Source organism: Filicampus tigris, chromosome 13 (assembly GCF_054856515.1).
Source record: "Filicampus tigris isolate MCC_2025a chromosome 13, RoL_Ftig_1.0, whole genome shotgun sequence".
NCBI lineage: Eukaryota > Metazoa > Chordata > Actinopteri > Syngnathiformes > Syngnathidae > Filicampus > Filicampus tigris.
The window spans coordinates 23,547,448-23,619,536 of record NC_141229.1 but is presented as its reverse complement, the minus strand read 5'-3'; the positions used below and the strand labels follow the sequence as shown (position 1 = coordinate 23,619,536).

General features: G+C 41.4%; 2 long non-coding RNA genes across 2 annotated transcripts; one reads left to right on the top strand and one right to left on the bottom strand.

Annotated features, from left to right (window-relative positions):
* Window positions 1-11,459: 11,459 nt before the first annotated feature.
* On the bottom strand, window positions 11,460-57,771 carry LOC147137983 (uncharacterized). Its single transcript, XR_015089431.1, has 4 exons — window positions 57,624-57,771; window positions 41,657-41,764; window positions 11,863-12,013; window positions 11,460-11,775 (listed from the first exon to the last, which is right to left on the bottom strand). It is a non-coding gene; the product is annotated as an uncharacterized LOC147137983 (long non-coding RNA).
* Window positions 57,772-67,562: 9,791 nt separating this feature from the next.
* On the top strand, window positions 67,563-70,142 carry LOC147137982 (uncharacterized). Its single transcript, XR_015089417.1, has 6 exons — window positions 67,563-67,734; window positions 68,695-68,769; window positions 69,034-69,172; window positions 69,352-69,453; window positions 69,607-69,748; window positions 70,018-70,142. It is a non-coding gene; the product is annotated as an uncharacterized LOC147137982 (long non-coding RNA).
* Window positions 70,143-72,089: the final 1,947 nt, after the last annotated feature.

The following is a 72,089-nucleotide window of genomic DNA, read 5'->3' as shown; positions in this document are numbered from 1 at the left end:
GGGTTTCATGTTTAGGCTGTGTTAGAATTATTTAGTTTTTTAATGAATAACCATATTCTTATTCACTGATATAAGTGTGTTATTGTGATAGATTGGTTTGGTGTTTGTTACACAAAGATAAGGTAATGCAGGAGACTTACATTTAATAATTTCACTCACTAGAGAATACATTCAAGTTTCAACACATTAGCACACTACATTTAAAATATCATACACAAAAGAAAGTCGTTTTCTGCCAGCTGATGAGGCAACCCATGAAGACTTTAAAGAAAATAATGCAAGGCAGACCACACTGTCACAGCAAGTGGATGCAGAGGAACAAGTCAAAGAAACAGTACAGGACTTATAACGTCAGGTTGGTGTGGATGATTCACAGCTGCCTCTTGAGATGAGGAAAACTGGACGCACGCGAAAGCTTACTGAAAAAGGAAAGGCTCTGCTCAGTGACAAATTGAGCAATTTGAATAGGAGTTTTGTAAAGCTGTACAGAAGGTGCAGGTATCATATGAATGGCTTGAAAAGGTCAATTAAGGATAATCATGCTGACGATCTGATTGATAAGATCATAAATGAAATTAATAACATCCAAGTTGACAGTTGACCTCACTTATCTTGAAAGTCCCATACCATACATTCGGAGAATGAATGACATGTCAGGCATTCAACCAAGATTGCAAATTTAAAGTCTCAACACTTCCAAAGCTGTGATGATTCAGAAGACACAGGTTGGCCTGATGATAATTCTGTGTTCAACAGTACAGTATCCAGTATCTCCTTAGCTAAAACCGCTAAGTCAAAGGCTTCGTCCGAAGCTTCTAGACACTCTTCTATCCTGTCCCTAAATGCAAAACAAGCAGCATCTGAAGTAATGGCTTCGCAAGAAGTGTTAAAAATAATAAACGCCCAACACCAACAAAGAGAAGAAATTCAAAGACTTGAGGTGGAAGATCAACTTTTAAAGGCTGAACAAGAAGCTAAAGAAGGAGAATTTGAACCTGAGAGTGCGAAGAAAAAGGCTCAGTTTATAGCAGAAAGTGCTGATAGAAAAATGACGCTGGAAAAGAAGAAAAGAGAAATAGAACGTTTAGAAGAACTTAAAGGGCACATTGCAGCACAAGCAAGACTGCAGGTTTATTCAGAAGCTCTAAATCCACCACGTGCACTTAACCCTTTAAGCGATCAATTTATTCCAGCGCATCAAGTACCAGCTTCCTAAGCTTCCGTGGAACAAGCCAATCTTAGTCAAGTACAGCATTCAAATGAGGTAAAAGCCACCGAAACCACTCTGCAATATCCTGCTACACACACCTCTTACTCTATTCCAGAATCAACCAACCATATTTCTGCCAATCAAGGAGAGACTTCTCATGAATATTCCATTGATCTTGTGTGAACTCTTGCCGAAGCAATCATAGCTAATCAAGTTCCAATTCCAGAACCTGAGGTTTTCAAAGGAGATCCCCTCATGTATAATGACTGGAAGTTGTCTTTCAGTTCTTTGATTGATCGGAAGAACTTGCCAACTCAAGAAAAGCTGTTCTTTCTATGCAAGTATGTTGGTGGCACAGCTAAAAGAGCCATTGAAGGCCATTTTATTGCAGGAACATAAACCACATATCGTGCTGCTTGGGACATACTTGAAGATAGATTTGGTAATCCATTTATAGTTGCCAAGTCATATCGTGAAAAGATATATGCATGGGAAAAAATTGGCCCAAAGGACAGTGAGAACCTGCTTGAGTTTGTTGATTTTCTGAGCAGTGTGGAATCAGCAATGCCATATATTCAAGGTCTACATGCTCTCAATGACTGTGTGGAGAATCAAAAGATTATCATCAAACTACCAAATTGGTTGAGCTCACGTTGGAATAGAGAAGTAACGATTTATCAAGACCAATACAAAATGTTTCCTGACATCAGATTCTTTGTGGTTTCTCAATACAGAGACTTAAATTGCATGAGGGTGTTTGACATGGGGATGGAGTGTTGCTTGTGTCAATCTTCCTCCAACTCTCAGTATACCTTGGCTATCCATAAATGGATTCAGCTTGTGCAATTTAAACTTGTTCTGTATGTCTTTTCCTTGTGTTAAAGACCTTATTTCATTACTGAACGCTTCTTCTTGAACTTCATGAATTATGAATTGTTCAGCATCTGTTCTTTCTTCCAGAGTCGTAACTTCATTAGATCTTGTTTTAAGACCCTTAATCTCCTTTGCAAGACGTTTAAGTCTTGTAATGGCTCTTCCAGCTTTCTTCCAATCTGAAAACTTCTGAAGTAAATCTGACAAAGACCTCTCCTATCTTGTCTTTGTTGTGTGAACATTTGCTGTTTTTATTTCTGGGTCATCTTTGTCGACCTCTCCAACAATCTCTTCTTTCGGTGGAAGGTTCTTCTGCCACAGGAAACTAGATCCTCTGAACCATTTAGACTCTACATGCTCCTTTGTAGTGAGCCCGTGAGAGGCATAATCATCAGGATTAATTTCTGAAGCAGCATTATGCCACTGACTCGGTTTTGTTCTGGACTTGATCTCTGAAGAGAACTTAGCCACTGGTACAACTTTCTTTATGATATGATGACTCACCCCAATTTCATCCTCTTGATCATAGTCAATGTCGGTGCTGCTGTTTGCGATCACCTGGTTGAGGGAGGAAATGTCACAGAATAGGTGCCTTGTATGTTTTTAAAAATTAGTTACACTTTGTTCCCCCCTAGTTTTGATTTTCTACTATAGCAGTATGTTCTGAGCAGAAACAAAAATGGTACTCAAATAGATGTACTGTTAATGACTCAAGTAAAAAAGTAGTCCTCCAAGTACTTGGGTAGTATTCCATGGAGAAGAGATTTCAAAAAGAAAAAAAAAAAGTTGCTGAGTTGTTGGCAAGTAAAATTCGTTCATTTACAAATGTGAAAATATAGCACAGCTTATCACTTTAACCTAAAACACAATTTGTGGCATTTCCCTATTGTATATACACCATGGTTTTACCTCCTGGATTGGTTGGTCAGTTCATAAATACCTCTAAAAAGAACAATTCTTGAAAATATCATGACCGCTCTCATATAAAAACGCCAGCCTCTACACCACAAACATATGTGAAGTCTTAACGCAGACGAGGTATCGTATGCTGGACATGATGTTGTGCATCAATGTAGTGTTTAAGGGGTTAATATGTGTTACATCTTAGAGAACAAGTATCATAAACACATTGTACGTACAGTAAAGGTGTAACGCCTACAGGTGTTCAATGTCAACGCAATAGCAAAAAAGAAAAGACCAGTTAGCATTAGCAATTTGTAAAATGCAACTAGTTACATGCAAAAAGACGTACAATTTAAGAATTGAATGAATTTACTACTATATTTACACATAGTTGTATGTATTTATAAAGGTTCACATATATACGTTCAGTCCTTGTATTTGTTATCGACGCTATCACAGAGGAATCAAAGTGATTTATCCATGCAGGAGTATTAACGATGACCCCGATGCTTTAACCCATTAAGGACTGGGGCGCATAACCGCGTTTCTACCACTAGAGCCGGGAGTGCTGTTGCGTCTTTCTACCCTATACGCCATTTTCTATTTATTTAATTCTCTGTCTCTTAACCAATGAAATATATCAGAATAGACATTCAACGATGTCGTCAGCGGCTATGCGGATTTTTTGGAGCAGTAATGGCGGACGCCGTCGATCACGGGAGCTCTGAAATGAATAACTGCAGTGATATCGACATCGCTATTGTGGAGTTTGAACCAGTAGAACCAGTCGAACGTGATATATGGTTAAGATATATGTTTGTACATAATGACAATATCGACTATCGAATATCTTTGTAACAGAAAAGAGGATGGTAATTACCACTAGATGTTCTTAAATTAAATAAATAAAATAATTAAACGTAGTGCTTCTCTTGCAAATTTTTTGATGAAACAGTAAAGATGAACTAGAGAATGTAATTTCTGGAGAAATTGCGTGTGAAGGCGAAGGAAGCTGAAAGAAAACTGCGGAATGCGTTGGAATGAAGTTGAATGATACTGAATTAATTTGAGTGATACTGAATGAAGTTGAATGAAATTGAATGAAAAGGAATTAATTGAGGCGGCACTGTGGTCGACTGGTTAGCACATCCGCCTCACAGTCGTCGTGGGTTCGATCCCGACTCCGGTCTCCCTGTGTGGAGTTTGCATGTTCTCCCCGTGCCTGCGTGGGTTTCCTCCGGGTACTCCGGTTTCCTCCCCACATTCCAAAAACATGCATGGTAAGTTGATTGGACTCTCTAAATTGCCCCTAGGTGTGATTGTGAGTGCGGATGTTTGTCTTTGTGTGCCTTGCGATTGGCTGGCAACCAATTCAGGGTGTCCCCCGCCTACTGCCCGAAGACAGCTGGGATAGGCTCCAGCACGCCCCGCGACCCTTGTGAGGAGAAGCTGTATAGATAATGGATGGATGGATGGAATTAATTGAAATGAAGTAGAATTATGTGGAATGATTAAGTTGATATTAAGGCGATATTAAGATAATATTAATATATCAAGTTGAATGATACTGAATGAAGTTGAATGATACTGAATGAAAAAAATTGGAATGCGTTGAATGATACTGAATGAAGTTGAATGATACTGAATGAAAAAATTTGGAATGCGTTGAAATGATACTGAATGTAGTTGAATGAAGTTGAATGACCTCAAATGATACAGAATAGCCTGGAATGAGGAGAACATAAAAAAATCAGAGTAGAAGAAAGAAAATAGGAAGTAAGGAAAGAATAAAAGAAGGAAGTCAGGAAGAAAAGAAGGCAAACAAGGATAGAATGGCCGGGGATCGAACCCACAACCTCTGGTTGAGAAATGACTTCTCGACCACTGAGCCATGCCACCCCCAATGTGAGAATGTGAGTTGAATGACCTGAATGATGTCAATTTGAAATTGGAATGTAAATGTTGAATGTGCCATTACTGAATGTGACGGGTACTTGGGAGTCACTTTTTGGTCACTTCCGGGTCATTTGGGGTAACATGTGGGTCACTTGGGGCATTTCACTTCCAGGTCACTTCCGTTTCATTTCAGGGTTATTTGAGTCACTTCCGGGTCATTTGGGTCACTTGCGGTCCATTTCAGGGTCATTTGAGTCACTTCCGGTTCATTTTTGGGTCATTTCTGGTTAATTTCCGGGTTATTTGGGTCACCTCCGGTCCATTTCCGGGTCTTTTGGGTCATTTCCGGTCCATTTCTGGGTCATTTGGGTCACTTCTGGGTCACTAGGGGTCACTGCCCAAGATGGCCGCCGCACTGGGGAGACCTCCGGGTGAGTATTCCCAGTCTAGCTAATGTCCCTGTCCAAGATGGCCGCCGCACTGGGGAGACCTTGGGGTGAGTATCTCCAGTCTAGCTAATGTCCCTGCCCAAGATGGCCGCCGCACTGGGGAGACCTCTGGGTTAGTGTCCCCAGTCTAGCTAATGTCCCTGCCCAAGATTGCCGCCGCACTGGGGAGACCTCGGGATTAGTATTTGAAGGGTGTAAATGTGAAATGTTGAATGTGCCAATGGAAATTAATGGTGAATAATTTAAGTTTAATTTTTTTAAGGGTGAATGAGTTGAATGTGTGGGAAATAGGAATTTTGGGTGTGTTGAAAAGCTTGACAAATATGAGTTGAATGACTTGAATGTTGTGAATTTGAAATTTGATTGGTATAAATGTTAAAACTTGAATGTGTCAATGGAAATGAATGGTAAATAGTTGAATTTTTGTGGGTTTTCTAAGGGTGAATAAATTGAATTTTGGGGAAGTAGGAATTGTGGGTGTGTTGAAAAGCTTTTCAATGTGAGTTGAATGAGTTGAATCTTGTGAATTTGAAATTGGAATGGTATAAATGTGAAAATTTGAATGTGCCATTGGAAATGAATGGGTTTTTTGGGGGTGAAAAGTGGAAAATATTGGGCAAACAGTAAATTTGGGGAATAAAAAAAAATACTAACCAAGGCATGAATTTTTGGAATGTTTTGAAACTTGAATGAAGTGAATTGGTTGAAAAATGTGGAAAGAGACGCACGCCAAAAAAGTTGGGGGAATAATAATAATAAATAGAGAATGCAATTTCTGGAGAAATTGCGTGTGAAGGCGAAGGAAGCCGAAATGAAACTGCGGAATGCGTTGGAATGAAGTTGAATAAAGTTGAATGATACTGAATAAAGTGGAATGATACTGAAAGAAGTTGAATAAAGTGGAATGAAGTTGAAAGATACTGATTGAAGTTGAATGATACTGAATGAAGTTGAATAACCTCTATGAGAAACTGGAATATGTTGAAATGATACTGAATGAAGTTTAATGAAGATGAATGACCTCAAATTGTAGAGGATAGCCTGGAATGAGGAGGAGGACATTAAAAATCAGAAGGGAAGAAAAGACTTCTGGTTCATTTCCAAATCATTTGAGTCACTTCCGGTTAATTTCCTGGTCGTTCGGGTCACTTCCGGTCCATTTTCGGGTCGTTAAGGTCACTTCCTGTCCATTTCCAGGTCATGTGCGTAACTTCCGGTCCATTTCCGGGTCATCTGTGTCACTTCCGGTCCATTTCCACGTCATTTGGGTTACTTACAGGTCATTTCCAGGTCATTTGGGTCACTTCCGGTCCATTTCCGGGTCAAATGGGTCACTTCCTGTTGACTTTGGGTCCTACCCCACGATGGCCGCCGCATTGGGGAGACCTAGGGCTGAGTATCCCCAGTCTATCTCATGTCCCTGTCCAAGATGGCCGCATCATTAGGGACACCTGGGGATGAAAAATCAGGGTGTCCCAATACTTTTGAACAACATGGCCACTTCATTAGGGACACCTGCGGATGAAAAATCTGGGTGTCCCAATACTTTTGAACAACATGGCCGCTTCATTAGGGACACCTGGGAATGAAAAACCGGGTTGTCCCAATACTTTTGTATAACATGGCCGCTTCATTAGGGACACCTGGGGATCAAAAATCGAGGTGTCCCAATACTTTTGAACAACATGGCCGCTTCATGAGGGACACTTGAGGATAAAAATTATGGGTGGCCCAATACTTTTCAACAACATGCCCAAGATGGCCGCCGCACTGGGGAGACCTCAGGGTAAGAAACCCCAGTCCAGCTAATGTCCCTGCCCAAGATGGCCGCCGCACTGGGGAGACATTGGAGTGAGTATCCCCAGTCTAGCTAATGTCCCTTCCCAAGATGGCCGCCACACTGGGGAGACCTCGGGGTGAGTATCCCCAGTCTAGCTAATGTCCCTTCCCAAGATGGCCGCCATTCTGGGGAGACCTCCGGGTGAGTATCCCCAGTCTAGCTAATGTCCCTGCCCAAGATGGCCGCCGCACTGGGGCTCACCTCAGGGTGAGTATCCCCAGTCTCGCTAATGTTATTGCCCAAGATGGCCGCCGCACTGTGGAGACCTCGGAGTGAGTATCCCCAGTCTAGCTAATTTCCCTTCCCAAGATGGCCGCCGCACTGGGGAGACCTCGGGGTGAGTATCCCCAGTCTAAATAATGTTCCTGCCCAAGATGGCCGCCGCACTGGGGAGACCTCGGGGTGAGTACGCCACTGGAAATGAATGTTGAAATTGTGGGGCTTTTTTTAAGGGAGAATGAGTTCAATGTGGGGGAAGTAGGAATTTGGGGGGTGTTGAAAAGCTGAATGTGAGTTGAATAACTTGAATTTGTGGAAATTCGGAAGGTGTAAATGTGAAAAGTTGAATGTTCTAATGGAAATTAATAGTTAATAGTTGAATTTTTGTGGGTTTTTTATGTGTGAATGAGTTGAATGTGTGGGAAGTAGGAATTTTGGGGGTGTGCTTGTTGTGACCTCCTGCTGAGATAGCACGTCCAGGCTATCTGTGGTTGACCAGGTGTTGGTCCTTCTCTGTCTCTCCAAAGGCTAGGTGCTGGCACTTCAAAAGGGCCAACTATGTGTATTCCAGGTCTAGCTACGGAGGATCGGGGTTCAAGCCCTGTGTTCACCCAATCTGACATTGTTACATTGTTATTTGTTACAGCCGTGATTGGTCGTTGTCATAGGACATCCTCCAAAAATGTCAAGGAAACCACCTCAAAGGAATCGAATACAGCGGAACAAGGAGCGTGGACATAGGGTTGCCAACTTTCTCACTCCTAAATAAGGGACAGGTGCACGGTGCCATGGTGGTGTGAGCATGATGTATGAATTTGGGATTTTTTTTTCTAATTTTCACATTGATGCTGAAACCACGTTCACGTAAAAATAAGAAACAATGAAAAAAAATGGACAGTGTTTTTCACAGGACAGTGATGATATGTCACCTCATATGAAACCACAATTTGTCTCTTTTAATCAAAAAAGTGTGTAAGAAATCTGAAATGTAAAAGAGGAGCGTGACTCAATGTATTTTTCTATGGATATTTCTGGCTGCTTTTGACTGACTCAAGCAGTCTTCTGTCATTTTGCAGCCAGAGAGAAGTCCTTCCATGACAGGTGGAGTGATTGCCGCTTGTTCTGAGATTGACGCTTTATCTGATCTAGGATCTGTCATGTGTAGTACCGAGAGTCTCCATTAGGAGCGCTGTAATGTGCTATCACTGTTTAAGAACCAGCAATGTATGTTCGAGCAAGTATACAAGTAAAAGACGTTTGTTGTTATTGACAATCGATCGCCATCCAAAGCTTTACTAAAAGCATCTTATAATACAGGATCGGTAGATTGCAGTTTTCTGTATTTGCAAGAGTTAGTCAATATACTGGACATTTAAGGTCCTGTATGGGACAAACCAAATTTGCCCAAAATACGGGACGTCCCGGCTAATACGGGACAGTTGGCAACCCTACGTGGACAGAGGGGTCAAATGTGGTGTTTGAAACAAGAACCCAGTTGCAGCAAGCTTGTCAACGAAAAACTACAAAAATCTATCGTACATTTCAGGGGATGAGTCCTTGCAAATCGGTTGAAGTGGCTTGAATTCAGAATCAATTGTTTTAAATAGAGGGTTATGGTGATTTGCCTGAATGAGACTTGACAAATGGTCCCTCTTGGACTTCATTTTTCTTTGGTAATGACGCCAGCAGTCCTTTAGGATTTGATAATGCAGCCTGTCTCTTTTCCTCCTGCGTTCAGCTCTGCGGCATTCCTGTTAAACCATGGCTCCAGTCTAACTTTTGGCCGCATATTTTTTGATGGAGCCACGGAGTCCAAAATGTTAAGGCAGGATGAATGAAACCAAGTGCTGAGTCAGAGGCATCAGAGAACTCACTAGCAGTGAAGGCGTTAAATGCTCGGCGCCTGTGGTCACTAGCAATAGCTCTGACAGCACAGGAAACATTACATCAAAGAGCACAGTCATGTGATCAAAAACACTTTTAAATTTGAGACCAATATCCCTAAAGTAAGGACAAGGTCCAAATTGTGTCCTTGCTTGTGAGTGGAGCCAGCCACGCACTGCACCAAATTGAAAGAGTCAATGAGTCATTTGCCAGTGTTTTTTCAGGACAGCACACATGAATATTAAAGTCCCCCATTAACAGGATGCAATCATATAGCAGCATGATTTCGTCAAGAAGATTCGAAAAGTCATTCAGAAACTCCTTGTTTTATTTGGGAGGAGGGTATATGACAGTCCAGAGCACAGGGACGGTAGTGCCCTACTCAAAGTTTTAAACTGTAAGACTTTAGGCCTATATGACATTATAAAGGACAAAGTATAAAAGGACCATAGCAACTGCAGAGTAACTAATACATCACGTAAACAACCAGTCATAGCAGAAACTTCCCAGCAAAAACTGGAGTGTTAAAGTTAGGGTATTAAACATTTAAATTATTGTATTTTTAGTTTGTTTATTTTGTCATCTTATAGCAGAGATGGGCACGTTACCCTTTTTTCGCCAGTCCGTTCTTCGTCCGCGACCTGGGTACTCTTCTGTCCTTGTCCCTCCGTCCTTATTCATAAAAATAATCATACTCCGACCCTGTCCGTCCTCATCCTTTTAAAGCGCTTCCGTTCATAGGCAACTCTGGTCCTAGGGAGCCTGCTTGTTTTAGAAGTTTCCCTCTTTCAAATGATCAGGATCGTTATCAGGCTTTTACAGAGTTTGTTGATGAGCTGTTCATTTGAATCAGGTTAACAGATCAAAATAATCAGCAGTCTCAACAGACTTAATTATGCAAAAAGTCAAATAAATAACATGCCACCTAAACATTGCATGGTTCAGAATATTATCAAAGTAGAAAAAATAGTCACATGTAGGCTTCACTCGAATAAGCTATTCACTGAGTTCCTAAATTGAAACGACTCAGGAACTTGGTTTATTGTCTTGTGCATAGACAAACTATCTTGTGCATTTGTTAACGAGAAAAAAAGTCACTGTTAATCTTTTCGTGAATTATACAATGATATAGTGGGTCTGTTGCCCACAAGCGAACTACAATGCGTCTCCCTGTGGCAATAATGCCACTTATACTGCGCTGTGACAGTAACGCATCATGCATAACAAGCTGCATACACCCCAAACTCGGTCGCTCATTTATAAAAACTCCCTTGTTCGACTCAACATCCAAGACTGACATCCGGGCTCCATTTAACACTTGTAAAACTTAAACGGGAAAATAGGCCTTCTTTTAGGAAACTTTCGATGCGACAATACACTCTCTGGTGGAGCTCAGGCAGAGCTAAGTCTGTGAAGTATTTGCACCCCGGTAGCACGTAGCGAGGCTCGAAGTGGGCGAGCAGACGGCGGAATCTGGTGGAATCAAGAATGGTTCATCATCAAGTCTGATACATTTAATTATTTTCCTGGTTATTTGCGGTGTCTTTTGCCCGTCGCGGTGATATGGGTTTGAGTTGGTCAGCATATGCTGCGTTAACTGCCGTTTCAATGTCGCTGCTGTGTCCGCCTTTACTTTATTCAATGCAATGCAGTCAGCCTCACTCTCTCTCTCTCTCTCTCTATATATATATATATATGTTTTTTTATACATTGAAACCTTAATGGTTTGGTATATTGATAAAAATCTGTTAAAATATAACTGAGGGGAACCCCAAAACTGAATGTCCTTTAAACTTATCCCCATTTTAGAGTTGCAATAAAAGAGGAGGATAACAGAGGCTAGTGTAAACCAGACATTTATTTTGCACAGTTAATATTGTTTAAAAAACTACACGGAAGGGAACAACTATGCAGTAGGACAGGAAACCACTGAGAAATAATAGTACCAAATACAGCAAATAAGGGTTGCGGGGCGTGCTGGAGCCTATCCCAGCTGTCTTCGGGCAGTAGGCGGGGGACACCCTGAATTGGTTGCCAGCCAATCGTAGGGCACACAGAGACAAACATCCGCACTCACAATCACACCTAGGGGCAATTTAGAGTGTCCAATCAACTTACCATGCATGTTTTTGGAATGTGGGAGGAAACCGGAGTACCCGGAGAAAACCCACGCAGGCACGGGGAGAACATGCAAACTCCACACAGGGAGGCCAGGGCCGGGATCAAACCCACGACCTCTGAACTGTGAGGCGGACGTGCTAACCAGTCGACCACCGTGCCGCTCGACTGCAAACATGTCACTCTGAAAGTATTGCATCACAAACTCACAGCAACCTTAAGAAATGAATCACACTGGTAAAAAGACTGTAAATTGGCAGAAATACTTCCAGTTGTAAGTGAACTAAGGCACAGAGTTACAAGAGGAGTCGGAGTAGGCTGCGGTTGACACAGAATTCGGAGGAAAACGGTGGCTGTATAGTGGTGTGCTGCACCAATACAGCCTGCAACACAAAGGAATGGTTAAGCCTACATTCTGGTAAAATCATCCAGAAATAAAACACCATTCACAATATATTAAGTGTTCTCACCTCAATAGTCAACCTGTTCATAGGGTTCTCTGCTGATGTAGGCTATTTCACTTAACCCTGGTCTTGGGGTGTGGTACACTTGGCTACCGATGATCAATTTGGGTTGGGGGAAACAACCATTCACCAGAATAATGACAGCCAGTTGGTTGTCCTGGAAAAATCATATGTACCAGTTAAAATAAAAACAATATTATTTGACTCATACCTTCACTGGGGCATTCAGACCCTCCTCTGATCTCAACTGGCTGCATACATGGCGAGAACAAACGTGAGTTTGAGAAATCTCACGTGATTTAATAAGGTAGGCTGCCTTCTGTCTGCTACATGTTGTGGCCACTGGGTCCTAGTGTCCCACATGTGTGTGTGTGTGTGTGTATATATATATATATATATATATATATATATATATATATATATATATATATATATATATATATATATATTCAGTCGCAAGGCACACAGAGACAAACAAACAACCACACTCACAATCACACCAAGGGGCAATTTAGAGTGTCCAATTAACAGGGGTGCACATAACTGGTATGCAGGTACGCATTGCAACAGAAATTACTGATGCATACCATCATTTGCGTCACGACGCGCATTTGCGTACCTGTACAGACTAGTGGTGCACTGAAACGAATCATCTTTGACCCGTGATCGGTAAGGATCAAGCATCACGGTTCAGGACGGGCACAATCCGCAGAATGGTTGGTGAAAAAAACTGTGCAAGTATGTTTTGAATGTATATATCCGTCTTGTGTCTTTTTGTCTTTCCATTCCAACAACAATTTTACAGAAAAATATGGCATATTTTGGAGATCGATTCGATCATCAATTATTTTAAGCTATGATTAACTCGATTACAATTTTTAATCATTTGACAGCCCTAATAAATATATAAATAAATATATATATATGAATACGACATAAGCAGAGATACCATGGACTATATTGTTGTTTTAAATGACATACTACTCAGGCATATACCCTGGGGAGCAAATCATAGATTATTTACTTTTATTTGAAAAACATTGATTGCTGCAAGGGCGGCACGGTGGTCGATCCCGGCCCCGGCCTCCCTGTGTGGAGTTTGCATGTTCTCCCCGTGCCTGTGTGGGTTTTCTCCGGGTACTCCGGTTTCATCCCACATTCCAAAAACATGCATGGTAAATTGATTGGACTCTCTAAAATTGCCCCTAGGTGTGATTGTGAGTGCGGATGTTTGTCTTTGTGTGCCCTGCGATTGGCTGGCAACCAATTCAGGGTGTCCCCCGCCTACTGCCCGAAGACAGCTGGGATAGGCTCCAGCACGCCCCGTGACCCTTGTGAGGATAAGCGGTATAGATAATGGATGGATGGATGATTTCTGCAATCCCCACTCTATGAAACAAGGTATAGTCCAACAATTATTCATAAGAATAAGAAGGCCTTTATTGATCCCACAGTGGGGAAATTTTCATCGTTACAGCAGCAAAGATATAGTGCAAATTAGTCATGTTTGGTGCCTTTTAAATACAATTTATTTTTCACCACAAGCTCTGATTGTGTGAAAATAACCATACACTGTGATTCACCATCTCAAGTTCAGGTGGACTTATATGTTCTCTAAAGTCCTTAGACTGAGACCCCCCTGCTGATGGCATATTTCTCAATTTGGTTAAATCAAGGAGACATGGTGTCAGACCTAACAAGTACTCATTATCTTCATTGCCGGAGTACAGCAAGCAATTTACCAGCGGAGACATGGTATTGCTGAACGGAAATAGGCTGTGCAGGAGCTGAAATGACTTAATTATGTCGCGCATTGCTATCATCATCATTCCCATGATGTTACTTAAGTCTTTCTCACCCATTTCAATTTCTGTTTTTCATCAGGCTGCAGTGAAGGGGGATAATATTTGCGGAGATGAGAACATATTTTGACAAGGAGTGGTGTACTTCCCCACAGAGGCGCCGCCAAAGGACAGGCAAACCAGGCAATTGCTTAGGGGCCCAAGCTGCAGAGAGCTCTGATAAATGGCTGATATTGGCCCATAAATGTATGTTCCCTTAAAATGAACCCCCCCCCCCCCTCCCCGCCACCCACCACTCTCTCTTTAACAGCAATTAAAACAGGTTAATTGCTTTTAACATTGTCGTGACACGCGTTTGTGAGCTACTCTTGAATGCACCACAAACTATCAGGGCACAGTGCGCACACACACTACCCAGATAGCAAGAGACGTGCTAACCAGTCGACCACCGTGCCGCCGAGATCAATCTTGAATTTGGGTTAAGAAGGTTGATTTTTGGTTAAAGTTGAAGACTGATGGTCAATCAACATTGATTCAACATTTTGTCAACATTGACGTTTGTGATGAAAAGATTGTATTGTATTTTGGTTGAATTAAAACGTTTGAAAGGTCAATGTTTAATTAATGTCTAATCTATGTTATCTTCTTTAGCCGAGGGGAGTGGGAATGGGGGGGTATGCTGAGGGTGACAGGTCTTTTTTTAAACCGCAAAAAGTGCGTGTGCGTGTGTAATTCTGTGTGGGCATGTGTAGATGTGCAATGTTTTCCTTGTGTAATTATTAAGGTCTGCGCTTTATTTATGAGATATTAGATCTGGTGTGGATCGGTAGTCAGGTAACTGTTGAGATGAGTTTGTGGGTGAAAGTAGACCAAGTTTTGTTCAAGGAGAGTGTGTTGTCATGGAGAGAAGCGGTCATCTTTTCTGTTGATATGTGGTCTATTAAAAGTTTTTTCAAGTGGGTAATGTTAAATTGATTTCTTGTTTTCCAATTTAGGAGGATTGTTTTCTTGCTGATAGCCAGTACTTTGAACAGCATAGTATTTGTGTGGTGATTAAGATGCATGACAGATAAGTTTTCCAAGATGCAGAGCTGAAGGCATAAGGGGATTTGGTGGCCCAGTATGTGTGCAAATGGATTGTGACTTGTGACCCAGAATTCCTTGACTGGTGTGCAGTGCCAGAGAGCATGTATATATGCAGGGGTGCACATAATTTTTTTCAGCGTTTTTTGTATGAGGGGGAAAAAAATAAAAAGCGAAATAGAACTTTGGGTAACACTTTATAATAAGTACACACTAATAAGCATTAGCTAAGCATTAGTTAATACTGAATGCCTCATTTACATAGCATGTTTCTGACATGAATAATCATTTGTATATAATTAGTAAACACAACTATAAATGTTTTCGTCATCATTAATAAGCATATTGGCTAAGCATTTGTAAATGCTGAATTCATCATTTAAAAAGCATGCGTCCTACATGAACAATCATTATGTAGTTAATAAACAGTTACATATGGTTTACTCATCATCAATAAGCTCATCCATAATGTGCTTAGTGATCATTTTCATACTTTTTTAATGACATATTCAACATTTCTTGATGATGTATTGCATCATCCACCAATCAGTAATTCAGAATTTTGATTCCTTTGAATTCATGTCTCAGCCATCTCTCACAGAGACTAATTCTTGTCAACAGTGGTTACAGTGACTGCATTTGACATTTTGTATTTTTTCGAAATGTCTTGAATCAGTCTGCCGAATGCACCATCAGCGTGTTTATTTGCGAGCCATTCAGTCCACTCAATTACTGCAAGGTGGTCAGAAAGCAAATTGTCAGTGCGATTTCCCCTAAGCCTCCAGATCTCCTCCTTGTAGGATCTCCAGGCCCTCTCAAGATGCTGGGTATGGGCACCAGTTTGCGGATTTACATACCATCTGCTGTGATTGACAGTGTGATGTTCGTACCCAAGTGCAGAGAGTATACGATAGGCACGCCACTTATCACTGATAACTGAAGATCCATGCCTCACATAATGGACAGTCATGGGGACTAGACGTCGTTGATGATGCCTCACACCTAGCATCCCAAAGACCCACTTTTTTCGTTTCCAGCCACCAGCTTCCTCTCCCATACTGATGCAGAAACAAAACAACAAACACAGATGTAAACACAGGGGTGCACAGAAATGGGACGCAGGTACGCATGCACAACAGAAATCACTGATGCGTAACCGTGCCCATGTTGAAAGGAAGTTGCCTTAAATTACACTTCAACGTCTTTTTCATTATGAAAGAAAAAAATAAAACTTTATCTTCATTTATTTTATAAAAATACTTTTGCTCAATAAATAATTCAAAGAAAACATTCAGCTCAAAATGTCTGGCAGGATACCTTGGAATTTATACATTGTACCACGTACAAAATAAGAATGTATCTGCCTTATATTGCGTTATGTTGTGATCTTAAATGCTAAATGGCCATTTTAGACATTAGGAGTTGATTTTTTTTATGGGCGAAAACGTTTTGTAAAATAAATGAAGACAAAGTTATATTTAGCTTTTTTTGCTCATACAAAAAACGATACGATCCGTGACTCAAAATCCGTGACCGATCCGAACCGTGACTTATGTGATCCTTTCGACCACTAGTGAGTACCAAAGACAATCTCCTGGTACTCATGTGAGTACCCCAGGTGTCCCTTAGTAAATAGATGCAGTTCATGTACAGGTGGGCATAATAACAAATAATAACAATAATAACATACATTAAAACAGACTCACAATATTGCTGTTCTATATGCAATTAGATAAAAACACATAATACACAAAATAAAGCATAGTTTGTTTTGTCAATGATTTTAGAGACATAAATATTTCTTTTTTCATTTACCTTTGAAGATGTTCTCAGGGTCTACGATTACAACAGTTTGACATGATGGATGACACAATTGCAGCTAGTTCAACAATTCTCACTAAAATGACCAAAAAAATAAGGGAGGTCTGTGTCACAGCAGTTGAAAGGATGTGAAGACGTACAGGCCAGCAGAAGAAGGGAATTTGTTGTGATCGATGAGAGCCATTTTCGGCACAAAAGAAAAGTGAGTTATAGGAGTGCCTATGAAAATTTGTCAAATAGAGTCAAAGAAGTTATTGTTAATAGAATGTATCTGTTTACACAGGGGTGCACATAATTTTTTTCACGGGGTACTCACATGAGGTCTGCGAGATTAATATTATTGCATAGTGCCTGTTCAGTTTCCAACCAACATGAATACAGATTGGAGGGGGTGAGCCACTGATTTACGTATTTTAAATGACTTGATGCATGATAAAATTAAAACTTTGGGGCTTCTAATCCGCCTCGACACTTTGGTTTCTGTAGTGTTGATAGTTTTATACTGCGAGTTTTATTTTTCCAGTAAAATTTTGATATTGCTGAATTTAGGGTGTTGAATCAGGATGAATTTAGAGAAATGGGCATCATAGAGAATAGATACAGACATTTTTATTATCAAAATTCTATTCAGGAGTGAGATATTGGCAAATTTGTCCACCGATTAGAGGGACACTTGGGTCAGGGTGGCCATGTTTTTCACTAACAAGTTCAGTTTATATATTTTTGATCAGGAAAATTAAACATGGTGTTATTTTCTATCTTATCCAATCATTTTGTAGAAATTAATAAGCTACAGCATGAATAACGCCCACTTTTAACAAGGAATATGGCCACGCCCCCTTCTGTTCTATCCATGTCTGGATGGGAGTCACGACGGGAATCAATTGCGATTTGTTCATTGGAAATCATTGTACATAACTCGCTTATAACATCCAAAAACGGTGATCAATTGGCACCAAAACCTTATGTGGACATCGCTACTTAGAGTATGACCACTTCAACATATCACAACGATCAACGTCTCCACGGTTGACTTGTGTGAGAATGAGGAAATGTGGAAGTGATCAGATACAGGTGGAGCATAGAGGCTGGGAGGACAAACACACTCGCACACTGCTTCTTTGCAGTCCACAGTGAGGACGTGTGGGGCATAAAGCACCAGTCGGTATATTTACAGAGACTGAAGTGGGAATGAGTAATTGAGCACATTAACTTAAACAAGGATTGGTGCCATTTTTTTCGACTGTAGGCGACATTAATACTTACAACACACTGTCATCTAGAAAACGTCTCAACACAGCAGCTCTGACTGTTGTTCTGAGTCTGAGATTTTGTATTCCGATTCTCCCGACGACAAAGTAGAAGGCCAAGCTATCAGACAGCTCGGAATTCAACCATACTGCTTTAAGCCTGAAGCCGAAGAGGGGGAAGCTAATCCTGCTCCCACCCCGGACACTGGCGACGAAGATCAAGAGAGACGGCTTGGCAACAATTGTTGGTGGGTATTGTTATGATTGTATTTCTTTTTAAATGAATCAACAAAATGTTATATTGCTTGATATATGTAATACATGTAGTTCTGATGAAACTCAGTTACATGGTGGCATATCGTGCAAAACAAAAATTGATTTTGGGCTTCTTCTGTGCGATTGCAAATGTTTCCTCACTGTAGACCAATGTTACAAATCACTCATCTGTGTATGTGCTGTATTTTCGGCCCCAAACACGTTTAACTTAATACAGCCAGTTTTCATCTGCATTACCACACACACCGGGTGACATGCCTGTTTTTCATACATATGACAAATGCCCGTGCAACAATGTGAGGCACACATACGTCTACTGTTATTTGCACTAGTACATGCACTGTCACTTCACTATCATTTTTCAGCTCACATATTCCTCTATCCTGTACTAGCCACGTCACTTGCTTATTTCAGCGATCATTCCCAGGACTCTCACTGGACAAATTAGAACATTTGATATTTGATTCATGTATGAAGTACATGAAGATGTGCCCCAATGCCAACAGTGGAGGAGAGCACTTGTTGCAAGGAAATTCCACAAGTGGTGGAGAAGATGGATAGCTTTTCCGAGGAGCTGGACTGCATCACTCAACACCCTGGATTCTCTACAGTCTGCTTAGACACACATGTACTAGAAGCAGTATACTACCAGTACAATGCACAGTATGGCAGAGAGGTGTGAAGCCTCAAAACATGAGTTAGTCTTTTTTTTTTTTTTTTTAATAAATATGTATATACACTGCAACCTGATCTTACATTTGGCTGGAATAGCTACAGCCAAAATAGTTTTCTGAAGTTCACCAAGATGCACAAATTAACTTAGAAAAAAACAAGAATATGATAATGAGATGACTCATCAAACTGTGCAGTGCAAATCACACTTGTCCTGCCAAGCCCGTCTCATTTCAGTCTTTTTTTTTAGCTCCACAGTTTACTTACTTTTTCATCCTTTGGGAATTTATGTAGGCTGACCCCTTCTTTCGATGTGTTTCTACACCCAGCCACAATGCATCGTTTGGGCATATTTGTTGCCTGAAATATTCATAATTCGTTCCAAAACAACCGACAAAGCAAGGCAGAAAACAATCGTGAACTGCTTACGCCCTCCCTTCAATGACGTCGTCAGGCTGATGTGTCAGTCAAGCAAACTCCACCCAATTTGTGGGCGGGGCAAAGTCCCCGGACAGTCTTTCCAAAAATACCCTTAAATCACTTTTTTTCTGGGGGGAATTTTAGTGCTGACAACATTTTTTAATACACACCTATCATATAAGCGTCAATGTTCATCCCACCCAAGTGTCTCTATAAGGTCCTTCTGTAATAATTTGAGGAATGTTGTGAAACTAAGGTCAAACAGCTCTGACGGCTTGGGGGATATGTTGATTCCTAAATATTTAATATTAACTGTTGGGAGGTACAAATGAGAGGTAAGGGCTGCCACATCCTTCTCATCCATGCATAGAGGTAAAAAGGTGGATTTTAATAGATTGAGTAAGTAATTAGAAAGTGTTGAGAATGACTTAATAACGGAGAAACATCTTTGTAATGATGAGTATGTTCTTGTGGGAGGATTAATATGTCATCTGCTTACAGGATTTTTTTATGTTCTGTGGATAGTGTTGAGATACCTTTAATGCAATTATCTTGATGTACTCAGGCAACAAGTAGTTGAATGAAAATTGCAAAGAGTGATGGAGGGAGTGGACATTCCTGTCTAGTGCCATCGTGAGCAGTGAATTGTTGTGAAATCAACCCATTAGTGATAACTGTGGCTGCGGGTACTGTATTTTACATTTACAATATACATTTTCCGGCGCTGCGCGAGTGGCCACCCGCTACAGCAGCTCCGGCTCACCGGTGAGCCTTTTCGTGTGTTTTTGTACCTTACTATTATTCAACCTCATACCTTTTTCACATAGTTGATGGTCGTAAACTTGCATAGCAATGGACACCCAAATTGCGGTATTCTTGCTGCTGCTGGTGGCAATTTTTTGCGTGATCGTGTCCGCAGACTTGGCTCGGAGCCGCATCCCCATTGTTTGCAGACGGAATCAGCTGTTAGCACTCCGTGCTAACCCCGCGCCGGCTCCCGGGGCGAGACCCGATCTCCCCCGTGAGCTGAGGAGGAAGATACGGGGATCTTGTGCAGGGGTTAAACGCCGGGAAAGGAGGAGACAATACCATCCCGTTCTCCCGTCTGTTATCATGGGGAATGTTAGATTTCTCCCCAACAAGATGGACGAGCTAGTGGCGCTTAACCCGGCATGAGAGGGACTTCCAGGAGGCTAGCCTGATGCTATTCACGGAGTCGTGGCTAACAGCGCTAACGCCGGACGCGGTCGTAGAATTGGACGGCTTCCAAATCATATGTGCGGAGACAGGACGCTGGAGAGTGGTAAGAGGAAGGAGGGCTGGCTGTGTTTGTGAACGATAGATGGTGTAATCCTGGGCACATCACGATTAAGGAGCAGCTTTGCAGCAGGGATATTGAGCTGTTAGCTGTTGGCATGAGGCCATTCTACATCCCGCAAGAGTTTAGTCATGTGATCGCGCTGACCGTCTACGTCACCCCCGCTGCCAACGGCGACACAGCCTGTGATGTCTTGACTGCAGCCGTGAGCAGGCTACAAACACAGCACCCAAATGCCATGCTACTCATCTCTGGTGACTTCAATCATGGCTCCCCTTCCTCCTCTCTGCCTTCATTCACACAGTATGTCACCTGCCACACCAATAAAACACTGGACCTTTTCTATGCCAACACCAACGAGGCATACACAACACTGCCCTTCCCCCCGCTGGGCAAAGCTGATCACAACCGGGTGGCTCTCCAGCCTGTGTACAAAACTCTGGTCCGCAGGCAGCCAGCTGTGACCCGCACGGTTCAGAGATGGTCTGGAGAGGCCGAGGAGGCCTTAAAGGACTGCTTCAGCACAACTGTGTGGGAAGTATTCAGCGATGCTCACGGGGAAGACATTAATAGTCTAACGGACACTGTTACAGACTACATACATTTCTGCATGGAGAACACCATACCCACTAGGACAGAAAGGTGTTTCTCCAACAACAAACCCTGGAACACCAGACATAAAAGCTCTCCTGAAGGAGAAGAAGAGGGCTTTCGCGTCAGGCAACAAAGAGGAGCGGAAGATTGTGCAGCGCCAGCTGAGGAGGAGGATCAGAGAGAGGAAAATGTCCTACAGGAAGAGGATGGAGGAGCAGCTGCTACAGAATAATGCCAGGGGAGTCTGGAGGGGCCTGAAGACCATCTCAGGCCACAAACAACCCAAGACCCGGCCTGTGGGGGACCTGCAGTGGGCAAATGAGCTGAACCTCTTTTTCAATAGGTTCGATCAGATGCCTGCACCCACTCAGTCTCTTCTGCTGCAGCTTCCACCTACTCCTCCTGCTGGGTGTGTCACCCCCTCCCCTCTTTTCTCCACAGTCTCCAGCTCCCAGCTACACCAGACAGCCACCACTCCCTCCTGCCCACCTTGGTCTTCACAACATCTCAGGTGAAGAACTAGCTGAAGAAGATGAAGGCGAGGAAGGCAGTGGGTCCAGATGGCATCAGCCTCCAGCTCCTCAAATCCTGCACAGACCAGCTGTGTGGAATTGTCCAGCACATGTTCAACCTGAGCCTGAAGCTGGGCAGAGTCCCCCAGCTGTGGAAAACATCCTGCCTGGTCCCGGTACCAAAGACCTTCCTCTTCCAACTCAGGAGACTGAGGTCTTTTGGGGTTCAGGGGACACTCCTCAGAAACTTTTATGATTCGGTGGTTGCATCGGTCATTTTCCAGGGAGTGGTCACCTGGGCAGGTGGCGTCTTAGCCCGGGACAAGAAGCGGCTGGACAAACTGGTCAGGAGGGCCGGGCTCTGTCCTGGGCTGCTCCCTGGACTCAGTGGGGGACAGGAGGATGATGGCCAAGCTGTTATCAATGCTGGACAACCCAGCCCACCCCCTCCAGGGCACCCTAACAGCACTCCACAGCTCCTTCAGTGGCAGACTGTTACACCCTTGCTGTAAAAAGGAGAGATTCCGCCTCTCCTTCTTGCCTGCTGCTGTCAGACTCTTTAACAAGAACATTGTGTAGTCTCTACAAACTGGCGGACATTAGTGAAATTGTGCAGTCCTGCACCTGAGCTTATATCGTTCAATACTCAACATTCGGCCCGGGACAAGAAGCGGCTGGACAAACTGGTCAGGAGGGCCGGGCTCTGTCCTGGGCTGCTCCCTGGACTCAGTGGGGGACAGGAGGATGATGGCCAAGCTGTTATCAATGCTGGACAACCCAGCCCACCCCCTCCAGGGCACCCTAACAACACTCCACAGCTCCTTCAGTGACAGACTGTTACACCCTTGCTGTAAAAAGGAGAGATTCCGCCTCTCCTTCTTGCCTGCTGCTGTCAGACTCTTTAACAAGAACATTGTGTAGTCTCTACAAACTGGCGGACATTAGTGCAATTGTGCAGTCCTGCACCTGAGCTTATATCGTTCAATACTCAACATTTAACCCCACTACTGTTAGTCTAGTTTTATTTTTATCCAATGCTGTTCCTTATATTTCACTGCAGCACTGTCACTTACTTAGAGTATTTTTCCTCTGTACTATGTACATGCTAAAATGAGTGTTTCTTCACACTTTATATGTAGATGTATGTTGGTGTGTATATACATGTGTATATGCACATAGTTACTGCGTATATTTCCATAGGTTTGATTCTGAAAGTTTGCCATTAATGTTATACACTAATGGCTACATTATGCCGCCGTCTCTGTGTGACCTATGTCTTTACTGCTGTAACACTGAACATTTCCCCACTGTGGGATCAATAAAGGCCTTCTTATCTTATCTTATCTTATCTTATCTGTATATAGTGCCCTAATCCAGGTGATGAATGACTCTCCGAATCAAAATCTTTGTGAAGTTGCAAACAAGAATTTCCAATTCACTCTATCAAATGCCTTCTGCGCATCTAGAAAAGGAATTATGGTTTCGTATTTCCTATTGTTTGAGAGCTGTAGTAGTTATGGGATGACTGCCTTCCTTTAATGAAAGTGGTCTGATCTGGATATATGATGGATGGAATGACCTTTTCAATTGTATTTGTCAGTGCCTTGCTTATGATTTGTTTGTCTGTATTGATTAAAGAGAGAGGACAATAACTAGATGGCAGAGTGGGGTCTTTGTCAGGTTTTAAGAGTAAGGTGATTAAAGCTGTGTTCATACTGGAAGGTATTGTGTTGGTTGTGAGGATTTCTTATATATGTCAAAACGACGTTGGATGGCTAGGTTGTCTTTGTAATACGAAAACATTTCACTCTAAAAAAAAACTTCCGTCTTAAGTTAAAAATAAAGTTTAGAATATTCTTGCTTTCTCTGCTTTAGTCACATACATGTAGTACTCAGTGAATGAGGTAAAAGGAAAGAAGGAATGATTAACAATCACACTGTACACTGTGTCCACTGATAGTGTAGTGGTACACACGCCTGAGTTGTGTGCGGGCAGCGTGGGATCGATTCCCGCTCAGTGACAGTGTCTGTGTGTGCCCTGCGACTGGCTGGCGACCAGTTCAGGGTGTAGTCTGCCTTCGCCCATTGACGGCTGGGACAGGCTCCAGCAACTCCCCGCGACCCTGTATAGGATAAGCGGTTTGGAAGATGACATGACTGTACACTGTTAAAAAGCAAATAAGTACGTAGCTGGGCGCTTGACCCTTTTTTGCCCGTCGGGCCGCGACCCTCCACCCTTGACCTCGGTACCTTTCCTACCCTTCCCACATTCATAAACATTGTCCATCACCCCCCCCCCCCCCAAAATAAAATAACGTGCATGATGCTAACGGAAGAGGTTTATTTAATGACAATTAGCTGGCTAACTTACTATTCAAACCCGCTGTGGACACGCTTCAAACGCGCCACTTACTCATGTAATCACCCAGCTGCGTGTACTTACTTCCATTGCGAGCCCTGGGGTTGGCTTTGTCGTATTGTATGATTATTTGGGTGCAACAGACGAGTTACTTATTTTCCACACTTACCCTCCTTCACACTTCCCGGCCTTCAAAAGTATGCCAGCAAACCACTACACAGCAGTTTTGCTACAGCATATTTCCGGAAGTACGAAAGTGCATGATGCGCCAGTGTCATACTTGAGTGCTGCGCGCTGCTTGAATATACTCCCGGACACAAGTTGTTTTGAAAGAAGCCTAAAGAGAAGCCTTTCACCGAGTAGGCTTCTCGTTGGAGATGAAATTTGGCCGCCTCGCGAGCACGTCACACGCATGAGGGCCGATCCATTTCCAGCCATGCTTAGTCCATCCATTTTTAAAAATTTGTCACCCCCCCACTCCTCCGCCCCAAAAATGGGCATCCGGCCGCGCCGGAGGGTCCAACGGGTCCGGCCCAGGGACGGACTGCCCAGCTCTGCTCCCAAGTGTAGGCACTCACACCACTCAACCCAACATGGCGGCGAGTGAGTAAGACGGCAGGAAACCCTCTCCACTCAAAACTTCGCCTAAATAATTAGTTCGCCAACTGATCACACTCAAGCCATAAGCTTCAAGCTGCCGAACAAAGACCGAAATGCCCCCAAAACAACCAAAACAATCTAACAAGGACCGCGATGCTCCAGATCTGTGCAACGCCGCCACTCAGGCTATTGCCTGTCCAAACTTTAGCACTGACGCTAATGCTTATGCTAATCCTGCGGCTACCCCTGTTCCTGTAATGGAGGCCTTGCTAAAGAGTATTTCAGCGGCTGTAGCAGAAGAAGGACACCGTATTCTTAAGTCTGTGAATGAGTCAATTGGGAAGCTTGAAACCAAGCTGGACAGTATGGTGAAGCGCATTGATGATGCTGTTGCTACTACAGCGGCACTTTGCTCTCCAGACGGAGGCTGAATCTTGAAGCTTAAATCTGAAGCTTGAATCTGAAACTCAAAGCCATGGAGAAAACTAATAAGGATCTGAGGGACAAAGTCACCGACCTGAAATGTCGCCAAAAACGGAAGAACATCAGGCTGCTAAATCTAAATGATTCAATCAAATGGAGCGACCCGCTCGTGTTTTTCGAGGGCTTTATTCCTAAACTGCTGCAGCTACCTGTCCCGTCTGTAGCGATCGACCGTGTCCATCAGGCATTTGGAGTACCTGGAAATGGACGTCCGCGCCCGGTTGTGGTGGAACTCCAGCGTTCTCAGGATGTCTCAATGGTGTTCGAGGCAGTTAAACGCCTTGGGAATCTCCAGCATGACTGACGTCCAGTGCGAATCACCCGTGACATCCCACCTGATGTACGGGCTGCGAGACGAGCCTTCAACACGGTATGCGCAGAGCTCATCAAAAAGAAGTTACGCTTCAAAATGGCATATCCAGCTGTTCTATCCTTCAAGGCAAACTGCGTAATGAAGACATTTAAAGATCCCAACGAGGCTGAAGCTTTTCTTTCAACCACCATGTGACTGGTAAGGTAGCCGAATGACTTTGCGATGAACATCACTGGCGTGAGTGCTAACCTGCCCCTTTAACTGTATGATTGAACTATGATTATTTGTGTAATAAGGGCTAAAACATTTTTTGTTAAATGGCAATACAGTATATGGAGAGGATGTAAACTGAAAATTGCTAAGATTTTGAGTGGTGGAATATTAATGATCCAAAATATAATGATACAAAAAAACTATGGGATTAATTGATATAAATTGCAGCAGTGAGTATAATAAATTTGAACATTATCATCGTACCTCCATAAATTGCACCTGTGAATATTGTAATATCTGTTCTTTGTTTTGTGCATGTTCTGGCTGGGCCTATGAGTAGTGAGTGACGTCGAGGGGACGAGCCAGGTTGGGAGGGAAGTTGGGCTCGAGTGAGTTGTATGATTGAGCGCATGGGCCTGAGTTGTGGCCACCAGCAGCTCTTGTGTGAATGTTTTCTTTTCGTTACGATCTCTTATTAAAAACGACGATCAGATTGCATCAGCGACTGTGTGCACCTTTGACCACTCCGAGGGGCATTACAATATTATTACCCTGAAGATCTAAAACAAAAGAAGGATCTTTCACCTTCATTTATGCACTTAAATATACGAAGTCTTAAAAAACATCATGATGATCTGGTTTTACTTCTTGCCAGCACAGGCAATAGTTTCGATGTTATTGCATGTAGCGAAACGTGGATGAATGATCAAACGTATGTATTTACAAATAAGACGGATACTTGTTGTATTACAAAAACAGAATTGGTAAAATAGGAGGAGGGGTCTGTCTGTATGTAAACTCTAATTATTCAGTAAAGGAGCGTAATGATATGACTGTTGATGATGGTTGCTCTGATTCATTATTTCTTGAAGTAAAGACAGCTAAGGAGAAAAGTCTCATTATTGGAGCAATATACCGACCACCCGCTTCTGACCATGAGCACATTTAGAACTCACTTTGAAAGTCTCCTACTACTTTTAAACTAGACAAATAAAAACTGTATTATCATGGGGGACTTTAATATAGATCTATCTAAAAGTGATACAATAGAAATTGATTTTCAGAACATCCTCATCTTTTTATCCAACTATTGATAAATATACACGAATCACAGAGAGAAGTAAGTCCATTATTGATAACATTATAACCAATATACAAAACCCTCGAGGTAAATCGAATGTAATATATTCAGATATCTCAGATCATTATCCCATTATGTTTTTCATGAGCTGGACCAAAAGGTCACTAGTTCCATGTGCAAAGAGAAAAGTTAAAATTCTAACTGACAAAACCCTTACAAACTTAATTCAACACCTCCAAACTAAAAACTGGGATCCTATTTATTGTTCTAATGATCCCAACAATGCATTTGACCACCTAATCTATGAATTTACAGATTCTATTAATGGAACTATTCCAGAAAAGACAATAAAACAAAATAAAATAAAAAGGCCCTGGTGTCGTGGTCAGTGTTCGCTGTGCCTGTCTCTCCCCTTCCTTCTCTGTGCTTGTTGGGTGATTTTTAGTTGCTACTTTGTTTTCCTGAATATATATTAGTTTTCCCTACTTTTGAACCCAGTGATTTTGTGTTGTTACTTTGTGCCAAAATAAACCTTGCCTTTTTGGATTACTTCTCTCTGCCTCCTAGGTCCTGGCCTTGTAATTGCCTTACACCTGGATTACAAAAGGAATTCTCAAATCTATTCAAAAGAAGACCATACTTCACAATCAATATACAAAAAATCCAAATAACCAAAATAAAAATAAATCCAAAAAATATAAGAACAAATTAACACATTTAATATGAATTATTAAAACTATTTTACTGACCGATTTAAAAATGCTTCTGGGGATCAGAAGAAATCTTGGAAGGTGCTGAATGAGGTACTTGGCAGAAATGCAAAACCAACAGTTCTCCCTGATGCAGTAATGCAGACTGAATTTAATAATGTGACTAAGGAAGATAATTTGCCAGACATTTTTAACATTTTTCTTTTTTTTGCCTCCGTTGGAACAAACCTATCAAAACACATTGGTGCAACAGGGGACTCCCAATATTTTCTTAAGAATAATCATCCCAACTCATGTTATCTCAAACCTACTTGTAAAACAGAAGTAACTAATAGCGTAAATAGGATGAAATGTTCATACACAGCCAGTGCTGATGGAATTAGCAGTAAGATCCTCAAAACTATTGTGAATGTGAGATGCCACTTGCTCATATAATAAATATATCCCTTCAGTATGGCATTGTTCCAAAGCAAATGAAGCTGTCAAAAATAATACCAGTTTCTAAATCTGGAGATATAAATGAAATTTAAAACTATAGACCCATAGCAATTATACCAACCCTTTCTAAGGTTTTAAAAAGGGTGGTCCACTTGAGACTGGCAGATTATTTAGAAAAATACAATATACTGGCACCCTCACAGTATGGTTTCAGGAAACATAGCAGTACCTGCATGGCCATTTTAGATTTGCTTGAGAAAATAAATTATGCTTTTGAGAGAGGAGAAATTGGTATTGGTGTTTTTCTTTGTCTCTCAAAGGCATTCGATATGATCGCCCATTCTATTTTACTTGGGAAGTTACAGCCTTACGGCGTCAGGGGTATAGCCCTACAGTGGTTTGGGGACTATGTTCATGGTAGACAGCAATATGTAAATATAAATGGCGAAAATTCAAGTATGGAAAACATAACATATGGAGTTCCTCAGGGATCTATTATGGACCCCCTTTTATTTATTGTCTATATTAATGATTTTGCTTTTTGCTCACAAGATATTCATAAAATCCTTTTTGCAGATGACACAAATTTATTTGTTTCACATACACATATTAACCATCTTGAAGCACTTTTGCATGAGCAGTTAACAAAGGTAACTATCTGGTTTAAATGTAAAAAAAATATCCTTGAATATTAATAAAACCAATTATATTGTTTTCAGCACTAACAAACATAAATACAGTGATCGTAACATACAAATAACTATAGATGGTACACCTATTAATAAAGTTGAGTTTACAACATTTTTAGGAATCTACATTGACCAATCCATACATTTCAAAATACACATAGAGGAGTTGGTCAAAAAACTTGTGGGATTCTTTTATAAACTAAGACAATTGCTCCCACTAGAGGCATTGCTATCTTTGTATCGATCTCTGTTTGAGCCTCATATAAATCATTGTAATATTATTTGGAACAATACTTACCCTACATATACCACCAAATTGCTTATATTGCAAAATAAAAGCCATAAAGAGCAATATCCTGGTCTAAACACAATTCTCCTACAAACGCTCTCTTCCATGCATATGGTCTCCTAAAGCTTCCTGAATGTAATCTCTTTCACAATTTACGCACAATGTGGTTAATAGGCTAAATACTCATTGGTGTGAACTTATTCCACTGGACTCCTCCACTCACCCACAAAATACCAGGAATAGGTTGCACCTAAAAGGTAAATATAGGAAATTGAAAAGGTACTCGTTTTAGTCCGCAAATATGGAATGAGCTAGAAAATTATCTAAAACAATCGCCCACATTCCCTATATTTAAAAGAAATCTGAAGTGCAAGCTACTGGAGAGCTATATATCTATTGGTTTTGCAGCCTAATTCTTATAGGGCTAACTCTTCTCATGCACATGGATCACTGAGGTTACAAAGGTCATCACAATGTAAAGTGTACATGAACATGGTGTGCTCCAGTTGTCTTAGACTCGACTCAAGATGACTTCCTCACACCACAATAAGAATTTCACTACAGCCACCGACAGACCAATCTCAGCTGCTCACACCACCACCCTCCTCACCGGCTCTCCCTGCAGGCCCCGATTAGCATCACCACCACCGGTCAGCTTCCCCATCCAAACTATCACTGGCAGACGCTTCCCCTCACACACACAAAAAATTAGGTCTTAGTAATGGGAATCTTGTTTATTTTAACTATTCTTTTCCGTGCCATCGTGAGCGCATGTCCAGCACAAAAATCAAGCTGGCCGTGCTGAAAGTGCGCTCCTTACAAACAAAACTTTTATCATTAATGACCTGATTTTAGACAACAATTTACAAGGTATTCTTTTATCTGAGACATGGCTTGGTACAGATGCCCCAGTTACTCTCACCGAGGCTTGCCCATCGAATTTTAACTTTTTATTTTCTACCAGGGATGGGAAAAGAGGGCGTGGGACTGCATCAATTTTTAATAATACTCTTTTCTCAAAGGAGATCATTTTTAACAGCTATTTATCATTCGAACATTATGCCTTTGTTTTTAGCAGTCCTATTCTCTGCATTACCATTTATAGACCTCCTTATCACTCCATCTTTTTTATTAAAGAGTTTTCAGAATTCTTATCCATTATTCTACTTAAAACAGAATTTTAATAACTGGTGATTTTAATGTACACGATGATATCTCGGACCCGCTGTCCAGAGAATTTTTAAGCCTTTTAAACAGCATGGATTTTAAACAGCATGTCTCAAAGCCGACTCAGAACAGAGGACACACCCTGGATTTGGTCATAACCTATGGCCTGTCCGCTGGTGTGTCCTCTTGTTGACCTGGCTGTGTCAGACCATTACTGTGTGTATTTTAACATCATCGGTTTTATCCATCTAGCAGCCCCGGTGAGAACAGTGAGGAAACGTTACCTATCTTCTGAGGTGGCTGCAAATTTTATCAGCATTTTAAAGTGCACTCCTGCCGACATTTTACCTGCACCCTCTGATTTTATTGTTGAAAATTTTAACCAGAACCTGGAATCAGCCTTTTGATATAGTAGATCACCAAATTTTATTAAATAGACTTAAAAACCTCGTGCGTATCTCTGGTACTGTTTTTAACTGGTTTTATTCCTATCTCACAGACCGATCTTTCTTTGTAAATATGGATACTTGTTCCTCCAGAATCCATGAAATAAATGTGGGGTTCCCCAAAGTTTAATTTTAGGCCCAATACTTTTTAATCTTTATATGCATTTTAGATATTAAGTCATGGATGGCAGAGAATTTCCTACAGCTCAATCAGGACAAAACTGATGTTTTAGTTATCGGCCCTCAAGGTCAGAGAGAGAAACTGTGAGAGAAATCGACAATTACATTAATATCATGTTAAAAGTTTAATTTCCTTGAATGTCCTGTGGTGACCGTTGACCTCACCCACATAGTCTCCATATGCAGTAAAATGTGCCGTGCAAAGTGTCTAACAGGAATCTGTCAGCAGAAGACGTTTAACTGCAGACTGTTGCAAAGTGCAGATAAGAGGAAGTACCGCTATTGTCATGTGTCTGTATCTTTGAATGCATGCTGCTTGTACTGAATAAAAGGAGCATGAGGGGGGCATGGAAGCTGACAGACTGGTGGAGCAACCGCCTTGAGTGGCCTCCACTGTCCCGCGCGTAAGAAAAGTCAATCTTGGCTGGTCTGAGTTGCTTTTTACAGTCCTCTATTAGGCTTGTCTCGGTCTTCCGAGTGGACTTGCCTGACACAAACTTTTACTAAAAGATTTTAAACCCTCCGACTGTGTGAAGAACCTGGGCGTCATCTTTGACTCTGAGCTCAGTTTTATTCCTCATATTAAAAATGTAACTAAGATAGGTTTCTATCACCTTAAGAATATTGCCAGAGTCCGCCCGTTTCTCTCTCAGGCTTGTGCTGATACATGCTTTTATTTCCTGTCGTTCTTTACAACTACTCCAGAATTCAGCCGCTCGGGTGCTGACGAGAACCAGAGGGTGGGAGCACATTACACCAGTTTTAAAATCGCTGCATTGGCTACCCGTGTGTTTCAGGATCGATTTTAATGTACTTTTATTAGTTTATAAATGTCTTAATGGTCTTGGGCCATCTTATTTGTCTGATTTGCTTTTACCGTACCAACCCTCGCGGATCCTGAGGTCCTCTGGTGCCGGCCTTTTAATTATTCCTAGGGTGAGGACCAAAACCCATGGCGAGGCTGCATTCAGCCATTTTGGTCCTCAACTTTGTAATAGCCTGCCAGAGGACGTCAGGTCCGTAGAGACTGTTGATATTTTTATGAGGAAGCTCAAGACCTACCTTTTTTAGTTTGGCTTTTAAATAATTTAAGTCATCTTTTTCTTTTTATTGGGGATTATTTTTACTTTATCATATTTTATCATGGCGGCACAGTGGTCGACTGGTTAGCTAGTCCGCCTCACAGTTCAGAGGTCGTGGGTTCGATCCCAGCTCCGGCCTCCCTGTGTGGAGTTTGCATGTTCTCCCCGTGCCTGCGTGGGTTTCCTCCGGGTACTCCGGTTTCCTCCCACATTCCAAAAACATGCATGGTAAATTGACTGGACTCTCTAAATTGCCCCTAGGTGTGATTGTGAGTGCGGATGTTTGTCTCTGTGTGCCCTGCGATTGGCTGGCAACCAATTTAGGGTGTCCCCCGCCTACTGCCCCAAGACAGCTGGGATAGGCTCCAGCACGCCCGCGACCCTTGTGAGGATAAGCGGTATGGATAATGAATGAATGAATGAATGAATGAATATTTTATCATACTGATTTTAGTTCTTTGATTATATTTCTCTTTTGTCTTTTAGTTTTGTTGTCTTCTGTTGTTGTTAGCTTTTAGCTCCAGTGTTTCCTGATGGGGGGCCTCTACGTTGGGGGGGGCTTCCCGTGGGGGGGCGTCATTGCAGGGGCTCCTTAGGTCCAGGTGACCGGGGGCCTACACACTAGGTGTGGGGTCTCCCCGGCTAATCTGGGCCGGGGGTCTCTGTGATGGTGGCACTTCCCGTGGCCAGTGGGCTGTCATGCCGCTCAGTGTGAATGAGGCCCCCTTGGGTACCCTTTCCTCATATGGTTTCTCTGTGCCTTGTCATGTCTTTTTTAACACAGTTTATCAGGTAGTGTGCTTTGTGTGTATGTGTGTGTCGGGGTGTGTGTGTGTGTGTATGTGCGAGTGCTGATGTACTGGCGGATATACTGAATGTCTTTGGGTTTGTACAGTATATGTGATAGATATGTCTATGCAGCGTCCTCATCATTCGCCCCTCGGGCAATGAGGTGTTCCCATAGTTTTACTTGAATTAGAAACAAGGACAAGAAAAAAAGGAGAGAAAAGAAAATCGTTTTTTTGGGCCATACAAACAAAGCAAGAGATAATAGAAAAGTATGAAAAAGGGATGGTGGCGGCACGGTGGTCGACTGGTTAGCAAGTCCGCCTCACAGTTCAGAGGTCGTGGGTTTGATCCCGGCTCCGGCCTCCCTGTGTGGAGTTTGCATGTTCTCCCCGTGCCTACGTGGGTTTTCTCCGGGTTCTCCGGTTTCCTCCCACATTCCAAAAACATGCATCATAAGTTGATGGGACCCTCTAAATTTCCCCTAGGTGTGATTGTGAGTGAGGTTGTTTGTTTGTCTCTGTGTGCCCTGCGATTGGCTGGCAACCAATTCGGGGGGTCCCCCGCCTACTGCCCGAAGACAGCTGGGATAGGCTCCAGCATGCCCGCGACCCTTGTGAGGATAAGCGGTATAGATAACGGATGTATGGATGGAAAAAGGGATGCGTTTGGTTGATCTCGCCAAAGAATATGACGGTAATGTATCGACAGTAGCCACATTATTAAATCAGTTCTTTACAAAACGCCAGGCAAAAAACACTTCTGAGGGAGAGAACATGAACCAAAGAGGGCAAAAAGCGATGAGGACAGTAATTAAAATCTAAACGCCTATCATTTTTATTCTTTATTCTTTGTTTTTAAAATTATGCGCAACTCTCATTTATTGTGCAATAATCTAATTGTAACATGTTTTGATGCATTTTTATGCTTTATAAAACATTTATGTCTGAATATTGGGGGGCTTGGAACGGATTAGGGCATTTACATGGAAAATGCGTCTCTACTGACAAAATGTTCTGCTTAAGAGATTTCTTCCAGAACCAATTAATTTCGTAAGTAGAGGTACTGTACTGAAATCCTCTCTCTCTCTCTCTCTCTCTCTCTCTCTCTCTCTCTCTCTCTCTCTCTCTCTCTCTCTCTATCTCTCTCTCTCTCTCTCTCTCTCTCTCTCTCTCTCTCTCTTCTCTCTCTCTCTCTCTCTCTCTCTCTCTCTCTCTCTCTCTCTCTCTCTCTCTCTCTCTCTCTCTCTCTCTCTCTCTCTCTCTCTCTCCTCTCTCTCTCTCTCTCTCTCTCTCTCTCTCTCTCTCTCTCTCTCTCTCTCTGTCCTCTCTCTGTCTCTCTCTCTCTGTGAAGAGGCTAAACTCCAGGCAGGCCCGCTGGGCCCTGTTCTTCAGATGGTTCCATTTCACCCTCACCTGTGTTCGAAAAGGAGGGTTAAAAGTCAATCTTATTCCTTCTGTTAGAAGCTTATTTGGAATCCTTTGGTGGTCCAACCCCTTCAAAGCATACTGTAGTTCCTTTTGGGCTCCAACAAAATTCGTACCACACCCGGTCCTAATACTTATCACTGATCCTCTTCTGCAAATGAATCTTAGCGTTCATGCATGAGTCTGTGGTTAGAAAGTTTGACATTTCCAGGTGGATTGCTCGACTCACCAGGTAAGTGAAGATGACCCCCCACCGTTTCACCTGGCATCGGCCTCGCTTGACTTCAATGGGAACACAGTAATCAATGACAACATGAACTAAAAGGTCGAAGGTCTGTATACAAACGATTCTCAGGAAGATCCGCCATTTTCTGTTCATCTGGTCTTGCTTGCATTTTCTGATGTAAGGCATTGCACTCTTAATTTATTCTCCCGCCTACTCTCAAGATACCCCATCAAGAAATGGATCCAGTTTATGAATGATGCTTTTTGATCGACCGATTTACCATTTTCAGGAGAGTAAATTCCTGGCTATAGTAGTGTCTTTGTTCAAAACAGATGTAGCCCTTTCTGCCTCCTGCATATCTTCCACTGATAGATTTTGCATGCCGGTCTCATCTTTGACATTTGTCTTCCTCTCTGAAGATGTCCGATTCTGAGATTTTGTTTGCTGACTTTGCAGTCAAAGTATTTTTTTCACCTTCAATATCCAAGCTACGATCTCTGAAGTCGGTTCCATGTTGAGTGATATTTCATTAATGTACCCATTGGGTGCTAATGTTCAATCTTCATACTGTTAACTTTAGTTCCCTTTTTACCTCGGAGTCATTTGTTGTTAATTTTCCGAAATCTTGTGGTATTTCTGGCCATGTCCTTTTTCTCTACCCAGATACTCTGAACCTACCAGCCGTTTTGATTTTAAAAAAGATTCCACATGCAACCCTCGTGATGCATCGTCAGCTGGGTTATCTTTTGACTTTATATATCTCCATTGGCTTGGGTAGGACAAATCATGGATCTTCGCCACTCTGTTAGATACGAAGGTTTGAAATCGTTTTGTTTGATTATTGATATATTTTAGTACAGACTATCGGTCCAGAAGGTTGAATCAGTGAGTGATAAATGCAGCTCTTTCCTGAGCATTCAATTCGTTTTACTGCCAGTGTTAGAGGTATGGTCATTTGTTTGAGAGGTGAGACTCTAGCTTTTCAAAATATGAAGGAAATATAGATTTTGCCTCATGATTTGTTAACCTAAGGTAGCTCACAGTACCATAACCAGACTCACTTGCATTGCAAAAGTGATACAGCTCAGCAGTCTCCACTGGATCAAAGTTTTCATCAGGCTTTATACATCTTGCTACTTGAAACGTACTTAAATTATTTAACTCCTCAATCATCTCTGCCAGGGCTTGCAAATTCCTGTGGAACGACTTGATCCATCCATACCTTGATTTGCAGAGTTATTGGAGCAGTTGTTTGGCTTTCAGAATGAAGGGAGGGAGAAAACCTAATGGATCATAAATTGAACTTACAATTGAGAGCATACCTCTTCTGGTAGCAGGACGACTGTTGACTCTCACTTAAAGTTGAATGTGTTACTGTAAGTATGCCATTGGATGCCAAGTGCTGGTTCCACTGTGGTTTGTTTCTTTCAGCTTTTCTTTATTCCGATTAAGTATCCTTGACTGATTTTGCTCTCTGACTCTCAGCAATACTTGCCAATACCTCGCTGTTGTTGCTGACCCATTTCGTCAATGTGAAGCCTCCTCTGACGACAGACTTCTGTGAGATCCTTGATGAGCTTTATGGCTTGGTTTGCTGTTGCCATGGATTTAGGCAATCATCCACGTAGAAGTTGGATTTGATGGTTTCTATGACTTCATTGGAGTAATAATCCTGGATGTCATCAGCAGTTTGGCGCAGGACAAAATTAGCAATGCTTGGGGATGATACAGCTCCAAAGAGGTGAACTTTCATCCTGATAACCCTCAAAGTGGCTTGCTGATATTGCCCTTTGGTGGCCACCACAGAAACCTCAGAAAGTCTCTGTCCTCATCAACATGCACTTGATAAAACATCGCCTCAATGTCTGCCATAACAGCAATTTGTTCCTGGCGAAATCTTAATAAGACTCCAATTAGGTTATTTGTCAGGTCCGGACCTTGGAGGAGCTCCCTGTTCAAAGATGTTCCTTGAAATGAGGATGTACAGTCAAACACCACTCTTAGTTTGAGTTTTCACTTGTGGTACATGGCATGATGGGGGATGTACCACATTCGTCTCTATCCTTTCTATGAAGCTGCTCAGGTGGAAACTTTTCTGCATATCCCATTTTGAGATGTTATCCATAAAGGATGTGTGTTCCCCTGCATATGTCTTATCCTTCTTGATTTTTTTCAGAAGGTGTCGTGTGCGTTCTTTGACCATATTATAATTTCAGGCCTGCCTTGTTTTTTATCCCGAAAAGTTAATGGTAGATGAAAGTGGCAATTTTTAAGAAATAATGAGTGTGAAGTAACCTCCATAAACAGTTTATCTTCAACTGACATATCACTTTTCTCCTCATACATGTTCTCAGAGAAATCTGATTCGACCATAGGCTGATTTGTAAAGTGCCTTAATCAACAATGGGCATCCTGTCAAATGAAATTGATGCAGGATAGTCACACATCCAGCAGGGTTTGTACTGATATGAGCGGTCCAGTCACCACCCATCCCAGCAGGGTTTGTACTGCATATGGTCCATTTTCTTGACTGTTTATTATATTCCATGGTTCCATTGCTTGAGGAATATCAGTCCCAATGAGGAGTTCAATATCTGCATCAATTTCCTTTGACTGGATGCCACTGGGATAAGGCCACCTTTTCAAATCAGCTTTGGTGAATATGTTTTCTCTAGAGACAGGGATTCTGCTTTGAGTGAAAACCTTTGGCAGGTTCAAATATTTGCAGCCATCCAAATCCCCTACCTCCAGTCCTCGGACCTCATAGGTTGCAGCAGGGTTTTCCTGTCCCATTGTACGCAAAAGTATCTCAGTTTTGCGTCCTATCAAATTTAACTGGTTCACTAAATTTTCGTTACAAAACCTTGCCGTGCTGCCGGGATCAAGGAAGGCATAGGTCTGAATGTATTTGCTCCCTTTTGCCACCTTAACTCTGACTGGAACAATTGTGAGTCCTCAGTCTCCCCCAGCCCCAGTTGCATCACTTGCTGAAACAAGTGCACTGCTTACGGGGGCATCTTCTTTCTCAGTAGATGCTTTTGATTGACCATCCTGATCTGTGTCTTTTGCACTCTGAATATGGAGTACACTAGGATGTCTCATTTGACAAACATTGCACACTAATCATCTTTTACGATTTTTGCTCATATGACCTTTTAATAGGCAACCAAAGCAATATCCACGGCTTCTTAAAAATTTTACTTTGTTGTCACGTGACTGCGCTTTGAATTGCGGACAGTCATTCAGAGAATGTTTTCCATCGCAGAAACCACATAAAGGGATGGTAAGACTGAGTGTGGCCTGAGGGTTTTTTTGTCCAATAGATTGCTTTACAGTTCTTCCTACGTTCTCTGTGTTAACTGCCTCTGAAGTAACAAAGCTGTTTTTGATTCTTATTGATTTTGGATCATCCTTTTTTGCGTTGAGCTTCTAATTGTTACTTGGTCTTGAATATCCCCAAACAGTGGATCCAAGAGCCTCTTAGCATGGTGTTCAACAAAATCCACCAAATCCCGAAATCTGATTCGTCTGCCAGTTCTCTGTTGTATCTCGTAAGCCACACTTCGACATTTTTCATGGATTTTGTACGGTAATTGGATGCAATTAGCCTTAGATTTGATGGAATCTCAAGTTCTTCCAAATACTGTAAATCTTGCATTACGTTACAGCATCCTCTCAAGTATATTGCATATGCATGTAGCATTTTTCCATCCTCAGCTTTAATTGCTGTCCAGTTCAAGGCTTTGTTCATGTATGCTCCAGAATTCTTTATTTCATTCCCAAAGTATTCTCTTAAGAGGCGTTTTGCTTCACCATATCCTCTACTCACATCCATGTGCAGACAGCTGCGAACCAAGTCTCTTGGTGAACCAGGTGTGACTTGCTCAAGATAGTAGAGTCTATCCTGGTTATTGTCTGTCCTGCCTTCAACGTTCAAATGCATGGATAAATGACAAATATGCCAAAGGGTTGCCATCAAACACAGGAAACTCTCTTGCAGGCAGCATAGGCAGGTTTTGCTGTGAGACACTAAGTTCAGCTAGGTTATTCTGTCTTTGAATGACCACATCCAAATTATTATTAGCGGCATTCACAATTACATCTGTGTTGTCTCGTTCAACCTGAGTTATGTTTGGATTATGATTTTTAGTATACATCTTGTGCTTTCCAGTTACATTCTTAGTTTGTGTATTCTGCTCTTCTGATGCGTAGGTGCTCCGTATATATTGAGGTCTTGGGATCCTTAAAAGGGTTTGATGTAGTAGTACTTTGGGCCTTGCACCTAACTACGCAAAATTCATGTTACTTGCGACAGTTTCTGTTTCACAGTGCAAATCGTAATAATCCTTCATGCCATCACCCGGAGCTCCCTGGATTCTTTCATCGCTTTGAAGTACCTTTATTTTGGCGGTTGATGCTGCAAGATCAGCTTCCAATTCTACTTGTTCCGTATTAGCTCTCAGTTTTGTTTCCACCATTTGCAAATTGTGTCTTTCTTTCAATGCAGCAGCTCGACATATTGCAGCAGCCTGTTCTGCTTTAGCCCTTTTTAACTCCGAGGGGGATCTGGAGGATCTTGATCCACTAGAAGATTTTGATTTGTGTGAAACGTTTGATATGCTGTCCAATGGTCCAATTTTTGATTGTGCAATGTGTCTTTTCCATATTTCAACATCTTCCAGATTAATTCAAATTCGTTATTCTGGGTTCATACCAATCATAGTCATCATTTTCTTTTTCCTCCTCTGATAAGAGCTTTTGCACAGATATTTGAGCATTCTTAAATTCATTGACAGCCTATTTAAATGATTCAATTGTGTCACTGAGTTTATCAACATTTCTATCATTGTTTATCAAAGCTTTTAATTCATTCATTCTCCTTGTGCACCCTGCCAACCTGCCTCTGCGTGAAGCAATGCACGTTTTTAACAGGTCATCAGCCTCAGCTGCAGTCCTCTGGGTATCAGACATCGTTCCAGATAATCAAACAAATTCTTTATAATTGCCGTTTAGTTCCACTTTAAGCAGATTTCAAACATTAGTGTCTTAATTGCGCTCCACATCCACAGTCCACAACTTTGCCTTCAATAGGTTTCGACCAGTCTTTAGCGCAGCGGCGCATTCATTCATTAAGTCAATCAGCTGATTTTACTCACGACACACTGGCGTGGCTTGCTTTCTGTCATCAAGTAATCGAGTAGATCCACTGATTGTTCGTGTTCCTTTGAGTCTTCTGAGGAGTTTGTCAACATGTTACGGCTACCCTTGCGTCCAAAAAACTCAAAAGAAGCACTCGCCGGGATATCTTCTTCTTCATTTGAAGGTTTCTAGTGAGAAAACACCTCCATGGTTGACTTCAAATTAGAAAAAGCAAATAACTTAGGCATTGTTCATCCAAACTTTAGTGATCCAGGGTTATTCGGTGGTTGATAAACTGTCTCACTCCTCACTCCTTCAACTCAACCAAGAAAAGACCTGGCGACGCCCAACCAGCTGTCTTAAATCTCTAATCAGAAGGATGGCCTGAGGAGGAGGAGGTGCAAGACCAGCAAAGAAAATAATTAAAATATTCATTATCATTAACTTAATATGGATGGACAGTTATACAAGAATTAATACACAAGCTCCAACAGAAAGCATTGACATCAACAGAAGCTGAGGGCAGGCTTGGTGATGGCGTAAAAGCCTGAGTGAATAATGTACCGATGTTTTCATCAATATAACATTTTCTGATTAGCTCTATTCCACCTTTGTTTATATAAAAGATTCATCAGTTAGGGCAATATCAGTCAGCACAACCTCAGAAATATTAAAACCTTTGGAAATAATTAGATCCCTTTGCCCTTTGTGATGTGATGAATCTGTCACGTATTGAATTATCCCAACATTGTCCAGATTTAAGAGTTCTCTAACATGTCCATCTTTTATATTGTCAACATAAGTGTTAAAATGACCCACGATAATAATATAGTCAAAATCAATGCACACAATCAACAATAACAAAGTCATTAAAACTGTGTTGTATTTTGAGGGTCTGTAAATAGTTACAAATCTTGCTCGATGGCAGTCTCACCAAGTCCACTGTGGGACTCCGAACCCTCAATGGTAAAATGAAGTTACACTCTGGTGTCGACACCTCCATGTGGGACTCCTGGATGAATGCCTTTGGAAAATACAAAGCTCTGGTGTCCTCAATTTTGGTATCAATTGCTGCTTTTAGCTTGACCTTGTGTGGATGTTGTTGTATTCCTTGTCTGCGCTTTCACTTTAACAAATAACAACAGCAGTCTCACCCATGTAGAACCGAATGGCTCAAATGTATCCTTTGCTTGGTTCTGACCCAAAAGGTGAGGATGATGATGATGATGACGATCATTGACTGCCTGATTTGTTTCCAGATTCAGATGACTATGAATAAAGATTAACATTGCCTCTGAGTGTAAATGTATTTGTTTTCATAAAAATGACTGAACGGATTTGAAAAATGAATTTGAGCAAATATGTGGTAAACAGGAGGGAAAATCTATAATAAATGTACACGAGTTATCCCATATTTACTCATAAGTATTGTAAAGCATTTATTCAACATTATAAAATTTGGATCATGTAAGTCAAAGTTGTTTGTGAAGAAAGTGGAATGTGAGAAGGACAGGGCTGCAACACAGAAACGATGCTCTCATTGAAGAACATCCCTTTGTTGGATGCTGAGTCCTTAGGACAGAATATAACCAAAACAACAAACTTTCACACACATACACTATTTCGAACTGTTTGTTGCGATGCTATGTGTTCGGCCCGCCCTTTAGAGTAGCCCGGTCCAGGGAGCGCTTCCATTAGTCAGCCCTTCATCTCATTCTTCTTATCTTTCTTCTTTTTCACTCTGTTCCGTGCAGACTGAACGTGCGCAGTGTACAGCGTTCCCGCTGGGGTGTTAACAATGCTCGTTAGTACACGCAGCGTTGCGTATGAAGCGGTCAGAGCCAATTTTTGTCGTTTGCCCATTTGGCCGAGTAGGTTGACTTTTAACTTTTGCAGCCTCACAACCACGTCATACGCATGAGAGACGATTATGGGACGAACTAATATGTACTTCTGCCTTGCTTGCCCTTTTTAAAAAAAATTTGTCCCCTGTCCTCCGTCCCAAAAAACGGTTGTCCGTCCAGGACGGGGGGGACGGACCGTTCCACCTCCGGGACGGAATGCCCAGCTCTGCAATTAGGGACCACCCAAAGAAAATAAAGAAGTGGGCGGTAGAATGTGTCCGTGCAGTAGGAGATTGTAACTGGCACATCTCCGTCTGTTCTCCTTGCAAGTGAAAATAATCAGATTCTTTTGCCTTCCTTCCTGTTGTTTAAAGTGTTTTGGGTTGCCTTAAACCTGACACATCCATCCATCCATTATCCGAGCCGCTCATCCTCATGAGGGTCGCAGGCATGCTGGTGCCTATCCCAGCTGTCTTTGGGCAGTAGTTGGTTGCCAGCCAATCGCAGGCACACATAGACAAACAACCATTCACACTTACAATGACAACCAGAGACAATTCAGAGTGTTGAGTTAACCTACCATGCATGTTTTTGGAATGTGGGAGGAAACCATCCATTCATCCTCATGAGGGTTGTGGGCGGGCTGGAGCCTATCCCAGCTGTCTTCGGGCAGTAGACAGGGTACACCCTAAATTGGTTGCCAGCCAATCACAGGGCACACAGAGACAAACAAACAAAAAAGCAAACAAACATTCACACTCACAATCATACCTGGGGATGGAGTGTTCAATTAACCTACCATGCATGTTTTTGGAATGTGGGAGGAAACCGGAGTACCCGGAGAAACCCCATACAGGCACGGGGAGTATAAGCAAACTCCACACAGGAAGGCCAGAGCCGTATTTGAACCCACGACCTTTGCACTGTGAGGTGGATGTGCTAACCAGTCGACCACCGTGCTGTTCAATCTTCTTCTTCTTCTTCTTATTATTATTATTATGAAAACCTGACGTGCTAAAGAAAAGGGCAGATTTGGAATTAGCACAAAAATAAATACATCTAGAGAGGTTTGCGTGCATCTCTGATTAAAAAAAAAAAAAAAAAATTTTTTGGACTGGCGTTGTCAGTCATATATTCCAAAACTTTTGTTCACGTTAAAAATGTGTCCATTCAAAACTATCTGACTAAAACTATCTAACTATCTGACTATCTGATACAGATGTAAATATCTTAAATAAAAGCTGAATGTTGGTGTCTTGTCAAAATTTTACATAACAAAAAAAAAAAAGTTATTGGCCTCACTGTTCCAATAAATTAGGAGGGGAATGTTGTGTCAGCGCAGAATTTGATGGACGATCAATTTGGAGTATATCCAGCCACTGTCAAGGTCAGGGTAAATAGACACCACACATTCCTGTGACGCTGAACGGGATTAATTGTGTCCATAATTAATGTATAGAACGAGTACATGTTATATTCCTGACTACAGGACCTACGGTAAAGGCCATCTTTCAAAGCCTCACACAAATCAGCAGCCAATATAATACTAATTTTCAGGAGGCAAAGACGACCGTAATAATACTGTAATATTATACTGCACATACTCTTCTTATTTCTCTGCATATGTGGTATTGGTCTTCATCTTAAAAACAGGGATTTAGGGCACTGCGCTGCAGTGTTTTTGTCTGGCTCATGAACATAAGATTCAAATGGAATCTAGATCTCATCTCTGACCAAAATGTCACAGTTATAAAGAGGGAAAACACATGAGACGAGAGACATGGCTATCATCAACTAGCTCTTGATCCCTTGGTATTTTGTCAAAGATGTTGGTATTAAATCTCTCCTTCAAAGTGGCTAATTAAGATAAATCCTGATTTCACAGTCGCAGCTGTATGTTATTATGAATCACAAAAAATTGTCATAAAATTCTATGATTTCCCTGTTAGAGGAAATGTTGTGGATCGCTGGGGAGATACTCCACAAAATCTTCTGGATTAATAAATGCATCACTACTAACAACTACATTTCATTACAATTACTTGTTGGTCCTTCAAAATACTTATCCAACTTTCTCTAGCATAATACATTCTCATATATTATAAGCACCCTGAAAATAACCCTTCAAAAACTGATGTTTCTTTGTACTCATATACAATTATTATATATGTCCACAATTAGCTGGTGTCCATGCTCAAAATTTTAAGTATTATGAGTATAGTTATTTTTTAGATTCGGATGTCTTGTGTTCAGATTTGTTTGTTTGTTTTGTTTTTATGGGAAAAAAGTACTTTTACCTTGCTAACAGTTTTTGCTGTTAAGTGTTAACACTTTGGGCCTTCAGTGAAGCAAAAATAGGAGGTCACTCCTAAGAGTGTAGACAATTAATGATGACTCGGGAGGAATGCCTGCATTACTCTTGCTCACTCTCTAGAAGCACCATTTTTGATTGTGAAAAGAAAAAATATCAGAAATTAATGCGATATAAGGGTGACATGGAACGTCAAAATGATAAACGTGAGAAGGTGGTCATGATAACTGGTGAACTGTACAAAGTTTGCCAGCGTTCATTGAGTTTTTGTATGCACCAATCTGAAGCCGTAGTGGGCTTAGTCAGCACTTACATTTGATCAGCAGAGTCTCACGTGATGAGCAGGTGGAAGTAACGTCAACTTGTTTGCAAACAAAGAAAAGGACAAAAATAAAAAATAAATAATAAATAAATATCCTTGTCCCCAAAAATGTGATTAAGTATGCAACAAAATAATAACAAAAACAAAAAAATTAATAATAATAAAAATAGACCTGCGAGCATCTATAAATTTTCCTCGAAGCCCTTGCAAAGTTGGGGTACTGGCATGTTGGGATACTGGCACATTGGAATTGATTTTTTTTCTAAATGAAGTATATCAGATTAAAAGCTATTTTGATAAAACAATACTGTACTACTATAAAAGGCCAAAAATTTGAAAATTGAAAATGGCCGACTTCCTTTCCTTCTGAGATTGTTTTTTTGTAGGTCTTGGGCTGTTACATGTTACTCCAACTTCTGGTAGATCTTGGTTGGCTGTTTTGTTAAAAATTTGTCGAGGGCGCACCTAAGCGTTTTTTTTTAACCACAAAATTAACTAAAATAGTGATTAATTGGCCAAGAGTGATGTGTGTGCCAAGTTTCGTATGTTTTCATTAATATTAAGATCCTCAAAATCCTATCACTTTTCTAGGCAAAAAGTGCGTTGCTATGGCAACAGCGATCTGCAAAACAAAAGCTTTGCTTTTCCTAGTCGTCTTGAACATCTTAGGATGAAACACCCACAGTTGCAAGTCAATCGAATAAAATCTCTAGGCGGAATTTTAGAAAATGTGACGGCTACAAAGGGCCAAAAATTTGGCCAAATATGATAGAAAATTCTAAATGCCGAACTTCCTGTTAGGTTTAGCAAATGGATCCAAGATACTTTTTTGTAGGTCTTGGGCTGTAACATATATGACCAAGTTTTCGTAGATATACTGTATGTGAGATTAGATCAGATCAAGGGGGAGCTAGTGAGCTAATAATTTAAATTCCCACAATAATGTAGTGAAATATTGATGATTTTGCCAAGTCTAATATCCAAGCAAAATTTCATGAGTTTTCGCAAGTTTAGACCCTCAAAATGAGTTTTGTTTTCTTGGTGAATAGAGCGTTGCCATGGCAACAGCTTTTCGTAAAAATTCACAAAATTTATACAGCAACATGATGGTCTAAAATGATGGTTGAACAAATATGAGGTAAATCTGGTAAATCTGCATAAAGAAACTCATCTAAGAATAAAAGATTTAAAAAGATATGTCCTGAAGACAGGACTACTACTACTATAATGAAAAATAAGTTTATAGATGTCTTCAGGCCTGGACTATCATCAAATATGAGTAATTTCGAGAAGATAGTATCATCGTCAAGTTACAGCAGCTCTTCTTGTCACGGTACATAATCAGACTTTGCAGCAACGTAATGGCCACACCCTTCACTGAAATGTTATAATATTCTGCGTTGAGCAAGGTCGCCTTGAGGCTTTCTGACAAATTTTCAGTTGGCTTCGTTCAACGGGCTCCGTGCAGTACATTAAAATATAAAAAATTGGCATTTATAGTCATCACTAGGTGGCGATATATATATATAACAGATTATTAACAAATTCATTGACTTCAGGTCGCAACTATTTATAGAGAGGTTAAGTTTGGGATATTATTGGAGCTTGCACAGGAAAGTTATTAAGCATTTTCTCCTTTGCGGAAAAGTAATATTGATCGCAAACCTTGATGCCCTGCCCTGTCATACAGTATTTCAATGACTTCTTTTTCTTTTTTCCCCCTGTTGTTGTCCCAGGTCTTAAGATGATACAGCCAAAGTTTGAAGTCAATTGGATGAAACCTCTCGGGTCTAGGGCAAGGGTGCAAAAGTATGCCTCCTGTAAATGTGCCAAAATGGCCAAAATGGGACATTCAAAAATTCATAGCTCAATTCCTGTCAATTTAGAGTAGGGCGGCAATTGACTTTTATGTACGTCTCAGGGTGCTACCCGTGCAAGCCAATTTTCGTAGGCCTATCTCAAATGTACCCGGATCGCTGCTCATGCAGGCCCTAATAATACGACAGTAATATGAAAAATAGGAATGCCGTACGTTTAGTAATATTCATGGATTAAGGGTTAGGTTAAGCAATAGGGTGATTTGTTTTTTCTGAAAATAAAAAAATAATATATTTTTTTAAAAAGCTAAAATAGCTATAAATTACAATTCATGGTAAAATCAGCATTGTGCAAGCTTTTATAGGTCAAACTATTGCTCAAACAAAAGTAGAAAATATCTCAAAAACTTGATGTGTTACGAAAATAGAAAAGAGATTTTTAAAATTAGCATTAAAATACGTTTGGGGATACATCTCTGCCATCTCTGATATAAATTTGCTGTTGACCAGTGTTATTTTTGTGATACTAAATTTGCCAATTTTCTAAATTAAATTAGCCCTTTATTATTCAGAAACAGCTCAGACAAATGAGAAGAAAATATATGGACCCTACCGAAAAGAAAATTAAAAGTGAATTGTTTCAAAGTCCTTCTTTTACGCTCATATTGCTTGTTTTTTTTAATATCCCAGAACTGCACCAGAACTAATTTGACCGATAGTTGCCACCAGCACTGTAACATGAGACCTGTTGGCAGATGATGAGGCATGAACTGACTAAATCAAGACTCCACTCTGGGGTGGAATTGGCTGAGGTCTCGTTGCGTCCGACCTTTTGAGCTCAGTATAATGCATTTCCCAAGCAGCATTGGGAGAGCCTTTAATGAAGTGCTCTCAGATGGAAAGCGTTTTCCGCAATGCTTCCATCCCCAAGCCCTCAACCCCTCACCACCGTGCCTCCACCCCTTCAACTTGAGAAAAAATAATTTGCCAAACCACTCTCATCACCCCAATTCAACAAACGTGTATACCCCAATCGCACTCTTGTGAACTTCTCTGTCGCATTTGTTTTCCTCTCTGTCATTTCTGTGTTGGTGATGTTTTGTGAAGCTATGATCAGCAAACCAGCAAGCTTGTGCTGTAATCCTAATGACTGGGTTTGTGTTTTTTTTTTGTTTTGTTTTTTAACATGCTTCATAAGCACTGGCTAGAGACCTGCACACCCTAGCTCTGTGGATACTAGATAGTAACCTAATTTGCACTTGTTGTATGTAATGCACACCGGTGTTAAGTAGGAGGGGAGGTAGCTACGCAGGTCACTGGGAGCCTGCTGCATTCTATAGTGATGGTTGTGCAAAAAAGGGCTTATAACATGGGCACCTTGAGGGGTGCAAAGGCAAACGCGGAGTCCAAGCAGCAGTAACGAATTGTTTCTGGACATGCATTTTAGAGTCGAATTACATCAGAGCTCTTGCTTTTAAGAGTCATTGTATCAATCTTGTCTCATATTGACATTGTTGAGAACAAAATCAGTTTCAAAATGGGTTAGCTTGTTAACTTGAACATGCATTTGGACAAAAAAAATGAAATAATGAAATGGAAAAACATAAGAAAATATGGTAAAATTATATACATACACACTGGTATATTAGCTCCTACTCAGCCAGGTTTACACTACCAAAATAATGGAGGGAAGTTTTACAGGAATTTTGAGAATAGTATGGGGTGTATCCGTTAAGGAACAAAGGCATTAGTTTTAAGAGACAAGCTAACCCATTTTGAAACTGATTTTGTGTTTGTCCCTTTTTCCTGTCATAAGCACTGAAATGTTATGTAAAGCACAACGTTAAACATTTAAGTCCAACTATTTGTAAATTGTTTTATCCTAACTTTGTGTAAGGGGGAAAAAACACAGAATAACTACAAAATACTCTCAAAGAAATATATATCAAAATGTTTATTTGTCTTTTCCAATATTTTGTCATATATATATATATATATATATAAATATATATATATATATATATATATATAAATATATATATATATATATATATATATATATATATATATATATATATATATATGAATTAAGAAACAAATGATTTAAAAGACCTTAATTTATATATATATATATATATATATATATATATATATATATATATATATATATATATATATATATGAATTAAGAAACAAATGATTTAAAACACCTTAATTAAAACCACCTCTTGCTTGGCTTGGGTATCATGTCTGATTTGAAGTTGAGTAATGCAGGAAGGTCAATGGGGTGGAACTTCCACGTCTAAACTGTCAGTTCATTGAAATTAGACAAGGGATTTGGACACTATAAACACTGACTATTTTTACAATTTCACAAGGATTTACTTTTATTTCATTTTCCTTTGATAATTCTTTTTAACTCTGACCCCAGTGTAAGAATACCTCTTGGATGCCACTCACAAATTGTGGTAGCAACAGTAATCTTAGCCACTGAATGACATAAACCTCTTTTACCTACACCAGTTTTATAAGTTAAACTACACAAATCTATTGTCATTTTCTAAGGGGGGAAAGTGATTAAAATGGACTGATAAAAGTAATAGAGGGAAAAATTGTAATATAATAAACACTTTGTTTACATGACACCAGAGTGGCAATTTTTAGAAGGCTTTTTATTCGCCAAATTGACCACACACATCAATTACTATTTTATGATGAGAAATACCTCCCTTTCAACCTTCTTACACAGTGACAATTCCCCAGGTGTTGCAATCAGAGTATTTCTTTAACTCAGCTACGCCTCAGCTACAAGAACGACTCAGCCGAACACACATGGCCAATGTCAGCCGTAATTAACTTTGACAGGGGCATTTAGCGGTTGTAATTCAAATCTGATTCAGAGCATCTTAACCCTGAAGTCTGTCAAGTCATTTAAAATGCACTGGAACACTCATGGTCCCAATCAGGTCTGTGTTTGTGCGGGAGCATGTGTCAACTAAGCCAACTGGGGGTGGGGAAGAACACTTCTTTTACATTTCTTTTACAGTCCTGGATGGATGAACGTCTCGTCTGGTTAGCACGTTTGCCTTAGTCAAGACAGAGAGGGTCTGGATTCGAATCTTCACTCACAACTCCCCTCCTTCATTAGTTTTGTCACGTTGACTTCCTCTCACATTACAAAAACTTACAATAATATGCATGGTAAATTAAAGACTCAAATGTGTCCATAGATGTGAATGTTAACAGGAATGGTTTTTTTTAGAATGTAGAAGAAAATATGGAACATATTTAGATTATGGCCAAAAGTATTGCAATAGTACAGTATCAATATTAGTTCCGTAAAATAATTTTTTTGATTAAATGTCTTATTTATAGACGGGATCATCAACTTGCAATGGAGTTCTGTTCCTCTATGTCATTACTTGACTTTTTATGGGTATGAATACTAAACAATAAAATAAACACAAAATGAGAAGAATTCCTTATACCCGTATCTCATATCTTTTTTGTCAGGGTTTGTTCAGTGTTGCAAAGTTGTTCGTCATACATTCGCAAACAGTTTTAATGGTCGCATCGCAAACAGTTTTTCTTGTTTGACATTTTTGACAGGACTTTCTGTCAAGATTCCTACTTTTGAACATGTTCAAAATTAGATCGTGACAAGAAAAACTGTTTGCAACCATTAAAACTGTTTACCAAATCCTTTAACAAACCCTGATGAAAAAAGACATTTGTTACGTTTGCTCACACTTGCAAGCCAGCTCAGTGAGGTACAGGCTTTTGACCTTTACCTCTGTGGTTGAGTTGTACACTGATTGGAATTGCAAGCAAAAACAAGGGTATGGCGATTGAACCCGCCAGTGTAAGAACCCCAAACCCCAGAAAAATTCATCAGTAACCAGTGTTTGCAATGATAGCTGTAATCACTCATGTAGATGTTAGAAATAAACAAAAACTGTGTTTTTTTTAAATTAAGGCCGGGAGTACATAACCACGTTTCTACCACTGTTGCGTCTTTCTACCCTTAAAGCCGGGAGAGAGTATACAGTACGTCATTTTCTTTTTTTTAATTCAATTCTCAGTCTCTTAACCAATTAAATGCATCAGAATATACTTGTGACGGTGTCGTGCATTCTTTTGAGTCATAATGGCGGATGCCATCGATCGCGGGAGCTCTGAATTGAGCAAATTTTAAAAAATGGCTTAACTAAGCATGGCCGAAGGTGTATTTTAGTCCGGCCCACTATTGGCCCTTGTGCGTGTGACGTGCTTGCGAGGTGGCCAAAATTCATCTCAGCCTTCTCGGTGAAAGGCTTATTTTTAGGCTTCAGCTGCTGTTATAGGGATTGTGGTATTGCCCCCCGGCCAGGACCCCCGCCCCCTCTTGCAATGATATGCCCCAGTTGCAGGTGGGAGGCGCGGGTTACGTGACAATGAGGAAATACAAACACGCTTGAGCGCACGTTGCTGTCTCACATGTTCTGATGACAGTTTCCCACACAGAGACGGATGCACCACGCAGCTCGTTGCTGCAAAGTAAGCATAAGCAAGCTACTCACCCACGTTCCCCCTTAGCCACCACCTTCCAGATCGTTTTCGCAATAAAATTAAATGCATTAAATGCAAAACAACTTGTGTCCACGAGTATATTGCTGACTCAACTCAACTGACGTTGGCACATCAAGGTCGAGTTCACGCACTTCTTCTGGCGTTCACTACTTCCGGAAATACGACATAGCAAACTTGCTGTGTATAGGTGTTTGCTGGTATGCTTTTATTTTGAAAGCCGGGAAGGAGAGGAAATGGAAAATAAATAAGTAACTTGTTGACTGCCATCTCTGGCGGTCTGTTGAAACCAAATAATTATACAATATGAAAAAAAACTCGCAATGGAAGTAAGCACGTGCACTTTGGTAAGTAGTAAAGTTCTGTAACGAACTGAGTTATATTTGTTGTGGTTGAATTTGTGCTTTGCAGAGTTATGTTGTTTCAGAGCCTGTTGAATGCGTTGTGCAGCTCGCTGGATGGGAGGGTAGAGAGGAGGACGAAGGAGAGAGAGTGTGTGACTGGGTGGATTGAATGGTTGTTGTACTTGTGTTGGCGTCAGCTACGGCCCACAGTAGCCGGTTGAATTAATAAAAACGCGTTCATTGACCTACGACTGATGGCGTATCATTGGGAGATGGTACAGTACTATGTGGCGCATTTTGAAGCGTGTTTGAAGCGTTTCCACAGTGGGTTTGAATAGTAAATTAGCCAGCTAATGATCCTTAAAAAGCCTCTGCCGTTAGCGTCTCTCCCGCAGCGACGTCAATCACGGACGCTTTTTTTGGCTCAGGGGAATGTCAGTTTTTAAGTTATTTCCTTCCTATTAAGTTTGCGTTGTAATCGCTAGACGGCGTCTATGTGTTAGTTGTCGGAATATGGACTACTTCCTGCTTCTGTGTCTTAGAACCATGGCAAATGTAGTCCGACAAGCCTAATGTTGTGGTCAGCTGAGCGTTTCTGGCTGCGTGTTTCCAATGCTACAATGTGGGATAATATCATTGTGGTCTGTGGGACAGAGAAGTAAACGTCAAGTTAACCCATTAAGGCCGCGAGAGCATATCCGCGTTTCTACCATAAGCCATGAGTGCTGTTGCGTGTTTCTACCTTTAAAGCCGGCAGAGCGTACACGTCATTTTCTTTTTTTAATCCAATTCTCTGTCTCCTAGCCAATATACACGTGACGGTGTCGTGACTCCTTGGAGGATGTCGGTAATGTCCGCCGCCACCGAAGTGAAAAAGATGACTAACTTGTGGACTTTGAACCAGTGGAACCAGTCAAATGTGATATATGGTTAAGATATATGTTTGTAGACAATGACGATAGCGACGTCTTTGTAACTGTGCTGTGTGATGCCGCTGTAAGCGGCTCTGCATATTCTGCGTGTTTCAAGTGCACCTTAATTTTTTGTGAGACAGTTCTTATATATAGCAAATTCCTTCACCAGCTTAGTTCCATTTGTAATACAAAGTCCAAAATCAAGCCACACCTTTTGTATGATGCCGGCGCATCTTTTAATGTAAGTCTTTCGCTTGCTTCAGCCATGTTCGCTCCCATTGTTTGTTTGTCTTGTTCACCTGACGACTTCCGCCCGCTTCCCTGCCACTCCTCTGCAGCGCCCCCATAGTGGACCGCCAAGTAATTGCCCAATAAGCAATGAACAATAAAGCAGTCTTTACAGCGGCCGTATATTTATTTAAAATACCGATACTTGGCAGAGGCGTATCAATAATCGATCGGAGGACAAAACATTGTGATGCATCACCATATCAACATTTTGTCACACTCCTAAAACCAGTGGGATCAGCTGAGTCACAGTGTAGAGGCTCGAAACTCTACACCCCAGAACCTCAATGGCCTGAGGGCTGCCCTTCAACACTGCAAAAATTCCACTGGAAATTTTAAGAAGAAAATACATGAAATATAAAATATCTAATTATATATATATATATATATATAAAAATATATGGCGGCACGGTGGTCGACTGGTTAGCACGTCCGCCTCACAGTTCAGAGGTCGTGGGTTCGAGCCCGGCTCCGGCCTCCCTGTGTGGAGTTTGCATGTTCTCCCCGTGCCTGCGTGGGTTTTCTCCGGGTACTCCGGTTTCCTCCCACATTCCAAAAACATGCATGGTAAGTTGATTGGATACTCTAAATTGCCCCTAGGTGTGATTGTGAGTGCGGATGTTTGTCTCTGTGTGCCCTGCGATTGGCTGGCAACCAATTCAGGGTGTCCCCCGCCTACTGCCCAAAGACAGCTGGGATAGGCTCCAGCACGCCCCGCGACCCTTGTGAGGATAAGCGGTACAGATAATGGATGGATGGATAAAAATATATAGAATAAGCAAAATTATCTGCCAACAGAACAAGAACATTTTACTTAGATTAGATTTAGAAAAATAAGAAACTAAAACTAGGCCCATATCAAACACAGTGGTCTTGAAGTTAGTATTTTTAAACAAAAAACAAGTAATATATTCATTCATTCATTCATTATCCCTACCGCTTCTCCTCACAAGGGTCGCGGGCGTACTGGAGCCTAACCCAGCTGTCTTCGGGCAGTAGGCGGGGGACACCCTGAATTGGTTGCCAGCCAATCGCAGGGCACACAGAGATAAACAAACAACCGCACTCACAATCACACCTAGGGGCAATTTAGAGTGTCCAATCAACTTACCATGCATGCTTTTGGAATGTGGGAGCAAACCTGAGTACCCGGAGGAAACCCACGCAGGCACGGGGAGAACATGCAAACTCCACACAGGGAGACCGGAGCCGCGATCAAACCCACAACCTCTGAACTGTGTGGCAGACTAGCTAACCAGTCGACAACCGTGCTGCCCCCAAGTAATATATAATAACAAAAATAATAATAATACATTTTATTTGTATAGTGCTTTAAAAACACTCAAAGGCACTTTACATGGTAAAAAAAATATATATAACAGCTGAAACATACAACGAAAACGGAGTAAGACAATCATAAATATTAAAAAACTGTGTTTTTAGTGCTGTTTTAAAAGAGGGGAGAGTGTGAATGTGTCTGAGATGATGAGGGAGAGAGAGTTCCAGAGGGAGGAGGTGGCAATAGAGAATGCTCAATTGCCCCAGGTTCGGTACTGGGGTCTGATGAGAGGGGTGAGCAAGTTACCATGGTCAGATCTAAGATAGCAGGTAGGGGTGTGATGGTGAAGGAGGCCAGTGAGGTATGCTATTGCAGTAATCGAGTCGTGAGGAAATGAAGGCGTGAATCAGTGTTTCAGCAGCTGAGGGGGAAAGAGAGGAGCGAATACGGGCGATATTTTTAGGGTGAAAGAAAGCTGTTTTTGTGACGTGGTTGATATGGGTTTCTAATGAAAGAGACTGATCGAAGATGACGCCAAGGTTACGAATATGGGTAGAAGCGGGGGTGGTGGAGCCGTCAATACAAAGTGAGAAGTCAGGGGAGGAGGTGGGAAGTGTTTTGGGGTCGATAATGAGGATTTTTGACTTGTCGCTATTTAGTTTGAGGAAGTTGGTCTGCATCCATTTTTTTTATTTCAAGCAGGCAGTTGATGATAGGGAGTGGGTGGCAGCAGTAATAAATTTGTTGGAGATATAGAGCTGGGTGTCATCGGCATAGCAGTGGAAGCTGAGACCATGGAGGCATATTATGTGACCATGGGGAATAAGGTAAAGGAGGGGTGGCCAAGTCCGGTCCTCAACAGCCATTATCGAGCCTGTTTTAGGTTTATCCCTACGGCAACAGACCTGATTCAAAAGATCAGGTCATCAGCAAGATTTGCAAAAGCCTGATGATGACCCTAATGATTTGAATCAGGTGTGTTGCCATAGGGATAAACCTAAAACAGCTGGATAGTGGCTCTTGAGGACTGGACTTGGACTTGGCCACTAGTGATGTAAAGAATAAAGAGGAGGGGGCCAAGCACCGAGCCTTGCGGGACACCTTGGGGTACTGGGGCAGTGTTGGACTCAGATTTATAGATGCTAATGAACTGATGGCAGTCAGTGAGGTATGATTGTAACCAGGAGAGGGCAGTGCTGGTGATGTTAAGGGAGGTTAAGGGGTCAGGAGAATGGAGTGATTTATGGTTTTAAAAGCAGCACTAAGGTCAAGTAGGATGAGAATATTGAGGGAGTGGGTATCAGAGGAGATTAGGAGGCCATTTGTGACTTTAAGAAGGGCTATTTCTGTGCTGTGATGGGATCTGAAGCCAGATTGAAATGGTTCATAGAGGTTATTGGAGTCAAGGTGGCTTTTGAGTTATGAGGTGACAACTCGTTCAAATATTTTAGACAGAAACGGAAAATTAGAAATGGGACGATAATTTTGTGGGATGTCAGGGTCAAGGTCAGATTTTTTGAGGACAGGTGTAACAGAGGCGAATTTGAGGGCAGGGGGGGACAGGCTTTGACTAGTGTGTAGGGGATAGGGTCCAGGGTAGAGGTGGTGGTCTTTATGCCAGAGAGTAATGTACCGAGTTCAGAGGGGGGGATCAGGGAGAAATGGATAAGTGACCGGTCAGTTAATGGAGCCGTGACGGATTGTGGGTTGAGGGTGGAGGAGGTGGAAGTGGCCAGTTGGTAATAGATGTGATTTTTTTTTTCCTGGAAGAATGATAGAAAGGAGTTTGTCAGGTGAGAAGGAGTTGGGGTGATGTCCATAGGTTTGAGGAGTTTGTTAATTGTAGAGAAGAGGGTCTCAGGGTTGTTGGAGTCAGAGTGGATGAGACTGGAGTAGTAGTAGGAGTGTGCAGTGATTATATTGCTGAATGTAGTCCTTGTATGCTACGGTGTGAACTGCGAGTCCGGTTTTGTTGGAGAGTCATTTCAGTTGACGTTTCATGGTTTTCATGTGACGGAGTTCAGGGGTGTACCATGGAGTGTGGGTGAAGGAGAACGACCTGGTTTTGAGGGGGGCAAGCTGGTCGAGGCAGGAGGACAGTGAGTTGTTGTTAACCAAGTCCATGGGGTATGTGCTTGAGAGAGGGGTGAGGCTGGATAGTTTATCAGTGAAGCAGGCTGATAGTGAGGAGGGGCAGAGGGACTTGATGTTACGGAAAGTTATGATGCGCTTGAGTTTGGGTGTGGGGATATTTATCTCAAGGATGATAACTATGTGGTCAGAGATGGTGAGGTCGGAGCTGTTTGGTGGTTAAAGGTGATGCCAGGTAGTGCAGACCAGCTCCAGGAGTTGTCCATGATTGTGGGTGGGGAAATTGATGTGTTGAGTGAAGTTGAAGCAGTTGAGTATGTCTAGGAATTCAGTGGTGAATTTGCAGTCAGTGGAGTCGATGTGGATATTGAAGTCCCAATATTGTCATTTTTCAAGCTGTAATATTTAGAACCATTTTCTTCTTAAAAGGAAATAGTCACTTAAAAATAACTTAGCTTTTGAAAATAGAGAAATATCTTAAAATAAGTGGTGAAACACTAATTTCAAGCACTATATTAGGTCAAATAAAGTTGAAACTAACATATCATGCATGTTTTTGGAAAGGGGGGTGGAGAAGAGAACCCAGAGAAAATGGAGAACATGCGAACTCCCCACAGGAAGGCCGGGGCAACATTCAAACCCACAACCTCTGTGTTGGGACGCAGACGTGCTAACCAGTCAACTACCGGGGTGCTCTGCAATGCACCAAAAAGTGTGAATGTTTGTAGTTACTAGGAGCTTCTTGACTTTTTTTTTTTTTTACAACCACAAGTTCTCTGAAAATATCAATATAGCATCAAACTGAGTCTTAAACAGTAATTTATCTGATTTTGCGTGTAAATAAACAAATTTTAAGATCTAGAAATAAAAGACAAATAATCTTAAAACAATATTAATCATCTTACAAATTCTGCTCTTGCATAGTTTATTATTCTCAAAAAAAGATCAAAAAGACTTTTTGGCTTGATATACGTTTCTAAGGCTAGGTTAGATTTTTGCAGTGAAGGCACAGTCCATATAACGGTCCAGATACGCAATGGCTTATCAGGTGGAAGTGCCACACAATGAACTGGACGCTGAGTTAGTTGAGGCAGAAAAATTGGTGGATTACATACCTTACTACATCCTAAATAGAGGAAGTCAAACATACTGTATGTACTTGTTAAATACTACCTGACTGATATAATGGAAATGTACTGTAGTTGAATCGTTTATTTCCTTAAAAACCACAATGATGGTTTAACTGTGAGTGACTATTGTGCATTTTTTAGGGATATGTAACCATGCTCCTAATTGTCAGATTGTTTATTATGCAAAATCTTAAAATTTAAGGTCCTCTGAATGGTGGTCAGCCATCTTAAAATGTTGAAAGTGTTTGTTTTAAGCCTCACAGTACTTAAAACTAGCTGTTAATACTTAATGTCAAGACTGTAAGTTCAAATAAGATAGTTAAGTAATAAGTATCTTAAAACTAGCAGAATTACCTTGCTGACTATTTTATTTTAAGGAGAAATAACTTCAAATAAATAATTTCAGCACGGTAGTCGACTGGTTAGCACGTCCGCCTCACAGTTCAGAGGTCATGGGTTCGAATCCGGCCCCGGCCTCCCTGTGTGGAGTTTGCATGTTCTCCCCGTGCCTGCGTGGGTTTTCTCCGGGTACTCCGGTTTCCTCCCACATTCCAAAAACATGCATGGTAAGTTGAGTGGACTCGCTAAATTGCCCCTAGGTGTGATTGTGAGTGCGGATGTTTGTCTTTGTGTGCCCTGCAATTGGCTGGCAACCAATTCAGGGTGTCCCCCGCCTACTGCCCCGAAGACAGCTGGGATAGGCTCCAGCACGCCCCGCGACCCTTGTGAGGATAAGCGGTATAAATAATGGATGGATGGATGGATAAATAATTTCAAATAAAAATAAACAAATTTAGGTTAAATTTAAGAAATTATGTCTTACTATTAACATTTGAGTTTTTGCAGTGTAAATGTACTATCACACGTTTTCACATGCTCGTAACAACATACAGTTGTTTTGAAATTTTATATAATGCTCACCTAGTTAGTTATTTCACAGTACAGGCTGATGATGTGATAGTACATTTTATCAAGGGGAGAAAAGTCTGAATGCTAAAGGTTTTCGCTTTCTTGTCAGATCTGTGAATCTATCAACATCCCACGATCTGTTAGTGACCACCCAACTACGAGAAGATCCCCGAGAGAGAGTCATCAATGGAAGAGCCATTCTGGCTTATCATCAGCTTCAAAAAAATATGTAGCTGCAGTCTACTAGAAAGAAGAAGCACTGAGGAGCCACATTGAGAAAAAGGCTGTTGCTGTCATATTTGATTCAATTCTAGATCGTAAGAGATGTGTGCTAAATATCCCTTTTCAACAAAGAATATACACATTTGTAAATATCTGTTGGTTTTTCAAGCATATTATGTAAAAATCTACTTAGAATTTGTAAACATTTGCTTGATTGTAAACAAATGAGGTTTTGAGCAAAACCTTGCAACTTTTATTGCAACCTTTAAGAAAATTGCCTGTGAAATCTGGCATTTTAGACCATAAAACAATGATCCAACTAACCACGTGTAAGGTGGATATTAGGAGACTTACCTCACCACAAACATGAGGGGATCTTTTTGCAACGAAGCATCTCATCAATCCATATTAAACAAGCTAACGTAATCCAGCGAATGTTACTATTTTCACTCGTTATTGCTTGAAAAAAAAGTCTGCAATCAGCAGACGGCCATGTGCACACTTCTGCCAGTGAAATCGTGCTTTATTTGAGTATCGACTATATGCAAGCAGCACTTCCGCGTTCGATGTCATAAGGCACCGAAGCTTCCTGTGCAGGGTAGACACTGTAGCAGATCGCGCCGTTCTCGCGATGTAACTCTAGCCCTAAGTCCGTAACCTACTCAAAAAGAACAGGGACAGCTCCTTTTGTTTACCACTAGGACCACTCGAATTCTAAAACTACTTAGATCCCCTCGAGCCGTCTTTTTTCTTTGATGGGACGGTCTAAAATGTTTAATGTGCGTGGAAAAAACCTTAATGTGGCTCAATGCGGGCAAACCACGACCGATCACCACCAAAATACAGTGGCGATTGCTTTGATATTTTTAGGGATTGAAGTGGGTATAAGTGGAGATGTGCATGTGAGTTTTGGTGGCAATTGGTCATAGTTTTGTAACATTAAGCCACGTTAAGATTTTTGACATGGGTTTTAGACCATTCCACTTTGAAGGCTTGTGCTTTGGCAAAGACGTCATCGCCTAAAATGATTATTACTTGCTGTTTGAGTAGCTATTAAAGGTATTTTGGTATTTTATTTATTAAAAGTCTGTTCCGAGTACATTTGAATGTAAATCTTGTACTTTAGCTCCTCTCCTGGGACCACTAGTCCAACGAGTCCCGTCATTCCCCCTCTGAGACGGCAGACGGGTGTGAGTGTCGCCGTAGCTCCTCTTCACTGGAGGGAGGTTGCTCTTGCATCTGTAGACTCAGCCTTGTCAACATTTTGAAACAGATGTAATGCTTCCTCTGCTGTAAAACTTATTTTTTTTTGCCCATAGTGACTTCTCAAAAATGAATTCTGCCGCTAAAAAGTGTGATAAGGACTCAGATATTTTTACATTTTTTAATATACAACAAAATGGCAGCATGAGAATAATATTTATACAAACAGATAAAGTTGAAAGGCCAGGAACATTGTTAATCTATGAACCCAGAGTAACAATAACACATCAAAAAATTGAAAACTGTCAAACTAAGGCTGTGGGAGTTATAATTAAACAAACAGCGCCCTTGTGTGGTTGACGGCTGCATTATTACATCAGCAGGCGCTGTTCATCAAAGGGCAGTAAACACCGTGTAGGACCTATTATCTGGGTAGGCACACAGCAGTGATAGCTCGATGTACTGTTCTCTCACCTCTTCTTAACGATTACACCACAGCCACACACATAAAAAGAATCCCCAAAACGTTGACAATTGATAGAAATTGTCTGAAGTAAAACTTCTACGAAACAATGGCACTCGTCACGACCAGAGGAATTGCGACTGTTTTTAATAACAAATTTAAATGTAAACAGTGTATATTTACCACATCGTTCAGCAGCTTTGAGGTCACCTCTTTGAAGTTGCCTTTGCTCTGCGCTGTCATGTACCGTCCACCCATATACAACAAGGAGTTTCTGAATGACTTTTCAAATCTTCTTGCCGAAATCATTCTGCGATATGATCGCATCCTGTTCATGGGGGACTTTAATATTCACATGTGCTGTCCTGAAAAAACACTGGCTTTTTAAGACTCATTGACTCTTTCAATTTGGTGCAGTGCGTGTCTGGCTTCACTCACTAGCACAGAAATACTTTAGACCTTGTCCTTTCTTTTGGTCTATCGGTCTCAAATTTGAAAGTGTTGGACAATGTGCTTTCTGATCATATGACTGTGCTCTTTGATATAATGTTTTCCAGTGCTGTCAGAGCTAATGCTAGCGAGTGCAGGGGGGCCGGGTTTTTAACCACCTCACTGCTAGTCAGCTCTCTGATGCCTTTGATCTGCTTTGTGTTCCCTCTTCAAACACAGAGGAGCTTGGCACGTGGTTTCATTCATCTTGCCTTAATATTTTGGACTCCGTGGCTCCATTAAAAAATATGCGGAGAGCCATGGTTTAACAAGAGCACTCACACAGCTAAACAAGAATGCCGCAGAGCTGAACGCAGGTGGAAAAAAGACATGCTGCAGGTCTCATATCAAATCTTAAAGGACTGCTGGCATCGTTACCAGAGAAAGGTGAAGGAGTCCAAGAGTCCATTTGTCATGTCTGCTTCAGGCAAATCGCCAAAATCCACGTGCCCTATTTAAAACAATTGACTCTGTACTGAAGCTCCGTCAACCGACTTGCACAGACTCGTCCCCTGAAATGTGTGATAGATTCTTGCAGTTTTTCATTGACAAGGTTGCTACAGCTAGGGCTTTTGTTTCGAACGCCACATTTGACCCCTCTGTCCAAGTTCCTTGTTCAGCAGTGTTCGATTCCTTTGAGCCGGTTTCTTTGACATTTTTGGAGGATGTGATTTTCCATGTGAAACCATCAGGCTCCCCCTGTGACTCCATTCCTCCACAATTCTTTAAGGAGATTGTCCCGACAATTGGTAAATTCTGGAAAAAGTGGTGCACTCACAGCTAAGATCTATCTTGGACGAACACAATGTTATGGAAGTTTTCCAGTCAGGCTTCAAGATGATGCAAAGCACAGAGTCAGCCCTGCTACGTGTTTTTAATGACATCCTCCTGGCAAATGACACTGGAGACCACGTATGTCTCGTTTTGTTGGATTTGACCGTAGCTTTCAATACAGTAGACCATAGTATTCTTTTGACTCATTTGCAACACCAAGTGGGCATTAGTGGATGCGCTCTAGAGTGATTTGGATCCTATCTAGCTGGCAGGACTTTTTCTGTTAGCCTAGGTCCCTCTGAGTCCTGCTCTGCCCCTCTATCTTATGGTGTTCCACAGGGTTCTATTTTGGGGCCATTGCTCTTCTCATTGTATTTGCTGCCCCTGGGTTCCATCCTTAGAAAACACAGCATTTCCTTCCACTGCTATGCAGACAACTGTCAAAACTATATCCTGCTGAGCAAAAAAGATGCACTCTCGATAAGACTTCTTTTGTCCTGCCTAGCGGACATCAAAGACTGGATGTCATTGAATTTCCTAAATTTCAATGAAAAGAAAACAAATTATGGTGTTTAGTCCCACCTTAAACAGCTGGCTAAGTAAGGTAAAGCCCCTTCTTTCCCAACAGCACTTAGAAACAGTCATCCATGCCTTCGTTAACATCTCACTTTATTTTGGAGTCAGCCAGTCCTCCCTCAAACGTCTTCAGTTGGTCCAAAATGCTACTGCCCCCCTACTAACTGGAGCTCGGAAGATGGAACATATAACACCAATTCTGGCCTCCCTTCACTGGCTGCCAGTGCATTTCAGTGTTTGATTTAAGATTCTCCTATTTGTCTATAAATCATTAAATGGCCTTGCTCCAGCGTACCTCTCTGAGCTCCTCCACCCCTACGCTCCTTCCTGCAGCCTCAGATCTGCGGACCAGGTACTGCTCGAGGTGCCGAGGACCAAGCAGAGCCTCAGAGGGGATTGAGCCTTATCGACTGCTGGTCCTTCCCTTTGGAATGACCTCCCATTGGATGTTAGGCAAGCCCCTCTCTGTCCCTTTTTAAAACGTGAAGACACATTTAGATTCTCTGGCTTTTGATCAGACCTGAAATTTTCGTCTCTTCTCCAGGTTTCAATTGTGTTTTATGTTAATTTACTGGCTTTATTTGTTTATATATATTTTTTTATTGATATATTATATATTATTCATATCTATATTTATTAATACTTGTGTATTACGGCCTTTTACTGTCTTTATTTATTGTCTACTGTTTGTAAAGTGCTTTGTTACAGCTCTAGCTGTTACGAAATGCGCTATATAAATAAAATTGTAATGTATTGTATTGGGCGGCACGGTGGTCGACTGGTTAGCACATCCGCCTCACAGTTCAGAGGTCGTGGGTTCGATCCCGGCTCCGGACTCCCTGTGTGGAGTTTGCATGTTCTCCCCGTGCCTGCGTGGGTTTTCTCCGGGTACTCCGGTTTCCTCCCACATTCCAAAAACATGCATGGTAAGTTGATTGGACTGTCTAAATTGCCCCTAGGTGTGATTGTGAGTGCGGATGTTTGTCTTTGTGTGCCCTGCGATTGGCTGGCAACCAATTCAGGGTGTCCCCCGCCTACTGCCCAAAGACTGCTGGGATAGGCTCCAGCACGCCCCGCGACCCTTGTGAGGATAAGCGGTACAGATAATGGATGGATGGATGTATTGTATTGTATTGTTGGTGCCTGTTGTGGCGGCAACCCCTAAACCTGTTGGAGGACACTAGCAGTGAGGGATGCCGTCTAGCTGAAGAAGGAGTCCTATTGGGTCTTTTTGGCCTGTGGGACTCTGGAGGCAGCTGATGGGTACCGGCTGGCCAAGCGGAATGCAGCCTTTGTTTTCACCAAGGCAAAAACCCGGACGTGGGAGGACTTTCGCGAGGCCATGGAGTATATTTTCTGGACGTCTTTTAAGAAATTCAGGTCCACTATCCGGCGTCTCAGGAGAGGGAGGCAGTGCATTGTCAACACTGTTTACAGTGTTCAGACTTCTGACCTCAACACGGGATGTTGTGAATCGTGGGAAGAAGACCTCCTCAATTCCATCAACATGCCTTCCCATGAGGAAACAGAGTCTGGGGTTGAGGTCACTGAGGTAGTTAAAAAGTTACTCGGGGGCAAGGCCCCGGGGGTGGATGAGATCCACCCAGAGACCGTAAAGGCTCTGGATGTTGTGGGGCTGTCCTGGTTGACACATCTCTGCAACCTCGCATGGACATCGGGGACAATGCCTCTGCATTGGCAGACCGGGGTGGCTGTCCCCCTTTTAAAAAGGGGGACCGGATGGTGTGTTCCAACTATAGGGGGATCACACTCCTCAGCCTCCCTGGTAAGGTCTATTCAGGGGTGCTGGAGAGGATGGTCAGGAAGTTGAATCTCAAATTGAATCTCAAATTCAGGAGGAGCAGTGTGGCTTTCGTCCTGGCCATAGAACAGTGGACCAGCTCTACACTCTTGGCAGGGTACTCAAGGGTGCATGGGATTTTGCTAAACCAGTCTACATGTGCTTTGTGGATTTGGAGAAGGCATTTGACCTTGTACCCTGGGGATCTTGTGGAGGGTGCTCTGGGAGTATGGTGTGTCAGCCGCCTTAGTATGGGCAGTTCGATCCCTGTACGACCAATATCAAAGTTTGGTCCACATTACCGGCAGTAAATCGGATTCGTTTCCAGTGAGGGTTGGACTCTGCCAATGCTGCCCTTTGTCACAGATTCTGTTCATAACTTTTATGCACAGCGGAGGTGTCCAGGGATTCCAGTTTGGTGGTCTCAGTATTACATCTCAAGGCGTATGTGAGAGCCAATGCTTGTCATCAATTCTGTCATCAATTTTGTCATCATAGAATAGTATCTCAATTTCTGTCATCATAAAGATTTAATGTACTTGCAGTAGTAGTAGTAGTAGTATAGCAAACAATGTTTAGTATACAGTGTGCTGGTAGTTATGGAAGCAAACAGCTTTTGACCGTGCTCATAGTTTAAGTAAATGTTATTCACCTGCTGTACTGAATGATATTGCTCACTTTGTTGGATTATAAAACCTTCAATACAAGAACACAAAAAAGGAACTTTGAGTCAGTGTGAGTAATTCAAAGAAATTCAAATCATGGATAAGAAGATGTGCTACTATGGACGAGTCAGAACTACCTTCGACTACCAACATTGAAGCTAATGGTAAAACTGAATTTCTGCCATTACATTAGTTAAAAGCTTGCTAGAAGAAAACACTGCTAACTGTGAAGGAAAAAGTAACTGAAAAGGCTGAACATCAAAGTCCGATACAGAAGAGTATGAAGCTAACATAAATTAGCACGGTGACTGCTGAAGATAGTGTGTCAAACACTGGTCTATCAAAAGCGACATCAAGGGCGATATCGACATCGAAATTATCAAAGGTTTCTTCTACTGCATCATCAGCACGAATAAAAGAACAAGCCAAACAAAGCCGCATTGGTAGCACAAGCAGAGGTTATTAAAGAAAGTCAAGCATTAGAAATAGAAGAAGCACGTCTGAAAGCTAAACGGTAACAATTGGAAATCAACGCATCTTTAGCTGCTTCCAAAGCAAAACTCAGGGTGTATCAAGAGTGTGAAGAGCATAATAAAAAGTATGTCGTAAGCATGCTTACCCACGCAAAAGACGAAGCATTAAGTGAACAGGCATACAATCCACATATCGAGCCACAAAGAAAAATGTCCACGTTTCATTATGAAAATAGCTTGGCCATGTCATCTGGCGCTATCCCCAAGCAAAGAGATACAACTCAGATACCAAGATCCAAAATGGTACTAAATAATGACCGACAACCAAAATATGAAAGCCCACAAAGTAAAGCAGCAGATCTATATCAGCTCATGCAACGACAGACACACCTTACTGCTCGTTAAGAAGCACGAACGGCCCTACCTACCACAAAAGGAAGTGCCATTGTTCAGCGGAGAACTATTCGAGATCAGATCATTTATAAGAGTCTTTAATTATATAGTTGATGCTCGATCCAACAACTATACAGAAAAGCTGTATTACTTAGAACAGTACACCAGAGGAGTCCACTGATAGTGTAGTGGTACACACGCCTGAGTTGTGTGCGGGCAGCGTGGGATCGATTCCCGCTCAGTGACGGTGTCTATGTGTGCCCTGCGACTGGCTGGCGACCAGTTCGGGGTGTAGTCTGCCTTCGCTCATTGACGGCTGGGATAGGCTCCAGCAACTCCCCGCGACCCTGTATAGGATAAGCGGTTTGGAAGATGACATGAGTACACCAGAGGTGCGCCTCGGGACATTGTGAAAAGTTGTCAACATATGACTGCTGAGCGCGGTTATGAAAGGGCAATGAAACTGCTTCATAATAAGTAGGGAAACCCTTTGAAAATCGCCACAGCTCTAATAAGCAAGGCTTGCAAGTGGCCAGTAATAAAACCAGAAGATGGGAATGCTTTAACTGATTTCTCAATGTTTCTGGTGAATAGTCTCAACGCCATGGAAGATGTAAATTATATGGAAGAAATGGACAATCCAACAACGATGAAAACAATACTTGTCAAACTGCCATTCAAAATAAGGGAAAATTGGAGTTAACATGCATGCGAGCTACAAGAACGCCGTTGTGCAAGAGTCAAGTTTCCAACTAGATGGTGTTTGTGCTCTCCTCAGGGTCCAATTTAGTGTACGAAGCAAAATGGGAAAATAGAGATGAATATCTCTAAACTCCTTATACAATTCCGCTACATAGCCATCAAGCCTGGGGATTTTCCTGATTTCAATCTATTAATCGCAGTTTTCAACTCCCTGCTTTACAGTCAAAGTAGGTAACCTCAAAGAGTCCAGAAATGTGTCAATTTGTGTTTCGCTTTCCCCTGGAACTCTGGAATATAAAGTTTTACGGAGCGCTTCGAAAGCATTCTGTATTTCGTTAAATTTGTTTTTAAGATGCTTTGTCCTTGGGTCTCTAATTTTATTAATTCTATTTTCTGCTGTCTTATTCCTCAATTTCCACGCTAATATTTTCATGGATTTGGATCCACTGTCATAATATCTTTGTTTTAGGAACATCAACTTTGCCTTAATTTCTTGGGTGGCCAAATTAATCAATTTTATTTCTTATCACTTGAATTTCCTGTAGAACAGTCTGCGTTGAGTGTAATTTATGCTGTGTTTCTAACTCTTTCAGTTTATTTTGTAATTATTTAAGTGTGTCTTTTCGCATTTTTTTCTTATGTGAGGATATTGCTACAATTTTGCCACTGATAAGAGCTTTCAGAGCGTCCCACAAAATGGGGGGGTCAACCTCTCCATTATCCTTGAGCTCCAGATGGAGGTTTATTTCTTCCTTAATTTTCTTTTTGAAATGAGGATCATTAAGCAGACCAACATTCAGCTTCCATGAATTATTTCTAGGCCTAAGGTTCAAGTCAACGGATAAATATACAGGTGCATGATCACTTAATTCCATTGTCCCAATGTCACTTGTGGTTAGTTTCACTTTATCTTTTTTCACTTTTTTGTACAAGACCTTCTTGTCATAAATCTTACTAGAGGAGGAATCCGACCTTGGTTGTAAGTGTATATTTAGATCTCCACCACAAATCAATAGACCTTCTGTTTTTGTCACCATAATACCTGTAATTTTCAAGAAAAAATCGTAACTACTACCAGGTTGTGCATAAATGTTCAGGAGAGTAATAGGACTTCGATCTATACAACCTCTCCCATTTCATATAATTTTTCAAAATTCGACTTACTCCATATAAGAGTAGTGGTACACACGCCTGAGTTGTGTGCGGGCAGCGTGGGATCGATTCCCGCTCAGTGACAGTGTCTATGTGTGCCCTGCGACTGGCTGGCGACCTGTTCGGGGTGTAGTCTGCCTTCGCCCATTGACCGCTGGGATAGGCTCCAGCAACTCCCCGCGACCCTATATAGGATAAGCGGTTTGGAAGATGACATGACATGACATGACATATAAGAATGGCAACCCCTCTCCTATGACCCGATTTATAAGACGAAAAAACAGCTGATTAAATCCCATTCTCTTCAGTTGTAAATGCTCGTTATCCTTTACATGGGTTTCCTGTAAATATACCACATGGGCCTTTTCTTTCTTCATTTTGGTCAAAATCTTGCTTCGTTTAACTGTGTTCAATAGCCCATTGACATTATAAGAAATACATTTCACCTCTTCACCAACCATTTTCTTTTCTTAATATTATGACAACAAATGTGGTGATGAAACACAACTTAGCCACTCCCTGAACCAACAAAAACTAAAAAAATATGAATGAACATATTAACGAAATGCGGTGATCCCAAGGCTTGGGTCCATAACAAGTGACCCTGCACGAAACTAGACCGAACCACTAGCTGTGGGAGAGGGCCCCTCTTTTGTACTAGATGAGGGCCCTCTTGGTGCACTGTAAAAAATGACCGTGAAATTAACATTAATATGCCGTAAAATCCTGACATTAAAAATCCGTAAATGGAATAACAATGAATCAGTGTATATTTTAAAGCAATATATTGTAAAAGAAAGAACAATTAATAATTGTTATTTTTACAGTTAGTGTATGTGAAAATGATCATATTTCCTTGTAGAATTGACATATTACTGTATAATATACATCAAAAACTTGTAATACTTGAACCAATGCAATACAGTTAAAATTACAATATGGATTGGTTTAAAGAACGGAAATTAATTGTATACCATTTTACAAATTCCTATATTGTGATTTCCAGTTAAATTTGTAATTATGATAACATGAAAAAGTTGAGACTCAATATAAACATGTTTAGAACTGAGACCTACAGCTAGTAGAACTGTAGTAATCATGGTAAAAAATTGCTTATATTTTGACATTAGATTGACAGCTCTTATGTGTTAATCAGTTCCCTATTTTTGTATCATATTATAGTAAGGTTACAATATATATATTTTTTTTATCAGGTAATGTTAGTTTAGTTTTACATTATAAATACAGTGTGTGGTTAGAAAAAGCAGCACCATACTATAGGATACATAATTGGTCAAGAAAAATGAGTTTATTTTTATACAGCCTACCCTCGCCCTACAAAACACTTTTCTGCCGTAAATTAAGGTCTGTGTGTAGATGATTTCGATCATTCTTGTTAGAAGTTCAAATTGCAAGTACCAATCACAGAGCGCCACCGTTTGTGAACTCTTCTGTCATTGGAGGGTGTTTGCTTAACGCGGGAGCAGTTGACCCAAAGCAGAAATACTAGCGAGGAGCAGCAAGACACAAAAAGTTACAACTAGCGACAAAAAGAGGTGAAGAGTAGAAATATATGGACGAACACGACGTGGGAGAAGACACGACACAGTCGCAGTTAAGACAGCGCGAGACAACGCAATAGCAGGGAAGACGAGACGACGGAGTAGCAGAAAACCGGCGGGAATTCGGAAATCGACGGAGGAGCGTGGAAGACGAGGAGAGGACAGCAAGGTGAAAGAGGAGCCGCGACGTGGATGAGCAGAGACAAGGAGCGGTAAGAAAACTGACTTTAGCTACTAGTCATAGCACTCTGGTCTTTTGCACCTTGTGAGTAGCTAGCTTAACCGCGCATTCAAGCTTTAACATGAATGATTACATGCCATTTTTGTAGCAAATCACTGCTAACATTGAGAGACTATGTTATGCATTGCCGCGTTCATAGAAATGAACCACGTTGTGTTTTCCAGTGTGTTAGCGTCGACTGCTAACGGTAATTTCGCACGTATACCGCTTTCAAAGCTCATTTCTACCGCTTACACAATGTGCACGAACCGACGCACAGCAGAGCAGTTGTCACAGATTTGAAATGTGCCGTTTCGCTATGCGCGCGCCATTTTCAGACTGCAAAAGAGCTGCTACAACATTTGAAAGGGCACATAGTTGAAGGGCGAACTATATCATGTCGTGTAATTGGTTGTAAAAACGTGTTCACCAAGAAATCATCTTTCACTGCTCATATGTCACGCAAACACAGAGGATGTTCGGTGGAAAACATAAACGATATGTATAGGGACAAACCTTTAAGTCAAACAAGTTCTACCTTGAAAATCCAGGTTGCCTGAAGCTAATTTTGTATCAGGATCCATTTGAAATCGTGAATCCTCTTGGCTCTGCTAAAAAAAAAAAAGAAATCATCGCTGTCTATCTGTGGCAAATTTGCCTGCTCATGTGCGGTCAAATACAGACGTCATGTCCCTTGTGTTGTTGTGCGGAGAGAAGGACCTAAAACGGTTTGGCTGTGCTAAGATTTTCTCAGAAATGTTAGATGATTTGAAAGATCTGGCGGAGAATGGAATCTCTGTGGGCGGGAAAACCATTAAGGAGCATTGCAGGTGACAACCTTGGGTCACATGTCATTGGGGGGTTTACAGAGAATTTTCATTGTTTTTTTTGTAGATACTGTGAAACTACACGAAGTGAGTTTGAAAATGATCCCAATGTCTGTGGTCCACAGCGCACTCCTGAAACGTACAATTCAGCCATCAATGATCTCGCATCTGGAGACGGGGAGGGCGTCAAAGGCATTAAGGTAAACCCTGTGTTCAATGCTTTGAAATCTCTTTCATGTTTGTCAGCCGGGTCTCCCGCCTTGTTTGGGTCACGACATATTTGAAATATTTCATCAAGAAAAATAAGTGGTTTACATATACACATCTGAATCGCAGAATCACTCAGTTCAAGTACAAAGGGTCCGATGCGCTGACAAAGCCATGTACTGTCAATAAGGGTCCAAAGCTTTCTGGCCAAGCCATCCAGAACTGGAACTTTTTGAGGTTGTTACCTGTTTTCATAGGTAAAAGAAATGGTCCTGCTGCTGATGGCCTATTTTGAAGAAACTGAAGCGATGATGCTTTCTAATGTGGAGGACACCTGTCTGGCACAGGAAGTCCAGATGGACAAGCTCCCTTTGACCCCTATCATCATTGTCTGTGGTAAGTGAACACTTTGTTGGTCTGTTTTCTTTTTAGGTCTGGATGAATTCTTGGTTCTTGTTTTTGTTGTGAACTATATCCTGTGTATGTGTGTCTGAGTCTGTCTGACTGTCCGAGCCCAGAAAAGTTTCAGGTGCATAACCATTTGTTTCATTTGTGTGTGATTCCCTCTTTTTTAGGGCAATCCTGTTTTACTTCCACACGGTGATGTTTGGAAGCTACTTCAATTTCAACATCCATTATCCATCCAAGCTGGCATCCACCCTAGAGTTCCTGCAGAGGTGTGTCATTTTGGAATCGTCAACCAACATTTACTGTGTATTGAATGTTCACTACAAACAAGTAAAAAGTAACTTGATGTGATATTTTATAGTTGTTTTGGAAGTCACTTTATCATTAATACATTTTGTCTGTTGCTATTCCATTTCCCCAAGGTGCTTTTTCTCCATAAATCCTGAGAAGGGCATCAAAGTAGAAAAGAACAGGACTTCCCGTCTACACTTGAACCCCACAGTCCTCACCTTGATCCAAGACCTATCTGATCACGAGTGGCGCGACATCTGAATTTGGACTCAAGTAAGTCATGGTCTGACCTCTGGGGTGATGTCTCAGTCATATAACTTTTTTGGGGGTAGGTTCATTCTTTAAACTTTAATGATAAACATTCTAGATTAACATCTTTAAAAGGTTGTTAGTTTGATTGTTTATGAATGTGCAGAGTTTTAGTGCATCTGTGAGTCAGTCTGTCAGTGTTGATGTGTGTGTTTTGTGAATTTCTGTGTCTGTCTTTGTGTGTGTCTTTAAATCTGTATTTTATTCATCTATTTGTTTTTCTTCCTCCCTAGATACTTCTCCATCAACATAGATGGCATAGAAGTGGAGAAGAGCAGCTGTGCCCGTCTACACATGAACCCGAGCCCTCAATTTGATCCAAGGTTACTTAAAGACGGCATACTGATTAATATTACGTTTGTGGAATATAAGTTAAGCAGTAAGATCCACCGTTTTTTAGCCAATTCAGGGGGTGGCCATTTTGTCACTTTCTGTCGACTGAAAATGTCATCCTAGTTGCTCAGGTAACAACCAATCACAGCTCATATGTTTTCTGAAGCTGAGTCATGATTGGTTCTTACCTGAGCAACTGTAATGTCATTTTCAGTCGACACCAAGTGTCAAAATGACCCCCCCCTGAGATGGACAAAAAGATTTGCATTAAGATTTCATTACTATGTTACAGATGAAGATATTGTGACAGTCTTGTTGCACGTGTATTTGTTTTTTAGTAAAATAAATAAAATTGGGGTTTGAAATGACAAATTGGTATTGTATATTTTTTAAGTTGCTGCATACCACAGGTCACAGTTTTATTCCCATTTCTGGTAAAAGTCAAACAAAAACTCAATGGCAGTTTAAATGTAATCATCAAGTATAGAAGCGGTCTACTTTTTATCTGTGTCCCATTAATTTTTCTTTTGGTGGTTTTAGTTTTAACAGTAAACATTACAGATGAAAATCTTGGTTAGACATTGTCAGTTTGACTGTATGTCCATATTTACCAGTAATACTCATTTAATGAAGACTTTCGTCAAATAATTCAATGATAGTAAGTAGATGTTTATTTGACAACAAAACATCGTAATTAATTCTACAAATTATATTGCATGAAACAACGTTTTAATAAAATAAGCAGAATAATTCAGTAAAATCACTGACCTTTAATGAAGCTTTTACTGTTTTATTATGTATTGCGTCTGTTTTTTTTCAGTGAAATTGAATGGGATTAGATGTAAAATAAGCAACTGCTGCATGTAAATTATACGGGAAAAATGTCTTGAATAAAAGGCATAGTTGTGTTAATCTAGCTGCAAAATTGTGTTGAATTTACCAGTTTATCATGTCAATTTTTGTAGAGGATTACAGTTTTATACTGTAAAATTTACAGGTTATTCTGTAATGTGTTTTACAGTCTGCCGTATTTTTTACAATATTATTCTGGCAACCACAGCTGCCGTTTTTTTTTCGTAAAAACAACGGGGTTTTTTTTTACAGTGTGGCCTAAGTAAATAAATAGGGAAAAAAATATTTGTGCTATACTGTTCTCCCATGAATATGATCACACTTATGTGGGAATAATGAGATGAACACAAGTCAGGCGCTACACTACTTAGTTAAATTTTCAGCATATGTAGCGGGGCGAGATATGGCCACTTTGCACCCTTGAGACACAACACGATGGACACGGGATAGTGGTTTGATTAACAATTGTTTTATTGAACCGTGAAGGGGATTAGTAAAAGGAACTAAAACAAGGGGCCCTGGGCCTACACAATAAAATACAAAAAAATAGCAACAATAATAAAATAATAAATAAAACCAAGTAAGAACAGGGGGGAGGAAGTCAGTAGGGCCGTGGTTGGCCGGGCCCAACAGTCTCATGAGGTTCGGGCATGCTAAAATTTACACTCACAATTAAAACACTGCACTCGCTAAAAATATAATTTAGACACACGATTATAACACTGCACTCACAAAGAATATAATTTACACACACTGCACACGGGCATGCGGGGACATACAATGTCGACAGGCAATTTGAAAGCACGCGCACCCTTGGGTTGGCTGCAGGCTCCCTCCCACGGTTCCGCTTAAAAGAAACCCCGTTGCTAAAATTTGAAAGATTATTAACCCCCCTTAAAATAATTCTAAAACTATGCTGCAGTAGTGCTGGTGCGCGAGGGGGGGGGGGGGACTGTCCTTGCACGGCGTTTGACGGGCGGCATTTGGCGGGCGTTGTACGCGAGCGTCGTCCACGAACGTCGGCTGTGGTGTCTCAGTCGGGGTGCGTGGCTCCGAGGGTCGCTCCTTTTCCCTCTGCGGTGTTTCGATCAGCGTGCGTGCGGGCGTGCGGGCCTGCTGC